Source organism: Oncorhynchus gorbuscha, linkage group LG15, assembly GCF_021184085.1.
Source record: "Oncorhynchus gorbuscha isolate QuinsamMale2020 ecotype Even-year linkage group LG15, OgorEven_v1.0, whole genome shotgun sequence".
In the NCBI taxonomy this organism is placed as follows: Eukaryota; Metazoa; Chordata; class Actinopteri; order Salmoniformes; family Salmonidae; genus Oncorhynchus; species Oncorhynchus gorbuscha.
In genome coordinates, this window is record NC_060187.1 from 62,105,314 (window position 1) to 62,176,825 (window position 71,512).

Genomic DNA, 71,512 nt, shown 5'->3' on the forward strand with positions numbered 1-71,512 from the left:
TGCTAGGTCAAAGTCTAAACATAATATTTACGAATGGTTATTAACATAACATAGCAAGCCAAGCATTCTGTAGGCTATATTCGTAAAAGTAAAAGAAACGAAAAGTAAAAGAAAAATCACTAAATAGTTTGTGATATGAATGAATTAAAATGAACAATTTATTGAACTATAAAAAATGCCTAATTTACCGTTTTTGTTGTTGTTGCTGTGTTCGTGTGTCGCATGTGCCTTGGTTTGGGTTTTGATATACGCTAAACAGCGCCGCCCCATGATGCGTCCTTATCTGTTTACTTTCAAACTGGTCAATAGTACAAATTGTATCCCACGCATACCGAATTTATAGTGAGAATAATCACAGGATTAATTGTAGAAATTATAATCCTGCGGTATCTATTTAAATCATGTTAATTATATATAATTAAAAATAAATACGTTAGCCTCTGTTTTTATAAATAGCGCCCCATTGAAGTTTACATTTAAAATAATGAAGGTGTGATTTAGTTTAGGGACGTCCCAGGGATTCTGGATAGCACTATCCGTCTTGTCAGGGGGTTGCGAAGAAGGAGTCAGACGGAATCAGGTGCAAAATGAACAAAATGGTAGAATTTATTTACAGGTTCAGAAGGTTAACTTTCTTTTAGGCAGAGTGCCACAATTCCTCACACAGTTGAGTTTAGCAGAGCCCCAGCTGGGACAACATGCCACTCCCGTTTAAATTGACCCGAAAATGAGCCATCTGAGGCTAGTAAATTAAAATAATAATAATAACCCAACCCTTAAAACTGGGATAATCCAAAATTAACATAAACAGGTATTTCCTCAGTTTAAATAAAGATCTCACTCAATACTTCACTCGTTTCAATATCACTAGCAAATACATAATACATTTCAACACATCTGGACATAATGTCACATAAATATTCAACGAATAAAGATATTAGGCAAACACCCATCAACAAAGAACATTGTAATTACTAAGCGCAAGCACCTGTTGGATAAAATGTGGACGTGACCAAAGCGCGCCATCCAGGTCGAACCAGTTTATAAACAATCGAAATTGGCGAGTACAGACAGAGAGACTTTATATATTCACTTTGTATGTTGTCTACCTCACTTGCTTTGGCAATGTTAACACATGTTTCCCATGCCAATAAAGCCCTTGAATTGTATTGAATTGAATTGAATTGAGAGGGAATTGAGAGGGGTCCAACTCGGCGGAAAATCTGGCTCCCTACAGCAGGTGGCGTTTAATGGCTTATTTGCAACACAAGGTTTATTTGATCGAATATACGTTTTGTAATGTTTAAGTTGTTACGATTGTACTGTTATAAATATGGTACGTGACATCCCGGCAACTTTGGAGAAGAAAAAAAACACTTCATATTGGAGTTGTCTCGAGATTGAATACAGGCGGTTGACGTCAATGACTCTAATCAAATATTTAAAAAAGGATTACAATAATGTGATGTAGCAGCCAATTCAAAGAAAGGATAGGTGGGAGAGAGACAGCCCTCCATGCCGCTTTGTGGATAAAGGTTTCGTTAGGGCAGAGGGACATGTGTCTTGTCAGTATATGCATGGTCTCCGGCCAATATACCACAGCTAAGGGCTATTCTTAAGCACAATGTCTTACATTTTTAATTTTAGGAGACACTCTTATCCAGAGTGACCTACAGAAGCAATTAGGGTTTAGTGCCTAGCCCAAGGGCACATAGATTTTTGTTTTTGCCCAGTCAGCTTGGGGATTCAAACCAGCGACCTTTCGTTTACTGGCGGGACTCTGTTAACCGCTAGGCTACCTGCGGAGTGCCTGGAGTCAAACATTAGCTGTGGTATGTTGGCCATATACCACAAGGTGCCTTAATGCTTTTACAAACTGGTTACCAACGTAATTACAACAGTAAAAAAATGTTTTTGTCATACCCATGGTATACGGTCTGATATACCATGGCTTTCAGCCAATCGGCATTCAGTTTTTTCGAACCACTCAGTTTATAACAAGGTTTAGAAACTCTGTGGGCATACTACAAAACAGGATTATAAAAATATTCTGATAATTTTTAATTTTTGTAGAAAGATAAGCTTGACATGGGCATGGTCTAATTGATTTAACAACAATTTTATTTTATTAACCATAAAACCAAGTTATTTCTGGTTGCTTATAAAAGTTAGCTGGCTAAATCATTGATGCTGCTTTGTAGTATACCCCCCAGGTCAGGAATACAATGTGTAGGCTACAACTTCTAAATATACCTAACTTTTTTCTCGAATGCAAACTTTTATATAGCCTACAAATGTAGGGCATGTTTAGCAATAGGAATGTGCTTGTAATTGCTACATGAACAAACATTTGCAATAATTTGGTTCCGGGTTCCGAAATTAGTTTGGCTGCTCTCTAATCTCTTGTGGACAGACGACTTTAACATAAATGGTACATTAATTTGTCACGATACAACGGGAAGTGTGAGATAATGAGCAGCATTAGTTCCGGTGGTTTAGAATTTCGGAAAGGGGAGGGAACATTTGGCCCATAGATTTGCCCCTAATTTGCGAAGAGAACGGGTGGAGCTGTTTGTTCCCTTCTCCCTCCCTCATGTATGGACCCAGAATTTAATCGAGCATCTGACTAATTACTCAAGATTTTTGTTCTGGATTAAGCGAGGTTTAGCTGCTCTTCAATTGTGAACTTTAATTGCATTTCGGCCTACATTTTAGAAATGAGTTTCAATGGCATTGTAATGACACACTTTGTTTACATTTTCCAGTTACTGGGATTATCTTTGTTGCCTATTGTCTTGAGATAATAGATTTCTACACACACAATAGCCCATTAGGCCTAGATACATGGAAAAAAAGGACATATTTCAAAAGGTGTCATGGCATGGGCAATTGTTTTGCAATGAACACTCTAGTCTAGCCTACAATTATTGTATTTTCATGATACCTCAAAGTATTTTTATTAGGCTACAGCCTGCAAGATTCCTTTCTGTGAATGCAAATATTTCAGCCGTGCCTTTCACACACCCAGATTAGAACATATTATCACACTGGACATTTTAGTGGAGCCGATGCACAGATCACTGCACAGCTGTGGACTCCATAGAAGAGTTTAGAGGTCAAAGTGTCAGCCAGTTTTCCAAGAGCTGGAGATCTTCTCCTCTACTCTGTCCATGAAAGCACTGTACACTCCGCGTCTGTGCCTGTGTCTCTGAGAAGAAGAAAATATTTTAGAAAATGTATATCAGTAGACACTTGAAGCAGAAGATACTATATTTATTATGGGTTTGCCTTGTGCTCTAAGCTTTTTAATGGAGGAAAGATGATCCTACACTGTATAGCCTTAAAACATGTAGTTAAAACAATAATCTTGATGTCATGGAGGTTCAATCATTGCATCAATATCTCTGCCTATGAATTTGAGTGGTTACATTTCTCCAGCCCTAAGCTTTTTACCAAAACAGTGGCGGGCGGGGAAATGGTTTTGTTTGAGCACTTTTGTGTTAAACAGCATAATAACTTGGTAACTGACTAAGTCACGTTTCGGAAGTGGCCTAAAGTATCATAAAAGCATTGAATTAAAATGGTGTGGGGCCTATAGCCAGGCTGGGCATAAACCAGCCCACTCACAGTGTAGGAGGCAGATTTTGGGGGCCAAGGCAATTTAGGGAGTGTGAGCCTGGCCTCCCATCTAGCCTCTGTTGGCTTATAGGTGTCCATCTTCCCAAAAGGTTCCCTTGAATAAATGTCTGTTTCCGATCTGGTCCCCCTAACTGGAGTGGAATGGAAACCAGTGTCACAGTCGGCAGGATATTGCTGAGTTTGCTGTGTAATGTAGGCATAGTTTTCATAAAAGGCCATGGATTTAGCCTTCAAATGATAAATGACTTTGTGCTTATGTCATGAGTAAGCACAAAATGGATGATGCTTAGGAAATTGTCGAATTACAGTAATAGAGCAGTGTCTCCACGCCAATATTCAGGAAAGCTGACTTACTTATACTCAGGTGCTGAGATTTGAAGTTCAACTGACCAGGATCCCTTTCAGCTGCAGTAACCATATTTGGCATGTCATCAGCAAGCTGAAATAAATGTTTCAGAGAAAAATGTTTTTCAATATATTTGTCGCCATCTTGTGTTAGAATCATACGCGGCAAGAATTTAGTGCCAGTATTTTGTACAGATCATGGAAATCACAAACAACATGTAAGGAAGGTGTTATGTTATATGCCAGCAACATACCTGTCTAAAGTTATGTGGTTTAGGGTTCTTGTAGGCCACAGGAGGATATTTCCCTGTTTTAACGAACATCAGCTTGGATTCTAAAGAGCCAGGAGGTCTGTATGATGTGCTGAACTTTGGCAGTGCTTTTTTATTCTGGTCAATCTCAGGAAATAGAATATTTGGGGTAAATGTGTCCACACTTAAGACTGTCTCACTGGAGGCAAGTGTCAGTAATGGTTGATGTGTATTTTTTGTCTTCTTCCTTTGAGGGACACTCAGAGATGTGTAGAGTTTAGGAGAGAAATCAGGCGGCTTCAAGTTCCATGGGTCAACCTGATGTGAATAATGAGGACGGATAAAACCTTCGCTTCTTATGGTGGCTAAGTTCAGGCTAGCAGAAAAGACTGTCTTTTTATTCAAATAAACTGATGTCGAAGGATCCAAATAACTGTTAGAGGTCATTGTGATATCACAGTCCTGAAATTGTATGAACGGTAACCTGTTCAGGTGCAAAGAAAATAATTAAGGGCTATTGAACTTCTCAACCATACAGCAGTAGAAATCTCTAAAGTGTCTAACATTACACATTTAGCTTCTACCTCTTTTAAATACATCAAGCGGCGTTGACCAGGGATAAATGATTTTACTCTTACCTTGAATTTCAAAGACACAATCTGTTACAGAAGACACATGTTCAGAAATTACCAAGTTTCAAGTTCAGCTTGCACTGTTTGATGTGAAGTAAGGGACAACACAGGAAGAAAGTGTTAATACAATAAAAGTGGTTGCTAAGTGACCAGGGTCTGGAGACTTTACATAAAGAATATGCAAAAGGTCTGAGAACAGAAGGAGACTCCGCTAAAAGAAAAAATAGAAACGTCCTAGCAACCGAGGAACAATGTGCCCTCTGAATGCCAATATCAACCCTCAAACTTAAGGACCTGTCAGATTAGTAAAGACTGACTAAGTAATTTGGAGGCATATGAAATGACGCGGTCTGCTTGGTAGACTTTCTATCCTGAAGGGTAGTTTTCGAATGTGTAAACTTTAGTGTAGCTTAGAATATTTGATTAAATCTACAGTGTTTGTCTGTTCACAAATGTGTTTGATCACTGAATTGTTATGAGTAATAGAGTAGAAAATGATATGGTAATTTACACAGTCAGGATGTGAAGACAGAGGCAGTCTAATCTCATACTAGACATAAAATAGTACATGTAAATCCGGGACACTCAAATTAGCATGATATGTTATGTTTGGTATGGTTACAGAACATAGAAGGCTACTTAGTCGGGGTGGATGGGTGGGCATATAACACGAACATCTAGCAAACCTGAGGTTGCATATTTGAATCTCATCATGGACAACTTTTGATTTTTAGCTAATTACTTACAGGATTAAGATTGAATCCTACTACACCGGCTCTGACTCTCGTTGGATGTGTCAGGGCTTGAAAACTAGTACGGACTACAAAGGGAAACCCAGCTGCGAGCTGCCCATTGATGCAAGTCTACCAGACGAGCGTAATGCCTTTTATGCTCGATCGAGGTAAGCAACACTGAAGCATGCATGAGAGCACCAGCTGTTCCAGACAACTATGTGATAACGCTCCCGGTTGCCGATGTGAGCAAGACCTTTAAACAGGACAACATTCACAAAGCCGTGGGGCCAGATGGATTACCAGGACGTGTACTCAAATCATGCGCGAAACAATGAAAAACAGCTCCAGACCGTTATTCCTCCTCCACCAAACTTTACAGTTGGCACTATGCATTCGGGCAGGTAGAGTTCTCCTGGCATCCGTGAAACCCAGATTCGTCCGTCGGAATCCAAGATGATGAAGCATGATTCATCACTCCAGAGAACGCGTTTCCACTACTCCAGAGTCCGATGTGGCGAGTTTTACACCACTCCAGCCGATGCGTGGCATTGCGCATGGTGATCTTAGGCTTGTGTGTGGCTGCTCGGCCATGGAAACCCATTTCATGAAGCTCCCGATGAACAGTTATTGTGCTGACATTGCTTCCAGGGGAAGTTTAGACCTCGATAGTGAGTGTTGCAACCGAGGACAGACCATTTTTAGCTACTCGCTTCAGCACTCAGCAGTCCCGTTCTGTGAGCTTGTGTGGCCTACCACTTCACGGCTGAGCCGTTGTTGCTCCTAGACGTTTCCACTTCACAATAACAGCACTTACAGTTGACCGGGGCAACTCTAGCAGGGCAGAAATTTGACGAACTGACTTGTTGGAAAGGTGGCATCCTATGACGGTGCCACATTGAAAGTCGCTGAGCTCTTCTGTAAGGCATTTATACTGCCAATGTTTGTCTTTGGAGATTGCATGGGTGTGTGCTCGATCTTATACACCTGTCAGCAACGGGTGTGGCTAAAATAGTCTAATCTAGTTTGAAGGGGTGTCCACATAGTGTATCATACGATTTTAAAATTTGTAACATATTGCACGAATTGTAATTCGTAACATATACAAAATTAATGATGGACATCCACAAATGAATACATATCAATACGAAACCTAACATATCATACTAATTGGAGTGTCCCTTGATTTACCTTTACTATGTCTACCCTTGAGTCCAGGTTGACAGGGAATTTCTAATTATTAATTTGGTCTCCAATAGTTTACCTCTTGTCAGGTGGGGTGAGGAAAATAAGAAACCACTAGATGGCACTACATACTCCAAGTGAAAAGTATGTTGTACGTGTTATAACATCAGTTGAGGAGGCTCTACAGTGTATGTGTGTGTGAGAGAGTCTACATTGGTGTAGAGAGGGAATGTCTCTTGTTATATGTAATGTATGTAAACTCAGCAAAAAAAAGAGAAGTCCCTTTTTCAGGACCCTGTCTTTCAAAGATAATTTGTAAAAATCCAAATAACCTAACAGATCTTCATTGTAAAGGGTTTAAACCCTGTTTCCTATGCTTGTTCAATGAACCATAAACAATTAATGAACATGCACCTGTGGAACGGTCGTTAAGAAACTAACAGCTGGCCTCTTGGGTGGCGTAGTGGTCTAGGGCACTGCATCACAGCGCTAGCTGAGTCACCAGAGACTCTGGGTTCGCGCCCAGGCTCTGTCGCAGCCGGCCGCGACCGGGAGGTCCGTGGGGCGACACACAATTGGCCTGGTGTCGTCCGGGTTAGGGAGGGTTTGGCCGGTAGGGATATCCTTGTCTAATCACGCACCAGTGACTCCTGTGGCGGGCCAGGCGCAGTGCATGCTAAACAAGGTCGCCAGGTGCACGGTGTTTCCTCCGACACATTGGTGCGCCTGGCTTTCGGGTTGGATGTGCGCTGTGTTAAGAAGCAGTGCGGCTTGGTTGGGTTGTGTTTCGGAGGACGCATGGGAGTTGCCTGTATGGGAGCCTGTACGGGAGTTGTAGTGATGAGATAAGATAGTAATTACTAACAATTGGACACCATGAAATTGGGGAGGAAAGGGGGTTAAAAAAACAACAACACACTAACAGCTTACAGCCTGGCAATTAAGGTCACAGTTATGAAAACTTAGGACACTAAAGAGGCTTTTCAACTGACTCTGAAAAACACCAAAAGAAAGATGACCAGGGTCCCTGCTCATCTGCGTGAACATCCCTTAGGCATGCTACAAGGAGGCATGAGGACTGCAGATGTGTCCAGGGCAAAAAATGACAATGTCCATACTGTGAGACACCTAAGACAGCGCTACAGGGAGAAAGGACAGACAGCTGATCATCCTCGCAGTGGTAGATTGTGACCACTGATGGAGGATTGTGCATTCCTGGTGTAACTCGGGGAGTTGTTGTTGCCATCCTGCACTGCAGGACAGGTACAGAATGGCAACAACAACTCCCCGAGTTACACCAGGAATGCACAATCCCTCCATCAGTGCTCAGACTGTCTGCAATAGGCTGAGAGAGGCTGGACTGAAGGCTTGTAGGCATGTTGTAAGGCAGGTCCTCACCAGACATCCCCAGCAACAACGTCACCTATGGGCACAAACCCACCGTCGCTGGACCAGACAGGACTGGCAAAAAGTACTCTTCTCTGAAGAGTCACGTTTTTGTCTCACCAGGGGTGATGGTCAGATTCGTGTTTATCGTCGAAGGAATGATCGTTACACCAAGCGAGGCCTGTACTCGATTTGGAGGTGAAGGGTCCGTCATGGTCTGGGGCGGTGTGTCACAGCACCATCGGACTGAGCTTGTTGTCATTGCAGGCAATCACAACGCTGTGCGTTACAGGAAAGACATCCTCCTCCCTCATGTGGTACCCTTCCTGCAGGCTCATCCTGACATGACCCTCCAGCATGACAAAGCCACCAGCCATACTGCTCGTTCTGTGCAGAAACATGCACAAACCATAACTGCATTCATTGTATTCAGTTGCCATTGTGCTATGCTAAGTCAGCCATCTATAATGGTCAATTGTGCTATGAGTAAAACATTTTTGGACATGCTGAAAGAAACCTTTGTCTATTTTTTTCCTGATAGATTCCCAATATCCTGTGGTCAAATGAGGATGGAACCTCAGGTCTAGACACAGACAGAGGAGGTCAGAGGTCACATCTGCAATATATTGGGGTCAGACGTAAAGCGGAGGCTATCCCCTTACACAAATTCATATCTGCATGTGGGAGAGTTTACCCACGCAGTCGGTGTGGTGGCCTTTTTATTTGGGCCCATCATGGCAGCTGAACAGAGAGGCTAAAGGCAACAGGAAACCTGATACAGGCCATACAACCCCTGTAAAGGAGTTGACCCTAATGCCCCTATAAAGCTGGGTTTAACCTTTGCCTTTTCAGCTGTGTCTTAGAATAGTTCTTGCCATTGTATCCAGTATCATTTACAGCTACCAAGCCCTCAAGGTTCAGTTATTGTGGGTTTTTGTCAAAGCTGTCAACCTGAGAGGCCACTGATGACCCTCTGTTTAAGTGCACTTAAACACATCCCACTTAACCCCACAGTAAGTGTAGTGGAGAGTGCCAAAGCAGAGAACTGTCAGCGGTGCCTAATTGCTATATTGTCTGAACACAAACAAGTGAATAGCCCAGACAAATCACGCTGTGAAACAGAGAGATATCTCTGGTAGCTGTAGGTGTACTGAAAGAAAGAAACACACAAAGCTAAATACAGATGGAGCACAACGAACAAATGGCAGCCGATAGTATATGTGTGGGCTGTGGAAATGGTACTTCCATTAACCGCTTGGGTTCATTACTAAGCTGCATGTCTCCTATTTCCTCCCCAGCCATTCTCCTTCAGCTCAACGCCCCTGTCTGCCTGGGCCACAGCCCGTCTCTGACCACGTTCCAGGACCTAACGTCTGTTTTTACCATTGTTTAAGCTCGGTCACAAAAGTGACTGTGGGTCCTAGATCCAGCCATTCCCCCCCATCCTTTCAACTGTCTACCCTCTCACCCCTCCTCCCTTAGGTAGGCCTATGTTTATCTTTGTCTGGAAACAGGATGTTTGGTCTTAGGAAAAAAGGAGTGAACAGATTGCAGTGTAAATCAGGGTACTGGGTCAATGTTATATTTAGATGTCATGTCAGAAAGGGTGGATCACTGAATGCATGTCTAAAAAGGTCAGAGGTCAGCAACTGACTTGAGACTTGAGACTGAAAGACCTCATATTTTAGGTTGTTTCTGGAGCACAACAAGCAGTGTGTGGGTTATTTTTTATTTCCTGTACATCTAGGGCACCAGAAGCACGGTCATGTATATCGACAGCTTTAATACGGCATGTTACCATGTTATCTAATAGCCTCCCATCCTTTTGTCTGTATAACAATTGACCATGTCAATATGCCAATCTGCTCAGCAGTATCTCCTCCTTGGCAACTGATTATAATGAACATCACTTTCTCCATAGTGCCATCTTTCTATCAATAAGCAGAAGTGGGCTGGGCATGTGAGCACATGTCTGGATGCGTGTGTGGCTTTGGCCTCTGGAGTTGTTCCATGTTGCAGCGCCACTGGGCTACATGGACAAGGTCAGTCCGGTAATGGTCCTATAAGGCCTGTCATCTATCCGTTACTTTTCCTACTGACATAAATCATGGAGCTTGTTCTGTCTTTATCTTTTGTATTTTGCTTCCATTGTTTTGTTCTGTTGGTGATTATAGTTCAAACTGTGTGTGCTTTAGTGGTAGGTTTTACACTGTTTTGTAAACATTGTTTGTGAGAGGGCTGTGTTTTGTGTTGCACAAATTAGGGGCTAAAAGTATAAATACCAAAAACATGTTGTGTGTCCATGAAGTTGTGCAATCAGGGTTTGTAAGTGGAGGTCAAAGTAATTACACAGCATTATTCCATTAGCTGATATTAGATTTCCCACAGGAGGTATAGGAAATAGTATTTTCTCCTCACTCCATCCATGCATAACTAATTGTAATAGGGAAAATTGCACAAAATGAGGTCAAGTGTTCAGATTAAAATATCAAATTGTCAATTACCTGTATTTGTTAATGGGTCAGATCACTTATTCTTTCCCGAGATTAGATTTATACATGATTGTATATAGTGTCTACATGGTTGAAAAACTAAGTGATTAGGAATGTACGATCGACATTTGACCTAATTTCTTGTTTTGGGAAAGAAACTGCATGAGGGGAATATCTGTGTTTTCCCTGATAGATTTTCCAGACACTAACAGGTTGATGGTCCAGGAGATTTACGAGCGAGTGGTTGTGCCTCCCTCTGCCTGAGAGTCAAAAGGAGAACGCCTTGGACAAGATGGTTAGGGAACCTTTATCCAGCAGTATATAAAGGTCATCATGTGAAACCCATTCTATGACTTTCAGAAAAAGTTATCACCAATCTGATTGGTTTGTTAGTTTTTCAAGAGCTCTTTGAGCCCACTGAAAATCCTCCCCATTAAGATATCAGTCCTGTCTTTATAGTGTAATTCTGTGTTATGTAATTCTATCAGTTCTCAAACAAATGTTAGTGTGGGATGTCAATGTGTTATTGAATGATGTCCACAGCTATAGTAAAATTTCAATCTTTATAAACACAATTCAACAGCTTTTTATGTCCCACACACATCACTGAACATATTTGCCTTTATATCATAGGTTAAATTTCGGCTCAGCAATGAATAGCATTTCACATTTTCCCTATGTAGGATCTTAATTTGATCACTATTGTTGATGAGAATTTCCCCATACATCAGGAAAAGCAAACGTAGTGTATTCGAATGTTTAAAAAAAATTCTAACATCATAATACAAATAGTAATTTCCACTTTAAAATAACAAATGTGCCATAACAAAATTTGTTACATTTAATGTATCAGCCCCTACAAAACATTTCCATATTACAATCAACGTGTTGCTACAGGATTATTTTCCTGCTGTAGCAAACTGGCTCAAATTAAGATCCTACATCTGTGTATAAACGATTCGAACTGAGCGATCATTGTCGGTTCAAATCCAAACACTGAAAGAGATATTGGAATGCCGTAAGCAAGGTATACGGTTGCACAATACACTTTCAAATGAAATGAGAATGGAAATATACCGTTTAGAGTGAGCTATATTGGCCTACGTGATATCTGGCCTATCCAAAATCTCACTCTTTGGCCGAGTCATTTTCTTGAAAGACACAGTAATACCATCTGGTTTAGTGGATTGGAGTAGTGACTAAACATCCCATGACTGCATAGTGAATGGAAATCATTATCGCCTAGATTGTCGCTGGATAATTAGAGAGAAATCTAGGGAGAGAGAGAAAAATCATAGACTGTACACATCTTTGCCTGTGGTAAATTCAGTTTAACCTTACTGTTCTGGTCCTACATGGGCGTATGGAATGTATAATTATTGTATACTGCAGAATAATTATAAGGCAAATAACCAGCCAAGCTCGGTCAAGTTGGTCAGGTTCAATCACCCAATGGTAATGTCATACATTTTAGTGCTAATATTAATTTCCATAGTTTTTGTTTATTATGCATTTGTAATTATGATGGTATTCAACGTCATTCACTCAGCAGCAGCAACGGTGACAAAATGATGATGTGTTTTGGGTAGAATTCACAGTTTGCTGAGTGGTAATTATAGTCCAGTGGAAAAATCAATCATGACTAATAACATTGTACCAAGAACAAACATTGTAATAACAGTCCATTATTTTCAACAACAAAAAAACATACATTTTACTTTTATTTCATAATTGATTTAGGCCTACCATTTTTACATTTGCTCAAAATTGAAAGCTGCATCAGTTCTCAGTGAATGAATGACCACAATCATGATGACGACTCGACCATTTTCCTGTTGATGCAACTGGATAGTCCCCGACTTTAATCCTTTTATTACTTGTCCTTGTCTAAACAGTCGTTGCTGTTGATTTGGTCGAGATAAGGTTCGTGGACGCTCCTCCTAATATGTTGCTGCTTTTGCTCTAGGGAGTTTGTGGTCACGCGCCGCAGTCCGGTGTGCCGGGGAAGTGCTTTTATCAGCTCTTGCGAAACTCTTAGAAACGGACTTTCTTTGACTCTCGGCGGTGTCTTTGATTGTCGTTTATTTCTGCCTATGCCTACTCTTTTTTAAGGCTACTGGAAAATCGAAGGCAGCTGAACTGAGCATACCTTTTGAGGAGCCAAGGACCGTTGTAAAACCGTGGTCTGTCAGTGGTCATTTTGGAAGGCTTCACATTGGCTCGTGAACGATGAAATGTAACATAGTTTTGGAACATTTGTATTTACTAATTTTACTCCCTAATGCAATGTTTTGTCAAACAGGTAAGTGGTATGCCAATATTATTAATTGATAATGCCAAATTGGGACTACATTGGATGTAGACCGTAAAATGATGTGCGTAAATGACCTGTAACCTACCAATGGGTTTCAAGCTTCTTTTTTCAACGGACATGGTTTACGATGAATATTATGAACACAGTAAGCCTACTATTATGAACTGGGGGATAAATGTAGCATAGATATGGACGAAAAGGTGACAATACCGTTTTTAATGCTGAAAATATATAATTTATTAAGAGCCAGATAAACATTTTGTATATGCTCTCTCCATTAGTCCTGTCCATCTGGTAAGAATGGTGTAAATCTGTGGCGTGTATACTGATAGTAAAGTTCATCAATCAAGGTGCTGTCATCCAAGGGCACATACCTACGACTCTCATTGCTATGGCAGTCTGTTGACCTGTCATTGGAGGCAGCAAGGGCCAAGCCTGTCTCTGTGTCTTCTCCAACCACACAAGCCTTTGACCCCTGCGGCCAAGGTGGAAAGAGACACGTGTCCATGAGGGCCGCCCACTCGGACAGAGATATGGTGCTGAAGGGTATCTCAGGACATTTACTATGAGAGTTCCCGTCTTGGCGGAAGAGAGATGGACTGACCAGGTGCTGCTGAGAGTGAACGATGATAGGGTAGCTCTGAAAGATCCTGTCGTCACCTGCAACAACTTGTCCGACTGGCGTTACTGTGTCATAGTTAGTTGGGCTATGACTTTTCACTTGGCTGTGAAATCTCTGCCTCATGCTCATCTCATGTTGGCCTTTAAGTCCCACAGCTCTCACTTTTGGAGTTTTCTCTCCATCTTTATCTCTATTCATTTTGCCTTCGTCTTTATGTTCCCTCATGCTGCTCTGGTCTTCATTAACCATTAGCATATATAAGTCTCTGTCAGGGGTACCCACCACTTCTGTTTTGGCCTCAGTTGCCTGACTTGGAAGATTCCCCATATCAGTAGCGTCCCATCTCTGATAGTTTGTATACGAGGTGTCGTCAATTTTGGTTCCAGTCTTGCCCATCACCGCCATCAGTCTCCTGTATTTCTGAGTGAAACTGTTAGGGTCTCTTTTTGCCCTCGACCTAACAGCTCGTTGCCTTTTATCCTTCTCTCTTTTCATCACCGTAGAGGAGATGCTGAGATCAACCACAGACACAGGAGGAATAGCAGCACCCACCATGGTTGGAACACAGTGGTATGGCTGTGAGGGCCAGGCTGGTCCAATAGGCATCACCGGAAGGTGCAGAGGGTGTGGTGTGTAGACATAATCAATCAATGGTGTAGATGGCTGGATGATACCTCCAGAGGTGTAGGCCTCTGTGGAAATGTTTGCAAGAACAGCAGAATCTAGGCCCATTTTTGAACGGTGTCCTGTATATTGAAGACAATCCAAATTAGTTTTATATTAAATATTTGATCAATCATGACCATCTATTTTTGTTAGGCTTGTAATTTAATAGTAATCATATTTGATGCTAGTACACCCTAAGTACACTTTTTCTTTGTGAAGCAATTTCTGATTGTTTCAACATTTTTGGTTTTGTGGTTTGCTATTAAAAGATGTTCAAACAACGCACTTACCATGATCTTGTTGTAATAAGTGTTGTTGGTAATTGTACTGAAAGTTCATTTTTATCCTCTGCTCTTATGCCAGATACATTATAAAGGACACACCTACATAAAATCAAGAGCATCAGTAGCACATTTTAGAATGTTTTTAGAATGTTACCTGACTGTGATGTCAGAAGTGTTACTCAGGTGAACACAGCTGGTGTTACTGTGGCAACAACCAAACATTCCTGCTTCAGAACAGCTGTATTTGCAGTAGGCCCTACTTTCCCTCTCAGCAAAGTTTCAAGAGGATGTCTTTCTTTTAGATTCTGTCCAACACCCGAGGGTCTTGCTTCGGTATGCTCCCGGGGCGGCAGGGTAGCCTAGTGGTTAGAGCGTTGAACTAGTAACCGGAAGGTTGCGAGTTCAAACCCCTGAGCTGACAAGGTACAGATCTGTCTTTCTGCCCCTGAACAGGCAGTTAACCCACTGTTCCCAGGCTGTCATTGAAAATAAGAATGTGTTCTTAACTGACTTGGCAGTCTGTAAAAATAAAAAAAAATTACTTTCCCTCCTGTTTCAATTTCACATTTTACCCTAAACTGAGAAGTCGGACTGTCTTTGAAGCTACTTTAAGCATGCTTATCGTAAGCAACATTCTAATCACCACATCAGTTTTTTACCACATACCTTTGAATAGCATGTACCTTATATTGCTTCTCCCTTTTATGATACATCTCATGTGAAGGCAGGTATTAAAATGGACCATATGGACATTAGCAGTCACATCCTGCCAAAGCTGAAATGTCTCTACTTGACTTGGAAGCCTATAAATAAATAAGGCTTTGGCTACGGCTTAGTTCCGTAGCCAAAGAGACGCCATGTTTGGTAACAGATCCTTTCATACTAAACACTTCCACTCTAACTGCTCCCAGCTGGGACTGTCATTGGCTACATTAAATTACAACATAGATGTAGGGGAAGTTGAAGACAATCACATACAAAGTGGATCTCCTCACTCTGCATAGTGGATTTGACAATCACCCTTCCCTGTAAATCACATTCAATTAGTGAAACACGACAGTCGACAGTCAATGTAGAAAACATAGAAGCGAACCGTTTTACCACCTTTTGTAGTATACCCCGTGCATCACTATAGTTTCCTAAAAGATACACTAAACACATGCAAACCCCCAAAAAATGCCATTCATTTATTCCAGATCTCCATTAGCTTTTTCCAGGCGCTCATGGTTCCCTTCAGCATGGGTACTGTGGGACTACTCAGATATTTCTCCAGAGTGTACTGGTCCCTGTTGATGAACACGTTGTGGTCCCAGCCTTGTTTGGTGATCCGGGACACCCTTTCTCTCTGCTGCTGGGTCTTCCTCTTCATGTCCTCCCTCTCCTCCCTCTGCCACAGAGAGATGGGCACCGAGGCCTGCCATGGGCTGGGAAAGTAGAGGGAATCAGGAGGGGGTAACCTCCCGTACTGCCCAGGAGGGTTTGGGTGATGGCACGTGTTGGGATGGCGAGAAACACGGTACCTTCTCCTTGGTTGAGGGTTGGGGGCTTTGAACGGGGGGTGGTTTTGGGTAATGGGTGGTGCGAAGGGTAGGGAGTGTGTGGGGTCGCTGTGGATTGTCCCCTCTGATGAAGTTGGTTGCATACTCTGACAAGATGGGGAGACAGACTTGGTTGTGAAGCTAGCATACTTCTGTGAAAGGTTGTCAAGTGTTATAGGGTTGTCAAAGACAGTTGGTTTTGCAGACAAAGGATTTTCAGCTTGGGATGCCCCAATCGTATCTACAACATCTCGCATTCTTATTTCCACCACTGAGGAGTGACTGTTTGCTACGGTAACATGAATCGTCTCAAAGTCTAGCAGGTCGCGGTCAATCAAAATGACCTGTTCTTCTGTTATTTGTTCATTGGGAATACACTGGTTGGACTGATTGGATGTCTGGGATTTTACCCCAAGTTTGTGGAAAACCTGAACAGACTGCATCATCTGATGACCCAGCCGGCTCCTTGTCAATTGGAGTGGTTGGGGAGCGTTTGGGGTAGGCTGCACCCCCTAACTTAGCCCCTTTAACGCTACCTTTCTGCTTCCTGGATGAGGAAATGTCTGAACCTGTTCTGTCCCCACCTCCATCTGCAGCACCGCTCCTTGCACATTGGACCAGCTCCTTCACAGGACTAGGGTTACTCTCCTCTACACTTCTTTCTCCATCCCTCTTTTCACCTTCTATCTTTTCACTGTTCACGCCATCACTACTGTCACCAACCTCTCCAATGATGGCCGTTTTCTTTGTCATCTCCCCCCTTCCCTGCTCTGCATCCTCCTCTTTATTTTTAGTAGCTTCCATCACAGGGCTTCCTGCAGCCTCCTCCAATGGGACAACTGGATTTCCAGTGTTCATTTTTGTATCAATAGGTGCCATGGTAATGTTGGTTGCAGCTGCTGGTGCTGGTGCAGCCACACAGATGTACCCTGGTGGGGGGGCATACTGCCCAGATTTGTGGCACTGGTGGTGGCTGAGGGGGCTGATCTTTGGTAGACAACAATGTGCCATAGATCGCATGTTGATGGGTTTGATGATGAGAAAGAAGGGGTTGATGGTGATGATGAAGATGGTGATGAAGGAGATTGGGATGATTAGGAGGCTGCTGGAAATGGGCTGTTACAACCGGAGGGTTTGTGCTGTGATCTATGACCAGAGTTATCTGTCCTGCCAGTAAACTGTTTCCTGAAAGGAAACCAAATTATAATTTTTTGATTCACAAAATATTTTGTACAGTATTTTATGAATAAATGCATTTGTAAAGTCAATATGCCTTAATTAATTTCTGTCATGCAAAATGAGAATTTTATGCTAACTTTAGAATAAAGCATAAAGCATAGATAGTTAGAAAGCTGAAAAGCTAACAGACAGTTTTGAGAGGTTTGAATTGTAATTGAACATAAAATGCTTACCTTGTGTTGAGTCAGGTGTGAATGCATTACTCTGGAAAGGGTTATGATCCTCCATAGTTATAAACAGTTATTTTAATTAGTTTAACACAATATTTTTTGAAAGTACTTTGTTGTTTAGTCAAGTAATTGTTTGATTGATGCACATAGAATGTCAGTGTCTCTCTATGATGTCATCATTTTTTTTAACTTCATTCTGACTAGAGGGAGTACAGCTACGACCGGAAGGTACTTTTCCGTAGCAGGTTAGGATCATTTACTCAGCAGGTTAGGATAATTAATGTGGCAGGTTAGGAGACTTAGGTTAAGGTTAGATAAAGTTTAGGGTTAGCTAAAATGCTCTCCTAACCTGCTGCGAAAAGTAACTTCCGGTCGTAGCTGTACTCCCTCTAGTCACAACTCCTAGACGTTCCAACTCCAGAAAATTGTTGTTTTGTTAAGAGTTTCATTTCTCCAAATAAATGTTTTTTTTTATGCACAAAAGTACAAACAAGATCAACATATTTTCAACATTAATTTGTCTCATAATCCCATAACTCCTATTTTACAATTATTATGATCAGGCTAGGCCTAGTTATTACATGGTTGCAACATAGTATTGACAGTGTTTCATTGCTAACTCAGTTGATTTTGTTTGTGTGTGTTGGGGGGGGGGGTGAACAAAGGATCGGTAACTTCAAATCAAATTGTGTGCATATGCGTGCGTGTGCTTTGAGTGAAAACACAGCAGCACCTTATTGACTCATGTTTGTGCTACATGTTTGGCTGCTTGTATCTATCCTCAGTGCTTCCCCCAGAATGTGCTCCGGGGGGTCACTCTCTGCTCCAGAACCCATACCGCAGCACCAGTTTCAGCTCCCGCAGCCTGCAGCAGTCAGCCCTCCAGGACTTCATCTGTGACCATTCCCTCATACCAGGCTGGTACCAGTTCAAGATCTTTGACAAGCCCGCCAGCATGCCCACACAATGTGTGGAGGTAAATACCGATGATACATTTTATTTTATAGTACTTTTTCTCTCTAGGTCTCAAAGCATGTTACAATGTATGGAGGTCACCCAATGCCCCTACGTGTCGCTAACACCCATAGAAGGAATACAAATTTCCAAAACAATGGATAGAGGACTATTTTTATTTTATTTTGACGCGAGGACATTTAAAAAAAAATATCAGTGCCGCCCTCCGGACCTCTGTTGAAGACCGAATGTTGCCCCCAGATAAAAAAAATTGTTTTACACCCCTGGTTTAGGTGGTCTTTCATAGCAAATGCCATACCTCAGTCAGAACAGTATAGAAAAATATTGTCCCCATGATATAAGATCTTATAATGGCGCCGGAGGGGATGGCTGCCGTTTTACGGGCTCCTAACCAACTGTGCTATTTTGTGTGATTCTTTGCATTGTTTGTAACTTATTTTGTACATAATATTGCAGCTACCGTCTCTTATGACTGAAAAGACCTTCTGGAAATCAGAACAGCGATTACTCACCCCGAACTGGATGAAGACGCGAAGGATATACTGCTTCTCTGAGACCAGGCCCAAATCCCATCATTTGCGTGAAGAAAAGACGGAAATACAGGGGGCGGAGATTGGGGTGCCTGAAAGAATTCGTCGGCAAGTGGGTAACCCGTCTCTACCATCCGTTCTATTGGCCAACGTGCAATCACTGGAAAATATACTGGATGATCTCCGTTCAAGACTATCTTACCAACGTGACATTAAAAACTGTAATATCTTATGTTTCACCTAGTTGTGTTTAAACGACGACACAAATAATATACATTTTTCGTAGCCGCCTATTTACCACCACAAACCGATGCTGGCACTAAGACCAGTAAGGCCATCAGCAAACAAGAAAATATTCATCCAGAAGCGGCGCTCCTAGTGGCCAGGGACTTTAATGCAGGCAAACTTAAATCCATTTCACCTCATTTCTACCAGCACCACCTTTACTCCACACACAGAGAGGCATACAAAGCTCTTCCTCGCCCTCCATTTGGAAAATCTGACCATAATTCTATCTCCTGATTCCTGCTTACAAGTAAAAACTAAAGTGGTCAGATGACGCGGATGCTACGCTACAGGACTGTTTTGCTAGCACAGACTAGAATATGTTACGGGATTCATCCAATGGCATTGAGTATACCACCTCAGTCACCTGCTTCATCAATAAGTGCATTGACGACTTCATCCCCACAGTGACCGTACATACTGTACAGTTGAATTCTGAAGTTTACATATCAGTGCCTCTTTGCTTGACGTCATGGAAAAATCAAAAGAAATCAGCCAAGAAAAATTGTAGACCTCCACAAGCCTGGTTCATCCTTGGGAGCAATTTCCAAATGCCTGAAGGTACCATGTGCATCTGTACAAATAATAGTATGCATGTATAAACATCATGGGACCACACAGCTGTCATACCACTCAGGAAGGAGTTGCATTCTGCCTCCTAGAGACAAATGTACTTTGGTGTGAAAAGTGCAAATCAATCCCAGGACAACAGCAAAGGACAATGTGAAGATGCTGGAGGCAACAGGTACAAAAGCATCTATATCCACAGTAAAATGAGTCCTATATCAACATTACCTGAAAGGCTGCTCAGCAAGGAAGAAGCCACTGCTCCAAAACTGCCATAAAAAAGCCAGACTACGGTTTGCAACTGCACATGTGGACAAAGATCGTACGTTTTGGAGAAATGTCCTCTGGTCTGACAAAAATAGAACTGTTTGGCCATTATGACCATCCCAACCATGAAGCATGGAGGTGGCAGCATCATGTTGTGGGGTTGCTTTGCTGCAGGAGGGACTGGTGAACTTCACAAACTAAATGCATCATGAGGGAGGAAAAGAATGTGGATATATTGAAGCAACATCTCAAGACATCAGCCAGGACGTTAAAGCTTGGTCACAAATAGGTCTTCCATATGGACAATGACCCCAAACATACTTCCAAAGTTGTGGCAAAATGGCTTAAGGGCAACAAAGTCAAGGTATTGGAGTGGCCATCACACAGCCCTGACCCCAATCCCATAAAAAACTATTGTGGGCAGAATTGAAAAAGTGTGTGCGAGCAAGGAGGCCTACAAACCTGACTCAGTTACACCAGCTCTGTCAGGAGGAATGGACCAAAATTCACCCAACTTATTGTGGAAGGCTACCCGAAACATTTGACAATTTAAAGTCAATGCTACCAAATACTAATTGAGTGTATGTAAACATCTGACCCACTGGGAATGTGATGAAAGAAATAAAAGCTTAAATAAATCATTCTCTCCACTGTTATTCTGACATTTCACATTCTTAAAATGAAGTGGTGATCCTAACTGACCTAAGACAGGGAATTTTTACGAAGATTAAATGTCAGGATTTGTGAAATACTGAGTTTAAGTGAATTTGGCTAAGGGGTATGTAAACTTTCGACTTCAACTGCACATATCCCAACCAGAAGCCATGGATTACAGGCAACATCCACACTGAACTAAAGGCTAGAACTGCCGCTTTCAAGGAGCAGGACACTAATCCCGCTATGCCCTCAGACGAACCATTAAACAGGCAACGTGTCAATACTGGATTGAATCCTAATACACCGGCTCTGACGCTCGTCGGATGTGGCAGGGCTTGCAAACTATTACGGACTACAAAGGGAAACCCAACCGTGACCTGTCCAGTGACGCGAGCCTACCAGACGAGCTAAATGCCTTTTATGCTCACTTCGAGGCAAGCAACACTGAAGCATGCACGAGAGCACCAGCTGTTCTGAACTACTGTGTGATCATGCTCTCCATAGCTGATGTGAGCAAGACCTTTAAACAGGTCAACATTCACAAGGCCTCAGGGACAGACGGATTACCAGAACATGTACTCAGTGCATGCGCAGACCAACTGGTAAGTGTCTTCACTGACATTTTCAACCTTTCCCTGACCGAGACTGTAATACCTACATGTTTCAAGCAGACCACATAGTCCCTGTGCCCAATAAAGTGAAGGTAACCTGCCTAAATGACTACCACCCCGTAGCTCTCATGTCTGTTGTCATGAAGTGCATCATCCCGGAAACCCTAGACCCACTCTAATTCGCATACGGGCCCAACAGACCCACAGATGACGCAATCTTAATCGCACTCTACACTGCCCTTTTCCACCTGGACAAAAGGAACAGCTATGTGAGAATGCGATTAATTGACTACAGCTCAGCGTTCAACACCATAGTGCCCACAATGCCCATCACTAAGCTCAGGACCCTGGGACTAAACACCTCCTTCTGCAATTGGATCCTGGACTACCTGACGGGCCACCCCATGTGCTAACAGTAGGTAACAACACATCTGCCACGCTGATCCTCAACACTGGGGCCCCTCAGGGGTGCGTGTTTAGTTCCCTCCTGTACTCCCTGTTCACTCACGACTGCGTGGCCAAGCACAACTCCAACACCATCATTAAATTTGCTGACAACACAACAGTGGTAGGCCTGATCACCGACAACGATGTGATAGCCTATAGGGAGGAGGTCAGAGGTCTGGCAGTGTGGTGCCAGGACAACAACCTTGAGCAAGACAAAGGAGCTGATCGTCGACTACAGGAAAAGGAGGGCCGAACACGTCCCCATTCACATCGATGGGGCTGTAGTGTAGCAGGTTGAGAGTTTCAAGTTCCTTGGTGTCCACATCACCAACAAACTATCATGGTCCAAACACACCAAGACAGTCATGAAGAGGGCATGACAACAACTTTTCCCCCTCAGGAGACCGAAAAGATTTGGCATGGGTCCCAGATCCTAAAAAAGTTATACAGCTGCACCATCGAGAGTATCCTGACCGGTTGCATCACCGCCTTGTATGGCAACTGCTCGGCATCCGACTGTAAGGCGCTACATTGGGTAGTGACTACCGCCCAGTACATCACTGGGGTCAAGCTTCCTGACATCCAGGACCTATAAACTAGGCGGTGTCAAAGGAAGGCCCAAAAACTGTCAAAGAAAAATCACCCAAGTCATAGACTGTTCTCTCTGCTACCGCACGGCAAGCGGTACCGCAGTGCCAAATCTAGGTACAAAAGGCTCATTAACAGCTTCTACCCCCAAGCCATAATACTGCTGAACAATTAATCAAATGCCTCCCCCCTTGTTTTTACACTGCTGCTACTCATTGTTTATTGTTCATGCTTAGTTACTTTAATAACTCTACCTACATGTAAAAAATGACCTTAACTAACCTGTAACCCCCACTCGGTAACGGTACCCCCTGTATATAGCCTCATTGTTGATATTTTATTGTGTTACTTTTTACTTTAGTTTATTTAGTAAATATTTTCTTAAGCAGCTTTTTATTGCACTTGAGTACTTTTCAGTGAGCCAAATCATTGCAATGGTAACATAAGTGCTAGTCTTGCCCTTTTAAGTGAACATAGGCTCTTTGTTCTGAGGACCCTGGGATGGTATCAGCATTAAGCACAGGACCAAAGAGAGCGAGAGACAGGAGAGAGATATTAGAGACAGAAGAGAGACAGGAGAGAGACGGGGAGACGGAGTTAGAGAGAGAAAGATACAAGGTTAGAGAGATAGAGAGAGAGAGAGAGAGAGAGAGAGAGAGAGAGAGAGAGAGAGAGAGAGAGAGAGAGAGAGAGAGAGAGAGAGAGAGAGAGAGAGAGAGAGAGAGAGAGAGAGTGTTCCTCATTTTCCTGGGCTGCCCGCTGTGCTGCAGACTGTAGGATCCATCAGAGGTGTCAGCCTCCTCTTCTTCCCAGGGCATTGTCATGTGTCATATTGCAGTTGTTGCCTGCAAAGTGTCGCCCTACCAATCATTACCCATGTGGTTGTATTATTACCACCCAGTATAAACTAGCCTGGTCCCAGACATATTTGTGCTGTCTTACTTTTTATCACATTGAGTTTGCAAGACAGCACGAACAGATCTGGAACCAGGTTAAAGTAATCTCATTCGGTTCTCCATTGTCTTTATCTGTGTCCACCAGGTGAACCACTGTGGGACCCAGGCCCCAGTCTGGCTGTCTTTGGGGGAGGGTGAGAGCCTTCCCCGGCCCCTGGAGGTGACGCATCTGACGGCCTGTGCCACCTGGCAGTTCTTCCTCAGCAGCAGTAAGGACTGTTGCCTGTTCCGCATCCCTGTCACCGTGCGCAACTGTGGAGACTTCTACGTCTACCTGCTCCAGCCCACCCAGGGTTGCATGGGCTACTGCGCACAGGGTACAGCAGCTGTTTACGATAGTCTGTTTAGGTGGAGGCAATGAGGAGCTCCATATGCTATGAAAGTGAGGTGGCATAGTTTTTTTCTTCTTCAATGAGCAAAAACGTAGCGCCATGGTCTTCAGCGCCACAATGTCATAAAAGGCAATTATAATTTCATAAATGAACGTGTTTTCATTAATTTGATGATATAATCGTCAAGCCCACTCAAAGGATTAGGGCTGACCTCGGAAGTACAGTCCGATGTAGTGCTGCATCACTTTCATAGCGTATTGCCCATGCTCTATGCTGTGATCTCTTACTGTATGTGTCAATGTAAACATGACATTACTTTAATCAAATCAAATGTATTAATATAGCCCTTCGTACATCAGCTGATATCTCAAAGTGCTGTACAGAAACCCAGCCTAAAAAACCCAAACAGCAAGCAATGCAGGTGTAGAAGCACGGTGGCTAGGAAAAACTCCCTAGAAAGGCCAAAACCTAGGAAGAAACCTAGAGAGGAACCAGGCTATGTGGGGTGGCCAGTCCTCTTCTGGCTGTGCCGGGTGGAGATTATAACAGAACATGGCCAAGTTGTTCAACTGTTCATAAATGACCAGCATGGTCAAATAATAAGCACTGGCAGAACAGTTGAAACTGGAGCAGCAGCACGGCCAGGTGGACTGGGGACAGCAAGGAGTCATCATGCCCGGTAGTCCTGAGGCATGGTCCTCCGAGAGAGAGAAAGAAAGAAAGAGAGAATTAGAGAGAGCATACTTAAATTCACACAGGACACCGGATAGGACAGGAGAAGTACTCCAGATATAACAAACTGACCCTAGGACCCCGACACATAAACTACTGCAGCATAAATACTGGAGGCTGAGAACGGAGGGACTGAGACTTTAGGTTTCTTTAAAAGTGTTAGCTAAATGCTGTACCTGCTCCTAGAATAGGATATAACTCATGTTATTATTATTAAGAGGGAATTCTTATAGTGGTAATAGCGTAAAGGTGACATGATACAACTGTAAAAACACTAAAGAATTAGCACTAACCACATGTAACTCATTAAACTGTTATTTATGTGCTTGTGACTCAGACCTCTGTAGTGTTAACTGTTAAGACCGCCACTGTTAATTGTCTGTTCATTGTCCTGCTCTCATTCACCATGTAGAGATGTCAGACTCTGCGGCTGTGGTGTGTGGTCCTGACGAGGTGGAGGTTGATGGAGCGTGTAAAGGTGAGGGAGCTCTCTGCCTCCTGGCTGTGTGTTGTCTGGCTCTATAGGAGGCCCTTGTTAAAGTCAGACACCACAACAATCCACGTCAGAATTGCCATGCGGTGTGGAATGCAGCAACAGGCCCCTCGCAGGTCCTCTTAATGAGCTAAGCATGTGTGTCCTGCCTCCCTCGCCCCGTCTCCATGACGATATCTCTCGGCGAGGTCGTGAATTTTCCCTCCCGGTTTTAGGGCGAAGGAGGAGGGGGGCTGGGGACATAGGTGGATGGTTTAATGAACTTTTATTCACACAAGAGACGCTATCAAGTTGGAAGGGATACTATAAATAGGAGAACGTACCCACCGTTTAGGTACCTACTCTTTTGGTTTGTTATGGTTGGCCCCTTTCCCTGATTAGAGTTACAGAAATAGACCAAAATGTTGGGACCCACTGGAAAGCAGTGGCTGATGACTGGATCTTTGCCTGAAATATAGATTTTGATGACTTAATGGATCACAGGACAAAAACATTCAGCCAAGCTTCAATTATAACACAACCATCTCATATCACCCAAATACTGTATACATTATTACCTGCTATGTCCATGTAAATACCAGTTACATGTTCAGTAGGAAGAAAACTGGGTGACATTTTGCTAAACATTTTGCTTCGGTGTACCCTACTGAACACAACTCCGTTATCCCTTCCAGCCAAACAGCCTCCTTCCCCAGTGGTACCTGTGATAGTAGCAGAGCTCTCTGGGAGCATCGTCTACCTGAAGTGCAGCTTCGAGGGCCATAGCGTGAACAGCTCCCTAGGCTATGTGGTTGCCTGGTCTCGCCTCTCCCCCCAAGGCATCAAAGAAGAACTGAAACAAGAGATTACTGTCCAAACCGTTGCCTTCATCGAGCTGGACGGGATCAACCTCCGACTGGGGGACAAGGTGGGTAGAAGTTACCCCTAACCACTGACGCAGGTTCAGATATTTTTCCTCTCTAATGGTTAAGGTTAAGATCGGGGGTGGTGTCATTTGATCCGAGACTTGTGGTTACGGGTAGCTTCTACTTCGCTTGTAAATCAGTCAAACGGCCAGAATAATGCTAGCTTCCGAGCTCTCTCTCAAAACTGAAGTGAATTTCTTTTACAAGTGAGGATATAGAGCAATCGGGCTGGCCGTGTTGAAAACCTAGACTGCCACCGGCCATCAAAGTTATCCAGTATATTGTCGTGTCATCCTTTTATGAATCTCTTGTCAGACATGTTGTTTGGTTTTCCTGTGGTATCATGTATATTACCTGGCTTCAACTATAAAGGCTTTTCTACATCCTGAACTGTAGCCTCTCTCTTCCTCCTGAACGGCTGTGGCTGTCCTTCCCTCTCTGTCAGATTTACTGCAGTTGCTCCAGTTTTTTCGTGGACTCGCCGGACATCCAGGGAGCCCCAGCGGAGAGCGAAGAGTTCTTCGCCGGGATCAGGGTAAGTCAAAGAGATAGAGAACACTATTTCAAGGATTTGGTGTTTGAGTGTGTGTGAAGTGTGTAAGTTGTGTGTGCGTGCATGCCTGTCTGTCAGTCTCTCTCTGGGTCTGGGTTTGTGCGTCTCCTTTTTGTTTTAAATAGTCACTGGTTAATCAGAATTTCTCTTGTGACTTGTCTCTGCAGTTGAGACCCGAGGTGACTACTGTGTCTGAGGATGGGAAGGACTACGAGTTGACTGTGGAGAGTACCATCCCTGTCCCATGCCCTGACGGTGCCTCCTTCTCCTCCACCACAGAGCAGTGTACTCTCTCCTTACACCTGAGTACAAGCAATCAAGGTAAAGGCTTCGTAAGTAATCCTACATACTCACACTATCACCACAGTAAAGTTTTTTTTCTTCAAAATGTAGTATTCTTAATAACTGATTTTGGCAATACGTTTGATTTCCATAGCGTCTTGATTCTCCAGTGACAACGCATATAGACATGTTGGTATCCCTACGAAATAGACAAAAACAAAGCCAATGACAATAACCATTAAATGATCTATTCCTCCGTAGGAGACGATCTGCTGGGTCCAGACGTGGTGTTGACGTCGTGCCGGGTGGATCTCTCCCAGAGCCTGGGGTGTCGTAACGGGGTGTGTAGCCAGGCCCTGGTTCACCTCAGCGCGGTCACAGACTTCCTCAGGGACGGGGACAGGACAACACAGATCTTTGTCAAACCCATCGTCACATCCAACTTCCTCTGGAGCGGCTACACACCACAGAGTGTGCAGGTACTGGAACTGGAAAAAATACCCTTGTGATGGGTTGGGAGGAGAGTGACGGTTTTTATTAGCCTGGTCCCAGATCTGTTTGTGCTGTCTTACCAACTCCTATGGTCATTGTCACACTGTTTTCCATATAATAAAGAACCGATACAGATGAACAAACACGAGGCTGAACATTGGAGAAAACAATAACACCTAGTGTCTGAAGACAACTGAGGGCTAAATAAAGGGGGAGTAATCAAGGAGGGAATGACAACCAGGTGTGCGTATTGATGGGGAACAGGTGTGTGTAATAATGAAGCCAGGACAGGAGGTTAGTAAACCGACGAAGTCGAGCACCGGAGGGAGGAAGCAGGAGTAGGCGTGACACCGGAACCAGCCTATGTTAACAGATCTGGGACCAGTCTAGGTTGTTAACAGATCTGGGACCAGTCTAGGTTGTTCACAGATCTGGGACCAGTCTAGATTGTTACACTTAGCTCACTCAATGCAGAATATGCTATGATGCTATATACACTGTATAGTGTACATTTGCTCACTGCCACAGTGCCCATACACAAACTGTAAGTTGCCAACACACTCATATAAGCATGCACTGTATACACTTTATTTTCTCATCTAGATAGCTGAATGTGAAAATGAAATAAATGATATCTGATATGTATATGTTTTCAGATCACAGTGACGGATGTTCCCTCTGCATACTGCTACTCTTTCACTGATCCTCACATCATCACGTTTGATGGCAGGTACTTCAGTCACTCCTTTATAGTCAGCCATAATGATCGATGCAGTCAAGGCAATGTTAGCCTGCAAATATGACAACAATCACAAGGATACACATTACCGTAACTGATACTGTAGTGTAATGTATTTCATGCATTTCCTTTCAGGCAGTATGACAACTATCAGATCGGGACGTTTGTGTTGTACAAGAGCACGAGGCAGCCGTTCGAGGTTCATGTGCGCCAGTGGGAGTGCGGGAGCGTTGTCCACGGCGCCTCGTGCACGTGCGGCTTCGTGGCGAGACACGGCGGTGACGTCATAGCCTTCGACATGTGCAATGGAGAGCTGGGGGACACCAGGCCGCACCTGTCGGTGAAGAACAGGGACGTGGGCAAGAGCGGCATCCGCATCACTGAGTCTTACCAAGGACGCAAAGTCACAGTGAGTGAATAAATACATCAAATCTAACGTATAAAAATTCAATTCAATTCAAGTTGTCTTCCGATGAGTTGGTGGTGGCAGGAAAAAGAAAAGGTCACAGAGTTGAAGCCCACGCCCACAGGTAGTAGTCATTAGCCAATAGGGTGTTGAGAAAGGCAGTGTAAACTTACAGTGCAAAGTCGGTTTTCAATTGTTTATGCTAATTATGATATGATACAGATGTGGTGATATAGCGAAGCACTGGAAAGCAGAAAATCGTTTAGTTGTAATAGAATAGAGCAAAATCAAATGAAATACAACAGAATACAATAGGATCTAATCCCCTTTCTGTCTGCGCTGTAGATGACCTTCTCGTCTGGGGCATTTGTGTGTGCCGATGTGTCTGCCTGGGGCATGAGTCTGACCCTGAGGGCCCCCAGCTCAGACTGGAGCCAAACCCAGGGCCTGTGTGGGACGTATGACGGACAGACCCACAATGACCTCCACACAGCAGGGGGCGCAGCACTGGACAACGAAGACTTAGCAGCCTTCATCTCTGAATGGAAGTTAGTCTGATGCCAAATCTCAAATCAACCTCTAGCCCCTAACGCTATGGAGTTTGCAGATCTGAAGAAGATATGTGGTGATGGTTCTAACCAGCCTATCAGTGATTGCACTGCAGCTTTCATTGGAATTCCTATGCCCATACAGTTTCTTTTGATCTGCAAAGCGGGAGTGGGCTTTTGTCCCAACCATGTCTGGACCTGAGACTGTTCTTTTAAACGATGGATATGAATCATTTTCAACATTTTACATGAGCTCTTTCAACTGTGGTTGTGTTACGTAATTATTTGTTGAATGTGTTTCCGTCGAGATCCTAACTGATAAGGATGTATTTCTCTTCTGGCAGACTCCCTCCTGGTGGCAGCTTGTTTGACACTGTTCCGTCCTATCAGAGCGCCCCAAACCCTCGCAGGTACTGTAACTGTGAAGAGGAGTCCCACCCCACGTCCCTGCGAACCAGGTCTCAGCCAATCCCTGGCTCCGACTCCTCCTGTTCTCACCATGGCAACGTGAGACTCCACAGTATCATCCCCACTCTGGATGTCACTGCCGAATACATCAACTCAGTAGAGCTGTTCAAAGGCCACCACGACCACCCCTCAGGAAACTCCAAAGAGAACGGCCGGGCCGAGGACACCGCCGCCCAGCCTGTAGAGAGAGGCTCTACCCTAACGGGCTCCAGCCATGGAGCCAACAACCAGAGGAGCCGTGGAAGGCGCCAGTCCTACCAGTTTCTCCCCGACACGCCCTACCAGAGCCTGAGCCAGTCCGACCTGGAGGGCTTCACCTACTTCTTCCCAGAGGACCACGAGCTGACTGCCCGGCCCGAGTCCTCCCCTCCCCCCGCCTGGCCCACCCTGTCTGGGCTAACACAGCTCCAGGCCAGGGTGCAGTGCCAGCGGGCGGTGGCTAACTCCAGCATGGCCCTGGGCTGCGGCCGGCTCTTAGGCCCGGCCATAGTGAGCCAGGCGGTGGCTATGTGTGTCAGCGACCTCCAGCTAAAGGACGACCAGGCCTGGGTGGGCGCCACTCTGCCTCTGCTTGAGAACGAGTGTGAGAGGAGGCTAGTGGAGGAGAGGGGTAGAGAGGAAGAGCACCAGGACATACTGTCCTTCCTCAAGTGTCCTAATCTATGTAATGGGAATGGGCAGTGCTCCAAGTTGGGGTGTGTGTGCTTCCCCGGGTTTGGGTCCTATGACTGCAGCATTATCTCTGGTAAGAAGAGGGGAGGGTTAGATCTGTAATACACATGTATACTATAAGTCAATCATACATATTGTCAACACTAGACCAGGGTTTGGCTCATAGTTCATCAAAGACATATCACAGTGATTTACTAATCCTAATGAAATTATTTTTAAAAAACCTGCTGACATTTTTTTGCTTCTCATTTCTGTCTGTTTCTGGTGTCGTTTGGGATGGTGAAGACCAGACTCCAGAGATCACAGAGCTGGAGAACGAGGGACTGTGTGATGTCAGACAGAGTGACTGCTCCACTGTACAGGTCTTTGGACAAGGCTTCAAAGACTCCTATGAACTCAAGTGTGAATTTTTGAAGGAAAAGGTACCATACTACATCACACACAGGAACACACACATATACAGTGGGGCAAAAAAGTATTTAGTCAGCCACCAATTGTGCAAGTTCTCCCACTTAAAAAGATGAGAGAGTCCTGTAATTTTCATCATAGGTATACTTCAACTATGACAGACAAAATGAGAGAGAAAAAATCCAGAAAATCACATTGTAGGACTTTTAATGAATTTATTTGCAAATTATGGAGGAAAATAAGTATTTGGTCACCTACAAACAAGCAATATTTCTGGCTCTCACATACCTGTAACTTCTTCTTTAAGATGCTCCTCTGTCCTCCACTCGTTACATGTATTAATAGCACCTGTTTGAACTTGTTATCAGTATAAAAGGCACCTGTCCACAACCTCAAACAGTCACACTCCAAACTCCACTATGGCCAAGACCAAAGAGGTGTCAAAGGACACCAGAAACAAAATTGTAGACCTGCACCAGGCTGGGAAGACTGAATCTGCAATAGGTAAGCAGCTTGATTTGAAGAAATCAACTGTGGGAGCAATTATTAGGAAATGGAAGACATACAAAACCACTGATAACACACTACGCCGCCAGGGACTCAAATCCTGCAGTGACAGACGTGTCCCCCTGCTTAAGCCAGTACATGTCCAGGCCCATCTGAAGTTTGCTAGAGAGCATTTGGATGATCCAGAAGAAGATTGGGAGAATGTCATATGGTCAGATGAAACCAAAATATAAGTTTTTGGTAAAAACTCAAGTCGTCGTGTTTGGAGGACAAAGAATGCTGAGTTGCATCCAAATAACACCAAACCTACTGTGAAGCATGGGGGTGAAAACATCATGTTTTGGGGCTGTTTTTCTGCAAAGGGACCAGGACGACTGATCCGTGTAAAAGGAAAGAATGAATGGGGCCATGTATCGTGAGATTTTGAGTGAAAACCTCCTTCCATCAGCAAGGGCATTGAAGATGAAACATGGCTGGGTCTTTCAGCATGACAATGATCCCAAACACACCGCCCGGGCAACGAAGGAGTGGCTTCGTAAGAAGCATTTCAAGGTCCTGGAGTGGCCTAGCCAGTCTCCAGATCTCAACCCCATAGAAAATCTTTGGAGGGTGTTGAAAGTCTGTGTTGCCCAGCAACAGCCCCAAAAATCACTGCTCTAGAGGAGATCTGCTTGGAGGAATGGGCCAAAATACCAGCAACAGTGTGGGAAAACCTTGTGAAGACTTACAGAAAACGTTGACCTCTGTCATTGCCAACAAAGAGTATATAACAAAGTATTGAGATAAACTTTTATCAAATACTTATTTTCCACCATAATTTGCAAATTAATTCATTAAAAATCCTACAATGTGATTTTCTGTTGTTTTTTTCTAATTTTGTCTGTCATAGTTGCTGAAAATTACAGGCCTCTCTCATCTTCTTAAGTGGGAGAACTTGCACAATTGGTGGCTGACTAAATACTTTTTTGCCCCACTGTACACACACACACACCTCCATATTTGTGATATTAATTTCTGTAGCACAGTACTTCTGAGCCGAGTGTCCCCACCTGTCTCTGTCTGCGTGCGTCCAGTTTGTAGATGGTGAGTGGACCCTGGACGAACCTCAGTTTACCCTGGCTACCTTCCTGGATGTATCAGTTCTGGAGTGTCAGCTCCCCCTGGAGTACAGACAAGCCACTGCAGGCCTGGACATGGATACGGCCACCGACAGACCCCTCGCACGCTGGCAGATCAAAGTCAGTGGAACAACACTATGCAGCACATCGCAGTAAAGTTTTTACCGTTTCTAACCAGGAGCCAGTCTTAAGCTGTAACCCAAAAGGTCCCAACCCACCAATGGGCAAAGCCCTCATAAAATACAGCTGGGTAAGAAACAATAGTACGGTTTGCAGCAGGGCAGGGTTCTGGCCTAGTGTTGTAATATGGTTTGTTTGCACACCTACCAGATGTTTTCAAGATGGTGCCACCTGATGTTTTCCAGATGATACCCTTACTTACAGTAGTAGCTTCTGTAAATGTGTATTACCAGTAGTCACTGATAATAAGTCATTAACGTTGTCTTGGCAGGTGTCCAACGACGGCTACGGCTACAGCAACGCCAAGATCCTGACCCTGTTCGATGGAGCCTGTCAGATCTGCACGCTCAACGCTGACGTTCTCTGTACCTCCAGGGTGGGTTTCTCTCGTTTGTTTTTTTCTCAGGGTTTTAATGGTATCAACGTTTCTGGTAGCATGATCAGAATATGTTGTTTAATGATTAGAATCTGACTTTAAATGATGCCATACTTGTAACAAGGTAACTTTTCCCCTTTTTTTCATGTCCTTGTTCATTGTGTTTTCCAAGTTGATTGAGAACATGTTCTCAGCCTGACGATGTATGAATCCGCTTTTCGTAGTTTGTGTTCTTTTTTTAGGCACTAACAGTCAACAGATACTGTACATTATGGTGTGGAACATTCCACAGATGTTCAGGCTAGCTCAAATTTCAGGCCCCTTTCCCACCAGGAAAAACCAGCACATGGGCCCGTACCCTCTTAAAACGAACTGTGAGTGTAGCACATGGGGGATGTGTGAAACGTACTCCTCCACCCGAATCGTCTTACCAGTCGGCGCCACACAAAAAGCTAGCTATGTGGAGACGCTTCATGCTGACGAGTACGTTTCACACATCCCCATGTGCTGTATGAGCACCACTCCTCCTAGTTATGCGTGCCAACCAGTTTCTTCTGAAGAACTCAAACAGAACATTTATCACCCAAACGAAAAGTGGCCAATGCTCTGATTGATTACCTCTCTGGCATCTCTTAACACAGGAAACAATTCGGTGTTTTAGCCCAGTCCACATGTACAGTGTGATTGTCAAGGTTCACTTGCTTGTATATGCAGTAAGACATTGCCAGCCCTTGTTCTCTTGTTGGCCCGAAAAGTGTTCCTGGTTCCTATTTCAATGGCAAGAACAGATGTTTTTATGTTTTCTAAAAGGCAAATGGATAAATGCCAATTTTGTTACTGTGTATCAATCCCCAGGAGAAAACATGCAACATTGACAGTGTGTGTTATGGAGAAGGAGACCTCAATCCCAGCAGCCCTTGCCTGATATGCCGACCAGACTCCTCCAAATACACATGGTCCGTCGCTGAGAGTAAGTACAATGTCCTCTTACCTATAACGTACTTTTACTCTACAACTGCTGTTTACATTATACAACAGCATCTCTATACACAGTCATACCACGCAAACTGAAAGGTATTTGCTGCCACCCACTACTGACGACAGCACACAGTCACAGAGAACACATATGGCTGCATGGTCTCTGCAATATGTCTACAGCTCAGTGTTGGTCATGCTATAGAGAACAAGTTGTTATTGGGGTCAGACTCATTATAGTAACATCAGGCCTCTGGGTACTGTAATTGTGGTTGACTCAATGTGTTCTTTGTGCTGTGTTTTGATTTGAGTGTTTATACAAAATGAGGCCAAATCACTCCAGATCAATCTGAGTGAATTATAGAAATTAATACAACTGGTTCAAATTAGGAATAGAACCATTTACAAAGATAGATAAACATAACCATAAACAAGTTGAAATAAAGGGAAAATGATTGTATATTTTGTACCTCAGAAAATGGCATGGTCTTTAAGGATGAAATGATTAACGTTATTACTAAATATGACTATTCTGCGCCTGGAAGAGAATGAGCCACCAGTGTTTCAGTCAGCACAGGGGCGTCTGCAGACGTTCCAGGGAGAGAACTTTGTGTACCAGCTGCAGGCTCAGGACCCAGAAGGCTCTGTGGTGCTGTTCACTCTGGAGTCAGGCCCCAGTGACACCTCCCTCTCCCCCGCTGGCCTGCTCACCTGGAAGGCTACTGACACTGCTGCCTCCTCCTCCACACAGACCTTTCATTTCGCTATCAAAGACGATTGTAGTGCTGAGACGCTTGCCTCTGTACAGGTGGGTTTCAAAAGATGAGAACACTGTTCAATAAGGATGTTCCCCAAAGTAAGAAACTTGGGATGCGAATTCCTTGACTTGATTCTGTTAACTCTGTGAATGGGGATTCCTGGAGATTTCTCTTGATTGTCAGCTTTTCTGTCTACCGCGAGAGGGAGCTCTAGATGTACAATCCTTATTGTCCAGCCTGCCGCTGCACTAGTCTTTCTGTGTCTGTTGCTTTGGTATGTCTGCTAGCAGGACATTCAAAACTAAAATGCCCTAATTACTCACGGATTGTCAATCATTCTTCCTCATGCTTATATGTCCATTTCAAAGTATTTGTGAATTAAACTCAAGCTCTACTAACACTTCCCGCTCCTTTGTGTGCGTGCAGATCGCTCTGCGGCCCTGTGGCTGTCTGAACGGAGCTTCCTGTGTTACAAACATCAACCTCCCCTCTGGCAGCGGGGAGCACCTATGTGTCTGTCCCGCTGGCTTCACAGGGGACAGGTGTGAGGAGGACATAGACGACTGTAAACCCAACCCCTGTCGTCTGGTCAAGTGTATAGACGGACCCAACTCTTTCTCCTGCATCTGTCCCCCCGGAATGACCGGTACTGTACATGACAGAAATAGAATTACAACACACACTGTACATTGTACATGCTTTCCATGCTAATACTGCAGCTCGTTTGTGGGTCTCGGATGCTTTTATGACTCTGAGAACTTACTTTGAATCATTCAGTTAGGAAGCTGTGCTTTGACATCCTATGAACCATACTCCTCATGACCACTCTTTTAGTGTTTGGATACAAGCATTGCCAGATTTCCTTATCTGGTTCAGTGAATTTAGATGTTGATGTTTTGTTAGTAGAATACAATCTGTGTGTGTGGAAGGCTGAGTTTTCATTCATGTTGTTTTTGTGTTCCAGGTCATACCTGTAGAGAGGATGTGGATGAATGTGCCGCAGAGCCATGCTTCCCTGGGGTGGGCTGCAAAAACACACTAGGCTCATTCACCTGTGGCTTCTGTCCAGAGGGTTACACTGGGGACATGAAGAGTTGCAGTGGGTCCCACTCTCTCCCTGTCTCTGTTTCTATCCCTGCCTCTGTATCTCTCTTTCTCTACCCCTATCCTCTCACCCCCAGCCCTCATTATTTGATCAATATATTTCTATTGACTGTGAATAATTATATTCTACCTCCTCTTCTTCTGTAATTAAATCGGAGCCGTCCAGTGGTAAGGATGATGACTTTGAGCCTATTCATAGAGTGACCGTGCCTATACCCGCTGTACCCACAGGAGGTCACCAGGGTTCTGGCACGGTTAAACCATCAAACCAGGCCCCCTGCTCCAGACAACCATGCTACCCAGGGGTGCAGTGCTTTGAGAGCACACACGTGTCCGTAGGGTACATCTGTGGACCCTGTCCACCTGGGCTCCATGGCAACGGACACACCTGTAGTAGAAGCACCACAACAGGTGAGAAGGGTCACCTGATCACTTAGCTGATGATTCACAGGGTTTGTGTGTTTGGGTGTTTATTATAAGGTTATTAAATATCTGGTCTTATATGGGCTTTTTTCATAGTTTTATAGCTGGATCATAGCTGACTCCTAGTAAAGCTAACTGTTATGCCAGTATTATTTAGCTAGGTCTTCAGGGTTAGTTGATATAGGTGATTGAGTTATAATAGCTCTTATACAAATCCTATTTAATTTCTAACTTCCAGTGTTTTACAGGACAGAGGCCAGTTACCACCAACAGAGAAGATGGACGTCCTCAAGTGACGGAAGACACCAGTAGGGAAATCACTGGCACCACCTCCTCCTCTTCTTTCTCTACCTCCTTCTCCCAGAACAGGAGAAAAACTGAGGGGCCCTCATTGGGTAGCAAGAGAGTCTTCTCCGTGGACAGAAAGACATCTATTAGCCCCCAGGACCAAACTATCACCAGAGTCTCCACCCCCACCAATCACAACCGAGGTCAGAGCAGCAAGGTGGAACTGACTTCTGACCTCAGCCACAGGGTGAGGTGGGGGTCATTGTCTCCCATAGTGACCTGTGCAGACTCTCCCTGCTTCTCCGGTGTGCCCTGCGTGCCCACTGTCTCAGGCTCCTTCAAGTGTGGCCGCTGCCCGTATGGTTACACTGGAGATGGGGTCACCTGCAAAGGTTAGCGGTTAGCACTCTTGTTGTCTGTTTTTCATTCATATGGTCTTTGTTTTTTTTCATATCTTTTTAATATTCAAATCCTTCACATCCTCCTTGGCATTTTTCCTATTTTGTTGCATTACAACCTGTAATTTAAATGGATTTTTATTTGGATTTCATGTAGTGGACGTACACAAAATAGTCAAAATTGGTGAAGTGAAATTAAGAAAATAACATGTTTCAAAAAATTGTACAAAATAAAAAACGGAAAAGTGGTGCGTGCATATGTATTCACCCCCTTTTGCTATGAAGCCCCTAAATAAGGTGCAACCAATTACCTTCAGAAGTCACATAATTAGTTAAATAAATTCCACGTGTGTAATCTAAGTGTCACGTGATATGTCACATGATCTCAGTATATACAGTTGATGTCGGAAGTTTACATACACCTAAGCCAAACACATTTAAAGTCAGTTTTTCACTATTCCTGACATTTAATCCAAGTTTTTTTTTTAAACCTGTCTTAGGTCAGTTAGGATCACCACTGTATTTTAAGAATGTGAAATGTCAGAATAATAGTAAAGAGAATGATTTATTTCAGCTTTTATTTCTTTCGTCACATTCCGAGTGGGTCAGAAGTATACATGCAGTCAATTAGTATTTTGTTGCATTGCCTTTAAATTGTTTAACTTGGGTCAAATGTTTTGGGTAGCCTTCCACAAGCTTCCCACAATAAGTTGGTTGAATTTTGGCCCATTCCGCCTGACAGAACTGGTGTAAATGAGTCAGGTCTGTAGGCCTCCATGCTCGCACACACTTTTTAAGTTTAAATTTTCTATAGGATTGATGTCAGGGCTTTGTGATGACCACTCCAATACCTTCACTTTATTGTCCTTAAGCCATTTTGCCACAACATTGGAAGTTTGCTTGTGGTCATTGTCCATTTGGAAGACCCATTTGTGACCAAGCTTTAACTTCCTGACTGATGTCTTGAGATGTTGCTTCAATATATCCACGTCATTTTCCTACCTCATGATTTCATCTATTTTGTGAAGTGCACCAGTCCCTCCTGCAGCAAAGCACCCCCACAACATGATGCTTCCACCCCCGTGCTTCATGGTTGGGATGGTGTTCTTCAGCTTGCAAGCCTCCACCTTTTTCCTACAAACATTACAATGGTCATTATGACCAAAAAGTTCTATTTTGTTTCATCAGACCAGAGGACATTTCTCCAAAAAGTACGATCTTTGTCCCCATGTGCAGTTGCAAACCGTAGTCTGGCTTTTTTATGGCGGTTTTGGAGCAGTGGCTTCTTCCTTGCTGAGCGACCGATTCAGGTTATGTCGATATAGGACTCGTTTTACTGTGGATATATATACTTTTGTACCTGTTTCTTCCAGCATCTTCACATGGTCCTTTGCTCTTGTTCTGGGATTGATTTGCACTTTTCACACCAAAGTACGTTTGTCTCTAGGAGGCAGAACGCGTCTCCTTCCTGAGCGGTATGACAGCTGCATGGTCCCATGGTGTTTATACTTGTGTACTATTGTTTGTACAGATGAACGTGGTACCTTCAGGCATTTGGAAATTGCTCCCAAGGATGAACCAGACTTGTGGAGGTCTACAAATTGTTTTCTGAGGTCTTGGCTGATTTCTTTTGATTTTCCCATGATGTCAAGCAAAGAGGCACTGAGTTTGAAGGTAGGCCTTGAAATACATCCACAGGTACACCTCCAATTGACTCAAGTTATGTCAATTAGCCTATCAGAAGCTTCTAAAGCCATGGCATAATTTTCAGGAATTTTCCAAGCTGTTTAAAGGCACGGTGTATGTCAACTTCTGACCCACTGGAATTGTGATACAGTGAATTATGTGAAATAATATGTCTGTAAACAATTGTTGGAAAAATTACTTCTGTCATGCACAAAGTAGATGTCCTAACCGACTTGCCAAAACTAAAGTTTGTTAACAAGAAATGTGTGGAGTGGTTGAAATGTGTGGAGTTTTAATGACTCCAACCTAAGTGTATGTAAACGTCCGACTTCAACTGTGTATACCTGTTCTGAACGGCCCCAGAGTCTGCAACACCACTAAGCAAGGGGCACCACCAAGCAAGCGGCACCAAGACCAAGGAGCTCTCCAAACACGTCGGGGACAAAGTTGAGGAGAAGTACAGATCAAGGTTGAGTTATAAAAAAAATATCAGAAACTTTGAACATTCCACGGAACACCATTAAATCCATTATTCAAAAATGTAAAGAATATGGCACCACAACAAACCTGCCAAGAGAGGGCCGCCCACGCTCACAGACCAGGCAAGGAGGGCATTAATCAGAGAGGCAACAAAGATAACCCTGAAGCAGCTGCAAACCTCCACAGCGGAGATTGGCGTATCTGCCGTACACTCCACAGTGCTGAGCTTTATGGAAGAGTGGCCAGAAGAAAAACATTGCTTAAAGAAAATAATAAGCAAACACATTTGGTGTTCACCAAAAGGCATGTGGGAGACTCCCCAAACATATGGAAAATGGAATTCTGTTCAGATGGGACTAACATTTTGCTTTTTGGCCATCAAGGAAAACACTATGTCTGGCGCAAACCCAACACCTCTCATTACCCCGAGAACACAATTCCCACAGTGAAGCTTGGTGGTGGTAGCATCATGCTGTGGGGATGTTTTTCTTCAGTAGGGACTGGAAAACTGGTCAGAATTGAAGGAATGATGGATGCCGCTAAATACAGGAAAATTCCTGAGGGAAACCTGTTTCAGTCTTCCAGAGATTTGAGACTGGGACGGAGGTTCACCTTCTAGCAGGACAATGGCCCTAAGCATACTGCTAAAGCAACACTCAAGTAGTTTAAGGGGAAACATTTAAGTGTCTTGGAATGGCCTAGTCAAAGCCCAGACCTCAATCCAATTGAGAATCTGTGGGATGACTTAAAGATTTCTGTACACCAGCAGATCAAATCCAAGGAGCTGGAGCAGTTTTGCCTTGAAGAATGGGCAAAAATCCCAGTGGCTAGATGTGCCAAGCTTATAGAGACATACCCCCAAGAGACTTGCAGCTGTAATTGCTGCCAAAGGTGGCTCTACAAAGTATTGACTTTAGGGGGGTGAATAGTTATGGACGCTCAAGTTTTCCGTTTTTTTGTCTTATTTCTTGTTTGTTTCACAATAAAATATATTTTACATCTTCAAAGTGGTAGGCATGTTGTGTAAATCAAATGATACAAACCCCCCCCCCAAAATCTATTTTAACTCCAGGTTATAAGGCAACAAAATAGGAAAATGCCAAGGGGGGTGAATACTTTCGCAAGCCACTGTATACTGTAGGTTCCCATGAAACTGTTTGTGGTGTTTTCCAGCTGTGTGCCGGTATCCATGTGGAAGGAATATGGAGTGCTCTCTACCCAATACCTGCACTTGTAAAGAAGGCTATACCGGATATAACTGCCACATAGGTGGGAACAACAGTCAGGGTTGGACGAGACAGCTGAGTTTATATTCTTATTGCTTTTTATGAGTTACAAAGTAACTTCTGCAAAAATGTCTGTAAATTAGAACAAGTTGTTTTCAGTTACACATAGAAGTTGTAAATTCTATTAACCTTCTACCTTCTCAGCTGTCTGCCGACCGGACTGCAAGAACCAGGGGAAGTGTGTCAGCCCAGATGTGTGTGTCTGTCCCGTGGGCTACAGCGGACCAACATGTGAGGAAGGTAAACATATCATCCCACACATATTTAAACTCTAACTATGTACTCTATATCCTGGCCCCAAATCTGTTTGTGCTAACTTGCCAACTCATTGTCACTCATTGTGTGGCTTGACAATGATGTAATAAGAGTTGGTAAGATAGCACAAACAGATCTGGGTACAGGCTATATGTTCTCCATGTTAAATATTGTATATATTGTCCTTTTCTTACTGGATGCTCTGTACACCCCTTGGTTGCTGTGTTTGTAGCTAACTGTGAGCCATCTTGCCAGCATGGAGGAACCTGTCTGGTCAGGAATCTCTGCTCCTGTCCTTACGGTTACGTGGGACCAAGATGTGAAATCAGTGAGAGATCATTCGATCCATTTGACCCTTTCTGGCATATATCATGTTTCCCTACAATTATCTAAACCAGTCTGCTTCCTAAAAAAATGGAATGTGTGTATAGGGGTTAGGAGTTGTCGTGTGTAACTGTGTCTATGTGTGTCTCTGTTCAGTGGTGTGCAACAGGCACTGTGAAAACGGAGGGGAGTGTATTTCTCCCGATGTGTGTAAGTGCAAGTCTGGCTGGTACGGACCAACATGTAACTCAGGTAACTCCAATCAACACCACATGTTTCTATTTAGAAGCCCATGACGAATATATCTCTTTTCGACAACAGTATGTCTAGCTATGGGCTAAATATTCCATTGTCTTCACCTCTAGCTGTCTGCAATCCAGTGTGTTTGAATGGTGGGACTTGTATCAAACCGAACATCTGCGCCTGTCCCGGTGGTTTCTATGGCTCCCAATGTCAGATTGGTAAGAATAGGTGTCACACTGACAATCAATAACCTCAATTGATTATAACACATTCTACTGTTCCTCTATTAGTGATTGATCCGTCATTTTGCACAGAAGTCTATTGCATGGTGGTACTGTGGTTTAGTGAGGTTTAACTGTAGCTGTGTCACTGTGCGCCGTGCCCTCCAGCTGTCTGCAGCCCTCCCTGTAAGAATGGAGGTCAGTGTATGAGGAACAACGTGTGCTCCTGCCCCGGGGGCTACACAGGGAAGCGGTGTCAGAAGAGTAAGAGCCACTGCCACCCAACACGACCAAACACCCCACATCACTGTCTATCCATGTAGTATTAAATGGTTATAGGCCCTATACCAACGTAAATACATGTGAAAGGACCTACATGTAATAACCCTGTAGCAAGCCAGTATGTACATGCAGTTATGCTAGTTGAGCCAAAAATGAATGTTGCATTGTGTCTTTCAGGTGTGTGCGACCCCATGTGCATGAACAAGGGGAAGTGTGTGGGGCCCAACTCCTGTTCCTGTGCCTCTGGGTGGAGGGGGAAGAGGTGTAACATTCGTGAGTGACAACATAATGTACAACCACTGTTAACCTGAACCTGTCACCATGTAAAGATACCTTTACAATGCTAAGCGTGTGTGTGTGTGTGTGTGTGTGTGTGTGTGTGTGTGTGTGTGTGTGTGTGTGTGTGTGTGTGTGTGTGTGTGTGTGTGTGTGTGTGTGTGTGTGTGTGTGTGTGTGTGTGTGTGTGTGTGTGTGTGTGTGTGTGTGTGTGTGTGTGTGTGTGTGTATTTAGCTGTGTGCCTGCAGAAGTGTAAGAACGGTGGTGAGTGTGTGGGACCCAACACCTGCCACTGTTCCACAGGATGGGAAGGCCTACAGTGTCAGTCTGGTGAGTCCTTCTCTCATTCAATATGATATATTGTTGCCAAGTTTCAATACATAGCTATGTACTTTTATCCTGTACTTATATTGGGTTCTATACTATTTCCTCCTCCTGCCTGACGGACAGCCATCTGTAAGCAGAGATGCCTCAACGGGGGAAGGTGTGTCCTGCCCAACTTCTGCCACTGCCGCAAAGGGTACACTGGCGTCACCTGTGGGTTAAAGGTGAGTATTGGGCCACAGTTTGGGTGTTTATTAACAGTTTTATTTTTATTGTTGGGAGATTATGTACTGTAAAATCTCTGCTCTTTTGTAGGCCGCTCTTGCATAAGGGAAATGACTGAAGATGCTGAAGTTTTACAAAATACAGAGCGCAAGTGGAGAGTCCTTATTAGGCAGTGTGTGATCATGAAGTGTGTGTGCCTGTATGTGTGTGTGTGTGTATCTTTGTACATTAACTGAGGGGCCGGATATATTGCACGAATCTAATTGTCCCAGTTTTGTTACTACCTCAATGCTCAAGGTAGCACATTGATGTAAAGCCCTTGCATAAGAAATGCATAACATATTCATAAACAATGCATAATACTGTCTTAAACACTGCATATCCATTCAGAAATGTTTATGCCAATCGTGTTGATGTCTCAAAAGCTACATTTACACAGGCAGCCCCAAGTCTGATCTTTTTCCACTAATAGGTCTTTTGACCAATCAGATCAGCTTGTTTAACAATTGGGCAAAATATCAGAAATGCGCTGCCTATGTAAACGCAGCCAAACTATGTAATCTAACAGAGACATTAAGTCATGTATATTAATGCATACAAATGTGTTTTATAGTCCGTATCCAAGGCTTTTATTTAAAAAAGTGTTACTGCACACAGTATTATGTTGGAGTAAGAGAAGAGGATCAGATGAAAAACGAGTTGATGGTTTATTGAAGAACAATCTGGCTTTATAAGATATTTATACCCACTTTTCTTTTTGATTTGTTGTTCCTCGTTATTGATTTGGCCAAAGTTTTCATCTCGGGTTTATTGTGGTACAGAAAGTGTTTGTTTTTTGTTGCCTAAGCTGTTGTGCACTGTTTCATACAGTACTTAATATGTATTGAGAAATAACACTATTCTTCTTTATACATCACACCTGCCCTTGGAAATGTTATTAGCTTGTTTGATTTTTAGGGCCACTGGTCTGCAATTGTTTTGTAACTGTTGACGAGATCTGTTGTAAGTATCAATTCAGATATACTTGATCAATTTTGTACATTATACTGTACATAGGTCAAAACATTTGTTATTTTAACATTTACACCGCGTTGTAAACCACGCATATGGAAACAAAATAAAAAAGTTAGTGTCATTTGCTTTAAGCAACACGTTTTAATGCTTGAAATGCAATTCAGTAAGGGATGGACGAACACTTTTGTAACAGTTTAGTTATACTATTAATTGGCTATAGTATATTGTTAGTAAAAGCAGTTCGCTAAGTGTTTTACTGTAAATCATCTGACTGCATGATAAGAAATTATTTCAAAAGAAAATAACAATAAACCTTTTAGCCACATTTTATTCATAATATAACTCAAACCCAAAATGGTATAGTAGATATTGAGTTTCACAGTCAAATGTTATTGTTAACACAAAAATCTGTGGTTCTTTATTAAAAAAAAAAAACATTTTTACAAAAGGCAGAGAGACGATATCTAAAGCACCAGATTTGGAATGAATACGGTTCTACATGGCCTCTGACTGGTCCTCTTTGACCTCTGACCCCTAAAGGGTTAAAACACCTTCCTCTCCTCACAGTGTGGTCCAGAGTAAGGAGGGCGACAGCGGCACGAATCGGGAGACAAACACTTGCCTCCATTCAGACATGGCCGGTGACACACAGCTGCAAGATAGAGAGAGGGAAGAGAGACGGAGGGAGGGGGAAATGAGAAAAAGAGATGTTACATTAAGAGAGGAAGGAGGGCTCATTATTTTTTTCTGGTGGCCTCTTCACATCTGGGGAATGACAGCTCTCAGAATATCTCAAAACAGTCATTTTCAACAAGTATCTCATATTGACAGGTTTCTCACTCAGTAGATTATTTCAGGATAAAGGATTTATATGTTGATTATTTAGCATGCCTGATTAACTTCTCTGCTATCTATTGTTTGACCCAAGTGTGTTAAAAATGAACACTCATAACACACATCCAGAACAGATCAGTGATTAGGCTCCAGTTATGGGTTATACATTTATATGGCCTGTTGCCTGTATCTGTGTAAGTGTGTCTGCAAGTGTGTGCATAATTACCGTGTCTGTGTGTCTGTTGGGGTCAGAGTAAGGAAGTGCATGTCTGAAAATGTGTATAGTTGGTTGTGTGCCAAATATGAGTGTGAAGTGTGTATGATTCTCACGTTTTACATTCCATTTAGTAATTTAGCAGACGTTCGTATCCAGAGCGACTTACAGTTAGTGCATTCATCTTAAGATCTCACTCACCAGTGTGGCAGGCTCCACCCAGCCAGCCCTCTGGACAGCTGCAGATTCCTGGGGCCACACAGCTGCCCCCGTTCCTGCACCCCTGGGGACAGATTGCTGGGGAAACATCGCATTCTCAACATTCTGGGAACCAATAAATCATCATTATACCTTTGGCCATGTGAAGCATTTTCTTTGTCCCATTCAATCGTCATTGAAACAACTATTCTTCATTGTTTTAGTAGGTGTGAAGGTATCTTAGCATTTCAATGGAGTTGTCAGAGGGTTCCGGAGAGGATTAATATGCTACTGTTGATTAATAGGCCAGCTGAGCAACCAGTCTCACTGCTGGTTTCACCTCTGTGTGGATTAGGCTAATTAGGAGGTAAACAAACCCTCTTGGCATTTGGAGCCAGTCCAGCTGGAGGGACAGATGCACTTGGCCACTCCATTCACAGCGATGCAGTCGCCACCGTTCCAGCATCCACTATCACATTTCACTGGAAAAGACAGACATAAAATCAAATCATCCACTTTCCTCTCCATGTCCATGTTCAAGTCTGAACTCCCTACCCTTTTCAAACCACAGTCTCTCTAAATAAAACATAATAGGTGACCTGTACTAGCCTACTGTAGTTACCAATAAATATGATTACAATATTTCATCAGATTTTTAACATTAACCAAGAACCAACATACTGTATATCTAAAAGGTTAACAGAATTAGATAAGTACCTTTATGACAATATTTTCCTCCAAATCCAGAAGGACATCTGCATTTTCCAGGGCGAAGGCACTCTCCTCCATTCTTACATTTGGGATAGCAGTTAGCTGTTCAAAACATCAGACAATATATTCATCAGCACTCACCCAGTAAGTCATGCAACTTTTGCATCACATGTTGTGATGAAAAAAATATATGATATACATATTTCATATATTCTCCAATGCATCACTTTATTTTCTAGTTTGGCTATTTTGTTTACCGTCTCCTCTGTAGGTAAATATAAAGTTGTAACATCACCATACTGGCAGGTCTCTCCCTCATAGCCGCGAGAACAGAAGCAGGTGTTGTTTCGGATGCAGATGCCAGCATGTTGGCACGGAGGGTCGCAAGTCGCTTTGAGGTCAAAAACAAAGGGCACCGCCACCCCTCGCGGAGCGTCCGAGCGCGCTAAGCAGATGCCCACAAGCGCAACCAAGCAGGCAAGCAGCGCGACATTCATCTTTACCGACGCGGGAAAGCAGCAGCGAGCAAGCACCATCCTCTTCACTTAGTGGACAATGGGAACTGGGATTGAAACGAAGTTCTTCGAACAATGACGCCTCAAGGTTTCTCTCCACGTCGCCCCCACTGATGGACAGAGATACGACAGCAGATGTTAGTCAGTCGAGAGAAAGGATACGGAGAAGACGGGACCTATGTGAAGCTTGCCACAATGTCGATTAACAACAATAGTGGAATTTGCATTTCGGCTTTCAAATAAAAGTCCCTCATTGAAAGTGACGTAAACGGATACAAATAGTGGTTTTCGTGACATATTTGAACTAGCTAATGCTAATAAAAGGTTGGATTATAAAAATATTGCATTGGGGGCATACATACACACACATACATATAAAAGTATGTGGACACCTGTCCGTTGCGACATCTCATTCCAAGATCATGGGCATTAATATGGAGTTGGTCCCCCTTTTGCTGCTACAGATGGACAATTCCAAAGGACGAAAGTGGGCATCCGCCAAACCCAGATTCGTCCTCAGACTGACAGATAGTGAAGCATGATTCATCATTCCAGGGAACGCATTTCCACTGCTCCAGAGTCCAGTGGTGGCAAGCTTTACACCACTCCAGCCGACGTGTGGCATTACACATGGTGATCTTAGGGCTGTTCGGCTATGGAAACCCATTTCATGAAGCCCCCGACAAACAGTTCTTGTGCTGACGTTGCTTCCAGATACAGTTTGGAACTTGGTAGGTAGTGAGGCCAGACGGTTTTTACGTTCTATGCGCTTCAGCACTCAGCGGCCCCATTCTGTGAGTTTGTGTGGCCTACAACTTTGTGACAGAGCCATTGTTGCTCCTAGACGTTTCCACTTCATAATAACATCACCTACAGTTGACCAGGGCAGCTCTAGCAGGGCAGAACCATTTCACAATAACATCACCTACAGTTGACCGGGGCAGCTCTAGCAGGGCAGAAATTGGACAAACTGACTTGTTGGAAAGGTGGCATCCTGCGACGGTGCCATGTTGAAAGTCACTGAGCTCTTCAGTATGGACCATTCTACTGCCAATGTTTGTCTATGGAGACTGCATGGCAGCAATGGGTGTGGCTGAAATAGCCAAATCCTGTTACGTCCGTCATTCGAATGAGACCAAGGTGCAGCGTGGTAGGCGTACATTTTGAATTTATTAAATGAACACCAAAGAAAACAATACAACAAACATAAAGCTTCGTAGCGCTAACACAGCAACTAACAAAAACAAGATCCCACAACTGAAGGTGGGAAAAGGGGCTGCCTAAGTATGATCCCCAATCAGAGACAACGATAGACTGCTGCCTTGGGAACCATACTAGGCCAAAATAGAAAAAGAAAACATAGATATACAAAAACTAGAGTACCCAACCTAGTCACACCCTGACCTAACCAAAATATAGAGAAGAAACAGGGATCTCTGAGGTCAGGGCGTGACAAATCCACTAATTTGAAAGGGTGTCCAAATTCCTTCGGCCATCTAGTGTATATGCACTGTACAGCCTTACCTATGGTGTGCACCTATGAAATGGGGTATCTGCCTACACAGTGACACCCGCAGAACAAAACTGTGTAGAGTTGGCAAATATTAGCCTCATAGCTCTCGCAGGACTTTGACTGTGGCAGATCACCTCTCCATTTCATGGGTGCACACTTCATAGGTAAGACTATACCTTTCAATATGAATGTTCAATACGCACAATAGATTGGCTGGGGAGGGGATTTGCCATGGTCAAAGTCCTGCAATAAGAGCTATGGCTAATATTTTTTACTTCAACACCATCATCAAGTTTGCTGATGACACAACGGTGGTAGGACTGATCACCGACGACAATGAAGCAGCCTGTAGGGACGAGATCAGAGACCTGGTAGTGTGGTGCCAGGACAACAACCTCTCCTTCAACATCAGCAAGACAAAGGAGCTGATCGTGGACTACGGGAAAAGGAGTGGCGAGCACTCGCCCACTCGTTGGGGCTGTAGTGGAGCGGGTCAAGAGCTTCAAGTTCCCTCTGCGTCCACGTCACTAAGGAATTAACATGATCCACACACACCCACACATTTGTGAAGAGGGCACTACAAGAGGCTGAAAAGATTTGGTATGGGCTCTCAGATCCTCAAAAAGTTATACAGCTGCAACATTGAGAGAATCTTGATTGGCTGCATCACCGCTTGGTACGTCAACTGCAATGCATCCGACCGCAAGGCACTATAGAGGGTGGTGAGTACAGCCCTGTGTGTCACTGGGGCTGAGCTCCCTGCCATCCAGGACCTCTATACCAGGCGGTGTCAGGAGAAGGCCCAAAGAATTGTCAAAGACTCCAGCCACTAAAGTCATATACTGTTCTCTCTGCCACCGCACGGCAAGCAGTTAAGTCTGGAACATTTCACATTTGCATTTTAATAATTTAGCCAACGCTCATATCCAGAGCGACTTACAGTTAGTGCATTCATCTTAAGATAGCTAGGTGGGACAACCACATATCACATTCCTCAATTAAGTACCTATCAGAGAAGTCAGAGCTAGTAAGGGGGAAGAAAGTCAAGTGCAAGTGTTAGTTCACAAAGCGCTTTTTGTGTTTTTAATGTTAAATGTGTGCTATGGGATTATTTAAGAAACTTTTCGAATAGGTAGGGTTTCAGATGTTTCGGAAGATGGGCTATCCTATCTTCAAGGTGAAGCTGGTTCCACCATTCTGGTGCCAGCACAGAGAAGAGCTTGGACTGGTTTGAGCGGGAGCTGCCCTCCCGTATGGGTGGGAGGGCCAAGAGACTAGAGGTGGCAAGAATGGAGTACTCGGGTTGAGGTGTAGGAGTTGAGCATAGCCTGAAGGTAAGGAGGGGCAGTTCCTCTTGGCTGCTCCGTAGGCAAGTACCATGGTCTTTTAGTGGATACGAGCTTCAAGTGGAAGCCAGTGGAGTGTGCAGAGGAGCAAGGTATCATGGTGGACTTGAGAAGGTTGAATACGAGTTGGGCTGCAGCGTTCTGAATAAATTTCAGGGGTTTCGTGGTAAAAGCGGGGAGCACAGCCAACAGCAAGTTGCAGTAGTCCAGACGGGAGATGACAAGTACCTGGATTAGGACCTGCGCCGCTTCCTGTGTGAGGTAGGATCGTAGTCAACGGATGTTGTTGAGCATGATCCTGCAGGAGTGTATCACTGCTTTGATGTTTGCAGAAAAGGACAGGGTGTTGTCATAGGTCACGCCAAGGATCTTTGAACTCTAGGAGGGGGACACTGTGGAGTTGTCAACCATGATGGAGAAGTCTTGGAGCGGGCAGGCCTTACCCTGGAGGACAGAGCTCGAGGTGGTGGGTTGACATCCAAGCTGAGATATCTGCCAGGCACGCAGAGATGAGTGTCGCTGTAAGGGTCTATGTGTAGCTGGTGCAGAGGAGTCAGGCGCAGGACAGCAGAGATTAGTGTCGCTGTAAGGGTCTATGTGTAGCTGGTGCAGAGGAGTCAGGCGCAGGACAGCAGAGATGAGTGTCGCTGTAAGGGTCTATGTGTAGCTGGTGCAGAGGAGTCAGGCGCAGGACAGCAGAGATGAGTAAATAAAAGTAACTTTACTCAAAGTCATCAAAATACAAGATAAATCCAAGCCCACAATATGAACCACAATACAACAAACAATCACTCACAACCAAACATGGGGAACAGAGGGTTAAATAATAAACAGGTAATTGGGGAAGTGAAACCAGGTGTGTAAGCCATAGAGAAAACAAATGGAAAATAAGGTGATTGCACCAATTTGTAAGTCGCTCTGGATAAGAGCATCTGCTAAATGACTTAAATGTAAATGTAATGTAAATGTAAATGAAAAGTGGATTGGCGGTGGATAGAAGGCCGGTGACGTCGACTGCCGAACGCCGCACCAACAAGGAGAGGGACCGACTTCGGCAGAAGTCGTGACATTCGCCACCTGGGTGTCAGAAGGTGGGACGGAGAAAGATAGTCGTGTCATCCGCATAGAAATTATAGGAGAGACTATGTGAGGATATGACAGAGTCGAGTGACTTGGTGTATAGAGAGAAGAGAATAGGGCCTAGAACCGAGCCCTGGAGGACACCAGTAGTGAGACTACATGGTGCAGTCACAGATCCCCTCCAAGTCAAATAGTAGGAGAGTCCTGCAATTAAAAAGTGTGCAGAGCCGGAGATGCCCAGCCCTGAGACGGTGGAGAGGAGGACCCTGAACAGCTTCTACCCCCAAGCCATAATACTACTAAATACAGTGGCAAGAAAAAGCATGTGAATCCTTTAGAATTACCTGGATTTCTGCATACATTTCTCATAAAATTTGATCTGATCTTCATCTAAGTCACAACAATAGACAAACACAGTCTGCTTAAACTAATAACACACAAACAATTATACGTTGCTATGTCTTTATTGAACACACAGTGTAAACATTCACAGTGCAGGGTGTAAAAAGTATGTGAACCCTTGGATTTAACAACTGGTTGATCCTCCTTTTTGCAGCAATAACCTCAACCAAACATTTTCTGTGGTTGCGGATCAGACCTGCACAATGGTCCATTCCTCTTTACAAAACTGAGTCAGTTTAACAATATTCTTGGGATGTCTGGTGTGAACCGCTCTCTTGAGGTCATACCACAGCATCTCAATTGAGTTGAGGTCAAGACTCTGACTGGGCCATTTACAGAAGACGTATTTTCTTCTGTTGAAGCCATTCTATTGTTCATTTACTTCTATGTTTTTTGTCGTTGTCTTGTTGCATCACCCAACTCCTGTTGAGCTTCATTTGGTGGACAGATAGCCTAACATTCTCCTGCAAAATGTCTTGATTAAATTGGGAATTCATTTTTCTGTCGATGATAGCAAGCTGTCCAGGCCTTGAGGCAGCAAAGCAGCCCCAAACCATGATGCTCCCTCCACCATGCTTTACAGTTGGGATGAGGTTTCGATGTTGGTGTGCGGTCTTTTTTTCTCCACACATAGTGTTGTGTGTTCCTTCCAAACAACTCAACTGTAGTTTAATCTGTCCACAGACTATTTTGCCAGTAGCTCTGTGGAACATCCAGCTGCTCTTTTGCGAACCTCAGACGTGCAGAAATGTTTTTTTTGGACAGCAGTGGCTTCTTCCGTGGTGTCCTCCCATGAACACCCTTCTTGTTTAGCGTTTTACGTATCGTAGACTCGTCAACAGAGATGGTAGCACGTTCCAGACATTTCTGTAAGTCTTTAGCTGACACTAGGATTCTTCTTAACCTCATTGAGCATTTTGCGCTGTGCTCTTGCAGTCATCTTTGCAGGATGGCCACTCCTAAAGGGAGTAGCAACTTTGTCCATTTATAGACAATTTGTCTTACCGTGGACATCAAGGCTTTTAGAGATACATTTGTAACTGTTTCCAGCTTTATGCAAGTCAACAAATCTTAATCTTAGTCTTTTGATATCTATTTTGTTCAAGGCATGATTCATATCAGACAATGCTTCTTGTGAATAGCAAACTCAAATTTTGTGAGTGTTTTTTTATAGGGCAGGGCAGCTCTAACCAACATCTCCAATCTTGTCCCATTGATTGGACTCACGTTTAGATGACTCCCGACTCCAATTAGGATTTGGAGAAGTCATTAGCCTAGGGGTTCACACATTTTTTCCAGCCAACACTGTGTAATTTTAAATGATGTATTCAATATAGACAAGAAAAATACAATAATTTGTGTGGTATTAGTTTAATCATGCTGTGTTTGTCTATTGTTGTGATTTAGACAAAGATCAGATCACATTTTATGACCAATCTATGCAGAAATCCAGGTAATTCCAAAAGGTTCACATACTTTGTCTTGCCACTGTAGCTAATCAAATGGCTCCCCACTGCTGCTACTGTCTGTTATCTGTACTGTTGCCTAGTCACTTTACAGTGACCCTACTTACTGTATATATACATAGCTACCTCAATTACCTCGTACCCCTGCAAATCGACTCAGTACTCCCTCTATATAGCCATGTTATTTTTTAGTCTGCATTGTTATTCACTCTGTATTTATTCCTCGTCTCACTATTTCTATTTTTTATTTGATCTTTTATCTTTAACTCTGCATTTCACTGTTGGTCTACACCTGTTGTTTACGAAGCATGTGACAAATAATATTTGATTTCGATTTTTAATATATGTGTAAACTCTACAGTTGTAATCTGTGGATGTCACTGAGTAGGCTGATACCCAAATTCATGGGCGCACACTCCATAGTTAAGGCTGTACAGTCCAATATGAATGAATATTCATGACGCACAAGGGTTTGACTGAGGAGGTGATTTGCCACAGTCAAAGTTCTGCAATAAGACGCTAATATGTTTTACTCCAACACCATCATCAAGGTTTCTGACGACATGACAGTAGCAGGACTGACAATAAGAGCTGACAATAAGAGCTCTGACGCTAATATTTGTGTAAACTGTACCGAGTTGTAATCTGTGGGTGTCACTGAATAGGCTGAAACGCCATTCCATGGGTGCACAGACAGTGCACGCTCCATAGGTAAGGCTGTACAGTGCACATACTGTATGTATGCCCCAAAATGCAATTATGCAGTCAAATACACCCACAGTGGGATTAAAACAGTTTTTGTACTATTTAATTTTAAATTGAAATTGAAATTGAAATGAATTATTGTATTTATTGAGAATTATTGTATTTATTTAGAATTATATAACCACAAGCCAGGCTTGCTTAGCATTATCTAGTCCAAATATGACATAGTTCCACTATTTGTATCCGTTTGCATCACTTTCAACGTGGGACTTTTATTTTGAAGGCAACTCGCAAATTCCATTTTTTTGTGGCTAATAGTTATTGTGGCTAGCTTCACATCGCTGTGGACAGGGTGAGATTGGGGAGTTTGAAGGTGGTCTCAATTTCCTCTCGGGAACTCTCTGTTAAGTGGTTCTGCAGAGAGCAATGCCTGCCATTCAAAGTGATAAACCCTGGCTGCTTATGTAGGTAACTGACAGGAGTGTCAAGGAGTGGAATGTAAGCTAAAAAGACTGGTACACAGACTATGAACACCTGACATAGTTGTCATGCAGGTGAAAGAGGACCCAAAAGCGACTTGGCGAAAACAGAGTCTTTAATCCAGTAAAGTTAATACAAACAAAAAACACAACACGGTGAATTCTAGACAAGGAACCGACAGGACAGGAACGGAACACAAAGGAAGAAATAGGGACTCTAATCAGGGGAAAGGATCGGGAACAGGTGTGGGGAGACTAAATGATTGATTAGGGGAATAGGAACAGCTGGGAGCAGGAACGGAACGATAGAGAGAAGAGAGAGCGAGAGAGTGAGAGAGGGAGGGGGAGAGAGAGGGATAGAAAGAGGGAAAGAACCTAATAAGACCAGCAGAGGGAAACGAATAGAATGGGAAGCACAGGGACAAGACAAGATAATAAATGACAAAACATGACAATAGTAGCTATAAGTATTCAAATGTTTGTGTGAACTGGAAAAGGACCATAATTGGGTTTCTCTAACATTAAGGGAGTCCCTTGTTGACCTTTCACATTAGCTGGAAAAGTCTCGACAGAGTTCAGGGACAGCTGTCAATAAATCACTTCAAAACAGTGAGTGACTTCTGTGCAATGGTAATTTCTGTTCACCCAGAACTAAAGTCTCAGGTAATTTGTCAGCTGCCCACCCACGAAAGACAATGGTAATGGTGCAATGGTAAAAATGTTGTAAATGTTCAGGCTATCTCAATTCTCTAAGTCAACAAGTCCTCAAATAGGCCTAGGCATTATACTTTTTTTATTTCATATTTAATTAAACCGACAAATTTGGTGATGTTCAATTTCAGTTCATTGGCACAAAACGTGCGTCAGACAAAAAATATTATTGTGCAATTCATGCATCTCCGCTGGCATCTCTACTGGCCTCTCTTACATCCATCCTCTCTCTATTCCTCTTATAACTCTTGAACCAGTAGTCTAGCCCAATGTGAATCCCAATGCACTGAGTGTACAAAACATTAGGAACACCTTCCTTATATTGAGTTGCCCCTTTCTATTGTCATACCCCTTTCAAAGGCACCTCTCTTACGTTCTTTTGTCTCGCCCGTTCACCCTCTGAATGGCACACATACACAAACCATGTCTCAATTGTCTCAAGGCATAAAAATCCTCTGTTTGGAAAAAGCTGTTCAAAAGAGGGCATTGTATTATCATTTCTTTGTACTCCCTGACAAAAGCCACGCAGCCGAAAGGCGTCGGATATTTAAAACGTTGTTTACATTGAACACGCCATACAAAGAAAGGCATTTTAATTCATTATATGAGAGGGCCTTGGTCCTCCTTTCTTTTTGAGCATCAAAATCATTCTTTAACCTGTCTCTGCCCCTCCATCTACACTGATTGAAGTGGATTTAACAAGTGACATCAATAAGGGATCATAGCTTTCACCTGGATTCACCTGGTCAGTCTATGTCATGGAAAGAGTAGATGTTCCTAATGTTTTGGACACTTAATGTCGTTTGGTCACCTATTTTGAGCAATTAAAACATATTTTGGACAAAGAAGCACCTTGCTCTTGCTTGCCGGATATAACATATGCTACAGTGTTCACAGTAGCGGGGAAGCTTCTCTGGTGTGATGTGATCACATTGGCTGGTGGTAAGAAAGCAATGAACGGGAATGCTCTGTTCTCCCCGCGCCCAATGTTTATGTTTACAATAAAATGTCTTATGTCAGAATGCTCAATGTTAGAATGCTTCCAATCAAATGTATGAATGAAGTTTTTTAAATTTTTATAAATGCTATCTAATTTGCATAAACATTGTGATTGGATAGCTGTGAGGGTTATCGAATCAGGATCAAATCATCTGATCTCCTCGAGCTCATTAATGATAGAACGTTCATATTTGAAGATTGCCGAAAGGCCAGTCTCTTTGGCAAATGACAAGTGGCAATGAGTGGAATGTAATAGCTGAACAGAGAAGGCAACCTGGCTAACGTGTCCACCTGATAGACTTCAATAGAAGTTAAAAAATGATCAAGGCTTCATTATTACGTTCTATGCGCGATGTGATGGTTATTAGTCAGAATGTAGGCCTAATGTGGGCTATAGCCTGTGAAGTATAGCCTGCTGAGTTTGAAGTAGACCTAATTCACAATGATAGGTACACTCTTAGAAAAATTGGTTCCCCATAGGAGAACCCATTTGGTTCCAGGTAGAACCCTTTTTAGTTCCAGGTAGAAATATTTTGGGTTGCATTTAGAACCCTCTGGAAAAAAGGGTTCTACATGGAACACAATAGGGTTATACCTGGAACCAAAAAGGGTTATTCGGGAACCATTTGAGGTTGTACTAGGTAACTCTATTTCTCCATCATGGAAGGGAGAATAGGGTAGTGGTAGAACATAAATGTTCAGTTGGTTTTCTCTGTAATGGAAGTCCATCAACAGTGCACCTGGAAAAGTAATTTCCTTACATCTGGAAAAGGGAAAGTATATATCATCTATGGGGAAAGAAATGACATTTACACAACCAAACTAGTCTAGTCTGCTCCCATTTCTAACTTCCTAGTCTACCTTACACTGATATATAAATGTATTTTTTCGGTGTGCTATGAAATTTAGTGTTGTTTGTAGAAACACAATTGGATTTAGATCATTATTTCACACACCTGTTGTTTGTCTAGACTACATCCCTGAAACATGAACCCATACACTGGCATCCATACACCCCTGAAACATGAACCCATACACTGGCATCCATACACCCCTGAAACATGAACCCATACACTGGCATCCATACACCCCTGAAACATGAACCCATACACTGGCATCCATACACCCCTGGGTTAATGTACTTCCTCAATAGCTGTAAAAACATCATGCTACGTTCACCATTTGTTTGCTTTTCTCCCTGAAGAACAACCCTATTTCCACAAGAACTCCATTTTGTGAACATTGCATGAACTGCTTAACCCAGAAGTCTGAAACCAGATTCACATCCTCACTCAGTCTACTTTATGTTCCAGATGTCTTGTATCATGCTGAGGAAGCACAGTAAGACTGCACGCCATTACAAATAGTTCCCGAATCTTGACCATTAGTTTCAATACACTCTGAATACAGGAAAACTCAGTCTCCCTCATAGTTGATGGTCATAAATGATGCCAGTGAGCACAGCATGTGACTGCATTGTGTCTGTGTCTGGACCCGGTTTCCCAATAGATGGAACTTAAAGCTTAACGTGTTACACAATATGATTGAAATACATAGGCCTATGTAGCCTATACTGCATTTACATTTGAATGCAGTCATCTCGGTTTTCATTTGAAGCATATTTTATATCCTTTGCTTGTTTGTGACAATTGCAAAGCCATTGGCAACTTTGTATTTCTATTGAACTTTGTGGTCACAGAGGTGTATAAACATCCTTATTGTATGTTTAGTGGAGATCTTCTGTGTATAAAGTGACGTGGAAGGGCAAAAAAAAGCATTTAACGACGCACTTAGCTGTGTTTTCAAGTGAAACTTTAGTAACAATGGTTTTGGGAAACTATTGAGGCACGAATCCCATTCAAGTCATGGGACCGATATTAGCATTTTTTTGTGCATCATGTTCAAAACATCTAGAACTGACTTGGTTGAGCTTTTACAATCAATTTGAGATACCTTCAGATGATTTGGACATGGTGTGTGAAAAATGCTAATATTGGTACCATGACTTTAATGGGATTTGTGCCACAAATGCTAGAACGTTAGCATGTGGAAACAGTGCCAGGGAAACTAAACCAAATCACGGATTGCTGTCATACCTTTTCCATAGACTGCTTACAGGGCAAGGAAACCCATGTGTCATTTTGCAATTTGGGAGAACTATCGCTTTAAGATGCTTTTGGGAAACTGGGCCCTGGTTAATTAGGAACCGCTCCAAGTCCCAGACCTGAATCCTGGGGAGGAAGTCAACTGCTGTTTAAACGACAGGAACAGATGTGAGGTAAGCATGCCGTTACACACTGGAGACCTGAAGCATCTAGAAGCAAACAAAGTAACACACTGACACACATCCAGAATGGTCTACAAATAAAATCAAAGGTCATACAGGACTAGCAGATGCATTACAATACACATACATTACAATACAGCATGCATTACAATACACATACATTACAATACAGCATGCATTACAATACAGCATGCATCACAATACAGCATGCATTACAATACAGCATGCATTACAATACAGCATGCATTACAATACGCATGCATTACAATACAGCATGCATTACAATACACATACATTACAATACAGCATGCATTACAATATGCATACATTACAATACAGCATGCATTACAATATGCATACATTACAATACAGCATGCATTACAATACACATACATTACAATACAGCATGCATTACAATATGCATACATTACAATATGCATACATTACAATACAGCATGCATTACAATACGCATACATTACAATACAGCATGCATTACAATACAGCATGCATTACAATACAGCGTGCATTACAATACAGCGTGCATTACAATACAGCGTGCATTACAATACAGCGTGCATTACAATACAGCGTGCATTACAATACAGCGTGCATTACAATACAGCGTGCATTACAATACAGCATGCATTACAATACAGCATGCATTACAATACAGCATGCATTACAATACACATACATTACAATACAGCATGCATTACAATACAGCATGCATTACAATACACATACATTACAATACAGCATACATTACAATACAGCATGCATTACAATACAGCATACATTACAATACAGCATGCATTACAATACAGCATGCATTACAATACACATACATTACAATACAGCATGCATTACAATACAGCATACATTACAATACAGCATGCATTACAATACAGCATACATTACAATACAGCATGCATTACAATACAGCATGCATTACAATACACATACATTACAATACAGCATGCATTACAATACAGCATACATTACAATACAGCATGCATTACAATTCACATACATTACAATACAGCATGCATTACAATTCACATACAGCATACAAACCTGTTTAGGATCCTTGTAGAACACATTGACACAATACTGTATGACAGCAAACACATGCTGTATACTGTCCATTTAGAATAAAAGTACATGTTCACTAGAGCACCCTGTCAAACATACCTAAGCCTGTCTATTCTGAGTGACTTTAAATGTAACTTCATGCTATTTTTAAGATGCTAAATATTGGACTTGGTGTGTTTTACACATGAATGGCATGCATTGTGTTGTTAATTACTTGGACTTCAATAGTGAGTAAAGTAAGCTTTTCATGCAAACTTGCACATATGGTCATTTGTCATTACAGAAACTATATTTTCATCCAACACTTACTTGTTTCTATGTTAATTTAGTTAAATTAGGCGCCACCCCGTGCTAGTGATTGGTATTGCACATTTCTCCACCCTTTGAATTCTCCCCCAACTAAAAACGATCAATAAATGCACCAAACAAAAACCTCAAAATCAACCACTTTTATTCCCAGTTTCATGCAAGGAAAAAACATTGTTACATGTACTGTATGATTGGCAGTGGCGTACATGGACAGTATCCACATTTACACAGTAGTACACAGTCAACGCACCTCAGCGAGGATTCAGAACTGACTTTAAACTGATGAAAATGTTCCTTCTTGGATGATTTGGTACATAATATGGCACATTGACAAATACAACGATACATTGGTGTGATTGTTCCTCCATAGAGTATATCAGATAATGTAAACAATGTACACATCTGATATTTTATCTTGGGCATTTTTATTGTCCTCAGTTCAGTATTCTGTGCATGCACAACAGACGTTAAAAGCAATAACAAATGTTTAAGGAAAATAACAAAATGGATACGTACTGTGTCCTGACATTTAATCATCTCAGAAAGAAACACACACTCGAAAAGCACTCGAAACTTACTTGCGAGTTTCAGTGATCAATCGTGACAAATTAAAAGGGGCAAAGGGCATCAAATAAAAAATGTAAAGACAAAATGACCTCTTAAAATCGATTCCCAAAGAGAAAATAAAAACCTAATTTTACAACACCATTGAGGGTATTTATGGAATATCATATTTCGAAATGGGTAGTTGTCTACTACCCAAGTTAGAAAAAAACCCTGCAACATACCCACTACAACAAACAATTAAAGAGTAATTCACATCATAAAACAACACATCTAATAGTTATAGGTACAGTATTTGAATTATATAAAAAAATACAAGATCCCTCTCATTAGATCCCTAAAAGACGCAATCTAATTATGGCCCGTAGTCGTCACAATTACGCCGACTCCACCCCGACGTGATCTGCCACCTCAGTTAAGATTTACGTCTCATTCTATCATTACAATGAAAATGTAAGAGTAACGACACACATCATCAGGAAGTAGTATTTTGTACAAAATACACCCTTGAAGAAAACAAAATGGCTGGTATATAAAAAAAAAAGAATGGCATAAAATGCCATCAAAAAAGTGGTTTGGGGTGATTAGTGGTGCTGGTAATCCAAATGAGGATGCTGTCCTATTACTTCATTTGTATTGCACGTCCCATACCTAGTGTTCTGGGAAGGTTAGTGGTACAGACTACATTACATCAACAAGCCATATCAATACTTTCTGATGATTGCGTTTCCCATACAAAGCTAAAGTGCATCTTTACCTCAAATGCCTGTACACATTGGATTGGGCCATTCGATTAGGAAGAATTTGCACAAGAGATTTTCTACCTGCGACATCCTCAAACCCTCATTAAACTGAACATTGGCACCTTGCTAACTTCATGGTTCCTCCTATTCTCCAGTAGACGTGTGCCCAAAGGAACTCCGTAAAAAAACCTCTCGTCTGCCTTTAGATGGACGGGCTTCCATTATGTCTGTGTTTATACTGCCTTACTGATACATCTTCACATGTCCATGCAGCGAGGTGGTGTTGCCCCCACAGTCCACATACTGGTATATCTCCTGGGAGACCTGCTCCGAGTGCCCGAAGTAGGAGGTGGTCACTGTCACCCTGAAAACCAGTCAATAGACAATAGTCAGTTTCCCCAAAATGGCTGCCCACATGGGCGTGTGTGGTTTGACAAAATAAATAGAGTAGGTACAGTAACATGTGTAAACTCAACGTATTAGTAGATATTTGAAAAGGTACACTGCATTCAGAAAGTATTCGGACCCCTTGACTTTTTCCACATTTTGTTATGTTACAGCCTTATATTAAAATGGATTAAATCGTGTTTTTCCCCTCAATCTACAAACAATACCCCGTAATGACAAAGCAAAAAGGGCTTTTTGAAATTTCTGCAAAAAAAAAACAACATTTTTTTTTTTTTTACATTTAAGTATTCAGACCCTTTACTCAGTACTTTGCTGAAGCACCTTTGTCAGCGAATACAGACTTGAGTCTTCTTGGGTATGACGCTACAAGTTTGGCACACCTGTATTTGGGGAGTTTCTGCGTTGCTGTACAGCTATTTTCAGGTCTCTCCAGAGATGTTTGGTCGGGTTCATCTCCGGGCTCTGGCTGGACATTCAGAGACTTGTCCCGAAGCCACTCCTGCGTTGTCTTGGCTGTGTGCTTAGGGTCGTTGTCCTGTTGGACGTTGAACCTTTGCCCCAGTCTGAGATCCTGAGCGCTCTGAAGCAGGTTTTCATCAAGGATCTCTGTGTACTTTGCTCCCTCTTTCCCTCAATCCTGACTAGTCTCCCAGTCCCTGCCTCTGAAAAACATCCCAACAGCATGATGCTGCCACCACCATGCTTCACTGTAGGGATAGTGCCAGGTTTCCTCCAGATGTGATTTTTGGCATTTAGGCCAAAGAGAACAATCTGGGTTTCCTCAGACCAGAGAATCTTGTTTCTCATTGTCTGAGTCCTTTAGGTGCCTTTTGGCAAACTCCAAGTGGGCTGTCATGTGCCTTTTACTGAGGAGTGGCTTCTGTCTGGCCACTCTACCATAAAGCCCTGATTGGTGGAGTGCTGCAGAGATGGTTGTCCTTCTGGAAGGTTCTCCCATCTCCACAGAGGAACTCTGGAGCTGGTTCTTGGGGCGCTTGATCACCTCCCGTACCTAGGCCCTTCTCCCCTGAGTGTTCAGTTTGGCCGGGCAGCCAGCTCTAGGAAGAGTCTTGTTGGTTCCAAACTTCTTCCATTTAAGAATGATGGAGGCCACTGTGTTCTTGGAGAACTTTAATGCTGCAGAAATCTTTTGGTACCCTTCACAGATCTGTGCCTCGACACAATCGTGTCTTGGAGCTCTACAGACAATTCCTTCAACCTCATGGCTTGGTTTTTGCTCTGACATGCACTGTCAACTGTGGGATCTTATATAGACAGGTGTGTGCCTTTCCAAATCATGTCCAATCAATTGTATTTACCACAGGTGGACTCCAATCAAGTTGTAGAAACATCTCAAGGCTGACCAATGGAAACAGGATGCACCTGAGCTCAATTTTGAGTCTCATAGCAAAGGGTCTGAATACCAATGTAAACTAGACTTTTCTGGGTTTAATTTAAAAAAAATATATATATATATTTGTCATTATGGGGTATTGTGTGTAGATTTATGAGCAAACATTTTTAGAATGAGGCTGTAATGTAACAAAATATGGAAAAAGGGAAGGGGTCTGAATACTTCCCGAATGCATTGTATACTTACTGCATCATGACCACAATGTTGTGAACCTTTATGGACTGCAGGGTGCAATAGTCGCTGCAACACAAAACACGTATTAAAGAAATGTCACCATTTGTACTGTCAACCACACAATAAAATGCAATTACTTGTGAAATACTTACAACATATAACTCATCTCATCAGCAATGACTGTGGGAACCATGTAGTCAATCTGAAATAAACGATATGATGTAATGCAGCCGTTATCCATCTCCCGTATTGAACAGGGCGGTTGAGTGCTGACTGAGTAAGTAATGAGTAACGTTTGAGGGCAACAGTCCAAAAATGACATCCTTATTCCATCCTTGCTGCTACTGATGCCCTCAGAACAGGGACAGATGTTCTAGTGGATTCGTCAACAACAACAAGGTTCATTATCAACGAGGTCTGATATTGTTGCTAGATTTTGCAGCAAAGCGGGCGGAACAATAAGCTGCTTGTGTTGAGCGATAGAAAAGCACTTCAGGACAGTTGAAAGTACAACTTTGATTCACTTGTCAAGCTATGCTCACTTTATAAACTGTAATATGTTTATAACAAGCAATTATACCAAGGCATATTATTCTAATATTCATATGGTAAAGACCCACCTGCTGCTTATCCAGTGGTATGATGGTCGTCACATTGCTAATACGGGCCTTCCCAATCACAGTCTTAGAGAACTGCACTTGGGCTGTGATGTTGGTCAGGGATACAGCGTAGTAGTTGTTATTGGTGATGTTCAGAGTGTTCTAGAAGAAAAGACATACGGAACAACAGTTGTTGGAAAGAGAGTCATTACGTAGGACCCACTCCAATTTGCATACCGCCCCAACAGATCAACAGATGGTGCAATCTCTGTTGCACTTCACACTGCCCTCTCCCACCTGGACAAGAAGAACACCTATGCGAGAATAGTCTTCATCGACTACAGCTCAACGTTCAACACCAGAGTACCCTCCAGGCTCATCACTAAGCTCAGGACCCTGGGACTGAACACACCTCCCTATGTAACTGGATCCTGGACTTCCTTACAGGCTGCCCCTAGGTTTAAAAACACATGAATATATATATCCCAGGCAGTGAAGGTGAGCAACAACACATCTACCACTATGACCCTCAACACAGGGGTGCGTGTTCATTTCCCTCCTGTATTCCCTGTTCACCCATGACTGAATGACCGAACACGACTCCCAACACCCATCATTAAGTTTGCTAACAACACAATGGTGGTAGTCCTGATCATCGACAACAATGAGACTGCCTATAGGGAGGAGGTCAGTGTGGTGCCAGGACAACAACCTCTCCCTCCACGTCAGCAAGACAAAGGAGCTGATCGTGGACTATAGGAAAAGGAGGGCCGAGCACACTCCCATTCACATCGACAGGGCTGTAGTGGAGCGGGTTGAGAGCTTCAAGTTCCTCTGTGTCCACATCACTAAGGAATTAACATTGTCCACACACACCAACACAGTTGTGAAGAAGGCAAGACAGCACCTCTCCCCCAAATGGAGGCTGAAAAGATTTGGCACGGACCCTCAGATCCTCAAAGAGTTCTACAGCTGCAAAATTGAAAGCATCTTGACTGGCTGCATCACCATTTGGTATGGCAACTGCTTGGCATCCGACCGCAAGTCGCTACAGAGGGTAGTGCGTACGGCCCAGTACATCACTGGGGCCAAGCTCCCTGCCATCCAGAATAGAGGTCGACCAATTAATCGGAATGGCCGATTAATTAGGGCCGATTTCAAGTTTATTACAATCGGAAATCAGTATTTTTGGACACCGAATTGGCCCGATTAAAAAAATATATATCCATATTTTTTTACACCTTTATTTAATCTTTATTTAACTGGGCAAGTCAGATAAGAACACATTCTTATTTTCAATGATGGCCTAGGAACAGTGGGTTAACTGCCTCGTTCAGGGGCAGAACAACAGATTTTTACCTTGTCAGCTCGGGGGATTCAATCTTGCAACCTTACAACGCTCTAACCACCTGATTCCATTGCACTCCACGAGGAGACTGCCTGTTACGCAAATGCAGTAAACCAAGGTAAGTTGCTAGCTAGCATTAAACTTATCTTATAAAAAACAATCAATCAATCATAATCACTAGTTAACTACACATGGTTGATGATATTACTAGTTTATCTAGCGTGTCCTGCGTTGCATATAATCAATGCGGTGCTTAACCATGAACATCAATGCCTTTCTTAAAATCAATACACAGAAGTATATATTTCTAAACCTGCATATTTAGCTAAAAGCAATCCAGGTTAGCAGGCAATATTAACCAGGTGAAATTGTGTCACTTCTCTTGCGTTCATTGCACGCAGAGTCAGTGTATATGCAACAGTTTGGGCCGCCTAATTTGCCAGCATTTTACGTAATTATGACATAACATTGAATGTTGTGCAATGTAACAGGAATATTTAAACAATGCCTCTTAATATAATGTTTACATACCCTACATTACTCATCTCATATGTATATGTATATAATGTACTCTATATCATCTACTGCATCTTGCCATCTTTATGTAATACATGTATCACTAGCCACTTTAAACTATGCCACTTTTATTTTTACATACCCTACATTACTCATCTCATATGTATATGTATACAGTGTACTCTATATCATCTACTGCATCTTGCCATCTTTATGTAATACATGTATCACTAGCCACTTTAAACTATGCCACTTTTATGTTTACATACCCTACATTACTCATCTCATATGTATATACTGTACTCGATACCATCTACTGCATCTTGCCTATGCCGTTCTGTACCATCACTCATTCATATATCTTTATGTACATGTTATTTATCCCTTTACACTTGTGTGTATAAGGTAGTAGTTGTGGAATTGTTAGGGGTGCGCGCTAATAGCGTTTCAAACGTCACTCGCTCTGAGACTTGGAGTGGTTTTTCCCCTTGCTCTGCATGGGTAACGCTGCTTCGAGGGTGGCTATTGTCGTTGTGTTCCTGGTTCGAGCCCAGGTAGGAGCGAGGAGAGGGACGGAAGCTATACTGTTACACTGGCAATACTAAAGTGCCTAAAAGAACATCCAATAGTCAAGGTTAATGAAATACAAATGGTATAGAGAGAAATAGTCCTATAATTCCTATAATAATTACAACCTTAAAACTTCTTACCTCGGAATATTGAAAACTCATGTTAAAAGGAACCACCAGCTTCATATGTTCTCATGTTCTGAGCAAGAAACTTAAACGTTAGCTTTCTTACATGGCACATATTGCACTTTTACTTTCTTCTCCAATACTTTGTTTTTGCATTATTTAAACCAAATTGAACATGTTTCATTATTTATTTGAGGCCAAATTGATTTTATTGATGTATTACATTAAGTTAAAATAAGTGTTAATTCAGTATTGTTGTAATTGTCATTATTACAAATAAATAAATAGGCCGATTAATCGCATCGTCTTTTTTTGGTCCTCCAATAATCGTATTGGTGTTGAAAAATCTTATCCTTATCCCTCTATTCCAGAATCAGTTGGTGTAACAGAAGGCCCTACAAATTGTAAAAGACTCCAACTACCCAAGACATAGACTGTTCTCTCTGCTAATGTATGGCAGGCGGTACCGATGCACCAAATCTGGAACCAACAGGACCCTGAACAGTTTCTACCCCCAAACCTTAAGACTACTAAATTGTTAACCAAATAACTACCAGGACTATTTGCATGGCCCCTTTTTGCACTTTTTTGACTCATCACATACACTGCTGACACGGTTTATTATCTATCCTGTTGCCTATTCACTTTACCCCTAACTATATGTACAGTTGAAGTCGGACGTTTACATACACCTTAGCCAAATACATTTAAACTCCATTTTTCACAATTCCTGGTAGCCTTCCACAAGCTTCCCACAATAAGTTGGGTGAATTTTGGCCCATTCCTCCTGACAGAGCTGGTGTAACTGAGTCGGGTTTGTAGGCCTCCTTGCTCGCACACGCTTTTTCAGTTCTGCCCACAAAGGATTGAGGTCAGAGCTTTGTGATGGCCACTCCAAAATTCGGACTTCATTGGCCTTAAGCCATTTTGCCACAACTTTGGAAGTATGCTTGGGGTCAATGTACATTTGGAAGACCCATTTGCGACCAAGCTTTAACTTCCTGACTGATGTCTTGAGATGTTGCTTCAATATATCAACATCAGTTTCCTTCTGCATGATGCCATCTATTTTGTGAAGAGCACCAGTCCCTCCTGCAGCAAGGCACCACCACAACATGATGCTTCCACCCCTGTGCTTCACGGTTGGGATTGTGTTCTTCAGCTTGCAAGCCTCCCCCTTTTTCCTCCTCACTATGGCCAAACATTTCTATTTTTGTTTCATCAGACCAGAGGACATTTCTCCAAAAAGTACGATCTTTGTCCCCATGTGCAGTTACAAACTGTAGTCTGGCTTGTTTATGGCGGTTTTGGAGAAGTGGTTTCTTCCTTGCTGAGCGGCCTTTCAGGTTGTCGATATAGGACTTGTTTTACTGTGGATATAGATACTTTTGTACCGGTTTCCTCCAGCATCTTCACAAGGTCCTTTGCTGTTGTTCTGAGATCGATTTGCACTTTTTGCACCAAAGTACGTTCATCTCTAGGAGACATAACGCACCTCCATCCTGAGCGGTATGACGGCTGAGTGGTGTCATTGTGTTTATACTTGCGTACTATTGTTTGCACAGATGAACATGGTACCTTCAGGCGTTTAGAAATTGCTCCCAAGGATGAACCAGACTTGTGGAGGTCTACAATTTTTTCTCTGAGGTCTTGGCTGATTTATTTGGATTTTCCCATGATGTCAAGCAAAGAGGCACTAAGTTTGAAGGTAGTTCTTGAAATACATCCACAGGTACACCTCCAATTGACTCAAATTATGTCAATTAGCCTATCAGAAGCTTCTAAAGCCATGACATCATTTTCTGGAGTTTTCCAAGCTGTTTAAAGGCACAGTTAATTTAGTGTGTGTAAACTTCTGACCAACTGGAATTGTGATACAGTGAATGATAAGTTAAATAATCTATCTGTAAACAATCGTTGGAAAAATTACTTGTCCTAACCGACTTGCCAAAACTATAGTTTGTTAAGAAGAAATTTGTGAAGTGGTTGAAAACCTAAGTGTTTGTAAACTTCTGACTTCAACTGTACATATATACCTCAATTACCTCATGCCTCTGCACATTGATTCGGTGCTAGTACTCCGTGTATATAACCATGTTATTGTTACTCATGGTGTATTTAGTCCTTGTGTTGTTATCTTTCTATTTTTCTCTCAGCATTGTTGGGAACGGTCGGTAAATACGCATTTCACTGTTAGTCTACACCCGTTGTTTTACGAAACATGTGACCAATACAATTGGATTTGAATCCATGTCAACCCTTAGATGGAAACACAAGAAACAACTAAGAGGATCTTACCGTGATATTGAGATAGACAATCCGTTTGTCCTGGTCATAGGAGACGAATGCAGACTTCACGCCCACATAGGAGACGTCGATAGAACGAGGGAACATGAAAAACACAGCCAGGCCAGACAGCAGGAGGCATAGAAACACAGACACAGTGACATACAGCTTTCTGCAAGAGAAAGGGAGGAAGCGCCATTAAAAGAAAGACAGAAGTTGGATATAGACCACAGTCAACCACAGTTGAATCATTCAATTGCACAGCTTTCAAAAAAAAAAAGAGACGTCTGGCTGAGCGAGATGAGACTTACGTTCTCCTTGGCTGGAGCCTCTGGTCACTGTATGGAATCAGAGCCACAAGCTGGTTCTCTTGGCCTGCATTAGAGACGTGATGACAAAGCCATTTACAGAGGAAACTGTTGGTTCAAACGTATGTCTTTTTCATTTTCAGTGAATGTTGGAAGTCTCAGTGTTTCTAGGTGGCCTATCAAATCAAAATGCAAATTTGAAAAAAAAAGCAGCTCATGAGGTGGAGATTTAGAACAGATGTAGGTGTATTGTGAGAGTCCATGTTTATTACTGTGTAGGAATGTATTTGTTTAACCCCTTACCTCGTGGTATTCTGCCAGTGCCCTGGCATGTGGGGCATGTGACACTGTCTCTGCCAGTAAATTCCACATAGGGGAACTGAGACACATCTCCATTCTTTCCATCCTCTTCACTCTGTGTGTCTATGTACTCTGGACCAGTCGTCAGGCCACTCTGGCTGCTACGGTCGTCTTTCCCCTTCGACAAGAGGGAGTGTGACTTCCCCATCACTTTCTGTGAATAAAACATTTAAGATCTAATAAGTAGGTGTGGTTGGTAGTGAAAACTCATGCCACAAATTGATTTGATATTTACATGGTAGTTATGGTCATTTTACGCAAATGGTTTTATACTACTTTTGTACTATAACAAGGTGCCTGCCTACGTCATGACCATGTATATACAGGTTTAAAAGCCAATTTATACTGTAGACAGGCTACCATTCTCCTATTCCATTTTTGCATAGATTATTTTGGTTTTGTTTAGACCAGTTTACACCAACTCCCCAAAAGCTATTATCAAGTGCGCACCATCTATGTAATTCATGCGTGCTTGAAACAATTATTGTCAAACAAAAGACACTTGTTCTGACCAAAGTTTCGTATGAACCAAATATATGTAACCTAGTCAAACACATCGCATCGTGTCTTCTACTCTTACTATACATTGTGCGCCAATAGTCGAGGTACTGTGATGACGTGCAGACGACCATTATGCTACACAGTACACCATGTTCCTTCCAGAGAAACTCGTTCGCCGCCGCCTGCCATTTTAATCCGAAACTCACGAATAGATTGTTGCGTATTTGCTCCGATATTCTGTTGTACTTTTATTTGGTGTCAAGTTATTGATGTGAATGATTGCGTAGAATACTTGCAGAGCACAGGGCATTGTTAGCATGGATAAAATGTTTCCATATTGCAAAATGTTGCCCGGTTCCCCTGACAATGTCAAAGTATCACTGTGCGGTATTACACACGCACTACAGATATGATCAAAATGGCAACATTCGATATTCGATTCATCTGCTTACCTTTGCATATATTCACGCAGAATTGCTTTACATATGCTTGGTCACGAATAGCCGCTGTTATTATCAATATAGTACTGACATAAATACACGCACTAGTATTCTGCCAGCAGCTCCGACGAGACGTCACTTTCGTATGGTAATATAGAAACCTTCAAAATAAAAGTCGGCATTTCAAAAAATCTATGTCAATGTGTATAACTAATTCAAATTATATTGAATTTTAATCTATGGCCACTTGTATTGTGCCAACAAGAAATTGCAATAAGTAATTTATGAAAACATTTTTTTAAAGACCAATAATGAAAATACAATGTTGACACTAATATGTTGAGAATATTGGGCTGTAAAGAGAAAACGTTTCCACCTGTCTCAGCTAAAGTGGGGTAGAAAATACACAGTAGGATCTCTACTAACCAAATATGATTAGTTTTGGAGGGGGACTGTGTCATACATATGTGTGTGTCATACAGCACTTCGTTCTCCAGCACTTCTTGTACTTTATGTTTCTCGTGTAAGGTCAAAAGTCATCCACAGTGATGTGAAACCTTGTGTCCTTATCTCGCTTTATTGATCTTTCAGCAGTTCGCAATGGGAGGTTGACCTACATATTGAGCTCAGTAATCTGTCATTCAGGGATAAATGCCAAAAAAGGACACAACAAGGCACATCTTATATTTGACTCTTTTAAGATGAAGATTATCTCTATAGAGCAGGACTTATCTAGGGGAGTGGCAGGTAGTCCAGTGGTTAGAGCATTGGGCCAGTAACCGAAAGGTTGCTAGATTGAATCTCCGATGTGACAAGGTAAAAATCTGTCATTCTGCCCCTGAACAAGGCAGTTAACCCACTGTTCCTAGGCTGTCATTGTAAATAAGATTTGGTTCTTAACTGACTTTCCTTGTAAAATAATGTAATAATATATACTTTTATGAATTATAATCCTCAAAAGGTTATACAGCTGCAACATCGAGAGCATCCTGACTGGTTGCATCACTGCCTGGTAAGGCAACTGCTCGGCCTCCGACTGCAAGGTACGCACAGGATGTACTTCGAACACCCGACAAGGCCAACATCCCCGTCATTGGCAAGAGAAAGAGACGCAGGTACAGAGGACACAGAGCAGGGTGCATCGCAAGGATCCACAGAAGGCGAGTGGGAAAGCTCCCGTTACAGTCAATATATTACATGACTGGAACATGTTCACCACAGTGATTGTACGTACATACCCCAACCAGAAGCCATGGATTACAGGCAACATTTGCACAGAGCTAAAGGGTAGAGCTGCCACTTTCAAGGTGCGGGACTCTAACCCGGAAGCTTATAAGAAATCCTGCTATGCCCTCCTACGAACCATCAAACAGGCAAAGTGCTAATGCAGGGCTAAGATTGAATCGTACTACACCGGCTCCGACGCTTGTCGGATGTGGCAGGGCTTGCAAACTATTACAGACTACAAAGGGAATCACAGCCGCGAGCTGCCCAGTGACACAAGCCTACCAGATGAGCTAAATCACTTCTATGCTCGCTTCAAGGCAAGCAACACAGGCATGCATGAGAGCATCAGCTGTTCCGGACGACTGTGTGATCACGCTCTCCACAGCCGACGTGAGTAAGACCTTTAAACAGGTCAAAATCCACAAGGATTGCCAGGACGTGTGCTCCGGGCATGTGCTGACCAACTGACATGTGCCTTCACTGACATTTTCAACATGTCCCTGATTGAGTCTGTAATACCAACATGTTTCAAGCAGACCACCATAGTCCCTGTGCACTAGAACACTAAGACAACCTGACTTAATGACTACAGACCCGTAGCACTCACGTCCATAGCCATGAAGTGCTTTGAAAGGCTGGTAATGGCTCACATTAACACTATTATCCCAGAATCCCTAGACCCACTCCAATTTGCATGACTGGTTGCATCCCTGCCTGGCCCGGCAACTGCTCGGCCTCCGACAGTAAGGTACTACAGAGAGTAATGCGCACGGCCCAGTACATTACTGGGGCTAAGCTGCCTGCCATCCAGGACCTCTACACCAGGCAGTATCAGAGGAAGGCCCTAAAAATGGTCAAAGACCCCAGCCACCCCAGTCATGGAATGTTATCTCTGCTACCGCATGGCAGGCGGTACCGGAGCGCCAAGTCTAGGACCAAAAGGCTTCTCAACAGTTTCTAACCCCAAGCTATAAGACTCCTGAACAAGTAATCAAATGGCCTACCAGGACTATTTGCATTGCCCCCCCCCAAACCCCTCTTTTACGCTGCTGCTACTCTCTGTTTATCATATATGCATAGTCACTTTAAATATACATTCATGTACATACTACCTCAATTAGCCCGACTAACCGGTGCCCCTGCACATTGACTTCCCTGACTATCTGCATTGTGTCCTGCCACCCACCAACCCCTCTTTTATGCTACTGCTACTCTCTGTTTATCATATATGCAGTCACTTTAACCATACCTACATGTACATACTACTTCAATTAGCCCAACTAACCAGTGCCTGTATATAGCCTCGCTACTGTATATAGCCTTGCTACTGTTATTTTCACTGTTTCTTTACTTATCTATTGTTCACGAAACACCTATTTTTTACTTAAAAATGACACTGTTGGTAAGTAAGCATTTTACTGTAAGGTCTACCTGTTGCATTCGGAGCACGTGACAAATAAACTTTGATTTGATTTGATTTGATTATGTGATAATGCCTGTGAACTTAATGTCACATTGGACCGTTATAGCCATAGATATGCAACATATAGTTAGTAGCAGTAATTGTATTACATTACATATTCAAATGATGGATTCCAGCCAGGATGATAGGAAATTAAAGGATACACTACTTCCACTTCAGAAATACCTGGCATTACAGTATCTGGCAATGCATGGATTTTAGAAGACACTCAGATGGTAGTAGTTTTGGTGTTTGTGTGTGCTTATTCTGTAATGCAGTCTTATTAGAGGGCAATGTGAATATGCTTTGTCACAATGGCATGTGAGAGTATGTTTTATATCAGTTGTCAGAGAGAAAATTACTACGTAATACATTTTAATCTCTGCAGAAGTGGCCTTTGCTGACCTTGATCGATAATCAACACGTCTCTCTATATTTAAACAATACGACTACG

The 71,512-nt window shown here is 42.8% G+C and overlaps 5 protein-coding genes across 5 annotated transcripts in view; 1 reads left to right on the forward strand and 4 right to left on the reverse strand.

The window, feature by feature from the left end:
* The window catches only part of LOC123996599 (ADP-ribosylation factor-like protein 4A), a 2,560-nt gene extending 2,274 nt beyond the window's left edge, over window positions 1–286 (reverse strand). Inside the window, exon 1 of the mRNA XM_046300090.1 lies at window positions 189–286. The gene's annotated coding sequence lies outside the window, so the exon portion shown is untranslated. The remainder of the gene's footprint in view (window positions 1–188) is intronic.
* Window positions 287–2,370: 2,084 nt separating this feature from the next.
* LOC123997291 lies at window positions 2,371–4,952 on the reverse strand. Its single transcript, XM_046301440.1, has 5 exons — window positions 4,874–4,952; window positions 4,239–4,719; window positions 3,994–4,078; window positions 3,628–3,770; window positions 2,371–3,208 (listed from the first exon to the last, which is right to left on the reverse strand). The coding sequence occupies exons 2-5, from the start codon at window positions 4,680–4,682 to the stop codon at window positions 3,125–3,127; spliced, it is 756 nt and encodes a 251-aa protein (XP_046157396.1). The 5' UTR covers window positions 4,683–4,719; window positions 4,874–4,952; the 3' UTR covers window positions 2,371–3,124.
* A 7,725-nt stretch (window positions 4,953–12,677) lies between these two features.
* Window positions 12,678–43,317, forward strand: LOC123997292 (von Willebrand factor D and EGF domain-containing protein-like). Its single transcript, XM_046301441.1, has 31 exons — window positions 12,678–12,963; window positions 18,280–18,470; window positions 23,463–23,694; window positions 24,854–24,919; window positions 25,609–25,856; window positions 26,285–26,374; window positions 26,560–26,713; window positions 26,936–27,153; window positions 27,823–27,896; window positions 28,041–28,314; window positions 28,657–28,859; window positions 29,204–30,072; window positions 30,285–30,421; window positions 31,988–32,152; window positions 32,484–32,588; window positions 33,444–33,558; window positions 34,109–34,371; window positions 34,748–34,967; window positions 35,286–35,568; window positions 35,625–35,836; window positions 36,097–36,528; window positions 39,874–39,969; window positions 40,131–40,226; window positions 40,474–40,569; window positions 40,722–40,817; window positions 40,931–41,026; window positions 41,198–41,293; window positions 41,489–41,584; window positions 41,823–41,918; window positions 42,039–42,136; window positions 42,228–43,317. Exons 1-31 carry the CDS (start codon window positions 12,891–12,893, stop codon window positions 42,240–42,242), a joined length of 5,505 nt encoding a protein of 1,834 aa, XP_046157397.1. The 5' UTR covers window positions 12,678–12,890; the 3' UTR covers window positions 42,243–43,317.
* Window positions 43,318–43,461: 144 nt separating this feature from the next.
* Window positions 43,462–45,870, reverse strand: LOC123996344 (von Willebrand factor D and EGF domain-containing protein-like). Its single transcript, XM_046299715.1, has 5 exons — window positions 45,404–45,870; window positions 45,115–45,210; window positions 44,775–44,879; window positions 44,401–44,496; window positions 43,462–43,803 (listed from the first exon to the last, which is right to left on the reverse strand). The coding sequence occupies exons 1-5, from the start codon at window positions 45,642–45,644 to the stop codon at window positions 43,694–43,696; spliced, it is 648 nt and encodes a 215-aa protein (XP_046155671.1). The 5' UTR covers window positions 45,645–45,870; the 3' UTR covers window positions 43,462–43,693.
* A 12,268-nt stretch (window positions 45,871–58,138) lies between these two features.
* LOC123997669 (transmembrane protein 106B-like) lies at window positions 58,139–68,516 on the reverse strand. Its single transcript, XM_046302123.1, has 8 exons — window positions 68,382–68,516; window positions 67,372–67,582; window positions 67,072–67,135; window positions 66,773–66,932; window positions 61,937–62,077; window positions 61,469–61,518; window positions 61,329–61,382; window positions 58,139–59,684 (listed from the first exon to the last, which is right to left on the reverse strand). Exons 2-8 carry the CDS (start codon window positions 67,574–67,576, stop codon window positions 59,564–59,566), a joined length of 795 nt encoding a protein of 264 aa, XP_046158079.1. The 5' UTR covers window positions 67,577–67,582; window positions 68,382–68,516; the 3' UTR covers window positions 58,139–59,563.
* Between the last annotated feature and the right edge of the window lie 2,996 nt (window positions 68,517–71,512).

Coding starts and splice junctions, on each gene's coding strand:
- LOC123997292 (XM_046301441.1), top strand. CDS start 12,891: ATGAAATGTAACATAGTTTTGGAACATTTGTATTTACTAATTTTACTC. Junction 18,471..23,462: donor TGCCCACACAATGTGTGGAG/GTAAATACCGAT, acceptor TGTGTCCACCAG/GTGAACCACTGTGGGACCCA. Junction 28,860..29,203: donor GCCTTCATCTCTGAATGGAA/GTTAGTCTGATG, acceptor CTCTTCTGGCAG/ACTCCCTCCTGGTGGCAGCT.
- LOC123997291 (XM_046301440.1), bottom strand. CDS start 4,682: ATGACCTCTAACAGTTATTTGGATCCTTCGACATCAGTTTATTTGAAT. Junction 4,079..4,238: donor AACCACATAACTTTAGACAG/GTATGTTGCTGG, acceptor CATTTATTTCAG/CTTGCTGATGACATGCCAAA. Junction 3,771..3,993: donor ATCTCAGCACCTGAGTATAA/GTAAGTCAGCTT, acceptor ATTCCACTCCAG/TTAGGGGGACCAGATCGGAA.
- LOC123997669 (XM_046302123.1), bottom strand. CDS start 67,576: ATGGGGAAGTCACACTCCCTCTTGTCGAAGGGGAAAGACGACCGTAGC. Junction 61,519..61,936: donor TACCACTGGATAAGCAGCAG/GTGGGTCTTTAC, acceptor CGTTTATTTCAG/ATTGACTACATGGTTCCCAC. Junction 61,383..61,468: donor GATGAGATGAGTTATATGTT/GTAAGTATTTCA, acceptor TTTGTGTTGCAG/CGACTATTGCACCCTGCAGT.
- LOC123996344 (XM_046299715.1), bottom strand. CDS start 45,644: ATGGTGCTTGCTCGCTGCTGCTTTCCCGCGTCGGTAAAGATGAATGTC. Junction 44,880..45,114: donor AGGAAAATATTGTCATAAAG/GTACTTATCTAA, acceptor TGTCTTTTCCAG/TGAAATGTGATAGTGGATGC. Junction 44,497..44,774: donor TGGCTCCAAATGCCAAGAGG/GTTTGTTTACCT, acceptor ATGTTTCCCCAG/CAATCTGTCCCCAGGGGTGC.